Source organism: Peromyscus maniculatus, chromosome 1 (genome assembly GCF_049852395.1).
Source record: "Peromyscus maniculatus bairdii isolate BWxNUB_F1_BW_parent chromosome 1, HU_Pman_BW_mat_3.1, whole genome shotgun sequence".
Classification (NCBI taxonomy): Eukaryota; Metazoa; Chordata; class Mammalia; order Rodentia; family Cricetidae; genus Peromyscus; species Peromyscus maniculatus.
This window is the reverse complement of record NC_134852.1, coordinates 84917550-84989638: the sequence shown is the minus strand read 5'-3', so window position 1 is coordinate 84989638 and position 72089 is coordinate 84917550.

The following is a 72089-nucleotide window of genomic DNA, read 5'->3' as shown; positions in this document are numbered from 1 at the left end:
TGCTGAAGGGCAGGCACATGGAGCCCAGGCTGGAGACCTAATGGACACTGCGTAGCTTCCGCCCCGAGTCTACCAAGAAACAAAAACAAACAGTCCTGCTGGTGCTGACAGGAAGGTCAGCCTTCTGGTCCAAAGCAAATGTCCACAGCAAGAAAGAGAAGGCTGCTCCTACTCTGAGGCCAAGCCAGGCGGGCAGAATGTGACTCGGCGCGTCTTTCTTAAGATAGGAATTCTCTGAGAGAAGGGGAAAGGCCAGCTTTGCCCTGGAAGGGGAACGGGGCTCCCAAGTCTATTGTTTGCTGGGGATTCCGGAGCGCACCTTCCTCAGAGGGACAGTTTCACAGAAATGTTAGGGTTTCTTTTTCTTTCTTTCTTTATTTTTTTTTCCCTTTTTTGAAAGTGGTACTTGCTGCTGCTGTTTTGTGAGGCTGGAGGGTCCATCAGGGGCGCAGCTACTCTAGCGCCTTGACCAAAGAGCAATCTTCCTCTACCACCCAAAGTTGTTCCCTTCAGCCCAGCATGCTGCTTCGATAGGACACCCAGAGCAGTGAGGGAGGCAGGGGACATCTGCCTGGGAACCAATAAGATGACAGGTGTTACAACCACTATGGAAATCAGTATGGCGGTTTCTCAGAAAATTAGGAATCAAACTACCTCAAGACCCAGCCATCCCACTCTTGGGCATATACCCAAAGAATGCTGATACATACCATAAAGATACATGCTCAGCTATGTTCATAGCAGCACTATTTGTAATAGCCAGAACCTGGAAACAACCTAGATGCCCATCAACGGAAGAATGGATGAAAAAAATGTGGTACATATACACAATGGAGTACTACTCAGCAGAGAAAAACAATGAAAGCATGAAATTTGCAGGCAAATGGATGGAACTAGAAAAAATCATCCTGAGTGAGGTAACCCAAACCCAGAAAGACAGTTATGGTATGTACTCACTCATTGGTGGATTCTAGATATAAAATGAACAATCAGACCACAACCCATAGAACCATAGAGGCTATATATATAGCATGGAGGTCCCTAGGACGACTGTGGCATATAATAAATTTCAGTTTTACTCAATTATTGAAAAAAAAATAGCCAAATGAATGGAAACACATGAACTATGAACCAAAGACTGAGGGGCTCCCAGCTGGATCAGGCCCTCTGAATAGGTGAGACAGTTGATTGGCTTGATCAGTTTGGGAGGCATCTAGGCAGTGGGACCAAGTCCTGTGCTCATTCCATGAGTTGGCTGTTTGAAACCAGGAACTTATGCAGGGACACTTGGCTCAGTCTGAGAGGAAGGGACTGGACCTCCCTGGACTGAGTTTACCAAGTCGATCACAGTCCTCGGGGGAGGACTTGTCCTGGAGGAGGTGGGAATGGAGGGTGGGCTGGGGGTAAGGGGAGGGCGTGGGAGGGGGGAGAATAGGGGAACCCATGGCTGATATGTAGAACTGAATGGTATTGTAAAATAAAAAATATATATCACAAAAAAAAAAAAAAAGATGACAGGTGTTGCCGGGCGGCGGTGGCGGCGCACACCTTTAATCCCAGCACTCGGGAGGCAGAGGCAGGCAGATCTCTGTGAGTTCGAGGCCAGCCTGGTCTTCAAAATGAGTTCCAGGAAAGGCGCAAAGCTACAGAGAAACCCTGTCTCAAAAAAACCAAAAAAAAAAAAAAGATGACAGGTGTTGCAGCCAGATCACCCTCACATCTGTGTGGCTGGTTGTTTTCTGTTGGTTGATTGCTTATTGAACAGCTTCATTTAGCCTAGGCTGGTCTTAAATGTGCTGTGTAGCAGAGGATGACCTTGAACACCTGACCTTCGTGTCCATGTGCCATTACACACACTAGTAGATGGTTTTTCATCTGCTACTAACATTTATTTCTCTAGTGTAAGTTTGTGTGTGTGAGTGTGTGTGTGTGTGTGTGTGTGTGAGAGAGAGAGAGAGAGAGAGAGAGAGAGAGAGAGAGAGAGAGAGAGAGAGAGGAGAGAGAGAGAGAGAGAGAGAGAGAGAGAGAGAGAGAGAGAGAGAGAGAGAGAATAGCTTGCAGGAATCTGTTTTCCTTCCACCATACAAGTCCCAGGAATTGAACTCAGATTGTCAGCCTTGGCAGCAACACCCTTACAGGATGAGCTATCGCGACAACCCCCCATCCGTCTTACTTCTGACAATCTGCCCTTGCTCTAGGCTCGTTCACCACCACAGGCAATAAGGAACACGTGCAGAAGCCTCTTTACCCTTCCAGGAAGGTTGAAGTGATGTCCAATTGAGTTGGGGAGCTACATAAAGAGCATCTCATAGAGACTCCAATCTCTCCCAGACCCAGAGAAGGCCCAAAAGCCACTGCCTGAGCCTGAGCTACTGTCCTCAGAGACAGGGAGCGATCGGGAAGTGCTCTGTGGAATCCTATGAACAAAAGGCCCGTTCTTTAATGAGGTTCCTAATTTAGGGCAGGAGAAAACTTTTGAGCTATTATTAGGCAACAAATGGGTCTCATTTAACTGCCCTACTTTTAAAAAGTAACTTTGCTTTTTTTTTTAATTTTAAGAATTATTTTTAGCCAGGCATGGTAGCTCACGCCTATACTTTCAGTACTCAAGAAGCAGAGGCAGGAGGATCACCCTGAGTTTGAAATTGGCTTTAGCTACATGGGGGGACAGGAGGAGAAAGGAAGGAACTTGTTTTTAAGCATCAGAGTTCTCTGGGGATCATTTAGTAGAGCCTCAAACATGATCTTGGCCTTGATGGCCAAAGTGTAGATGTAATGAACTGGATTAAACGAACCCAAAGGCTTTGCCCGACTCGGACATCTGGATTTTGCTCTTGGTAATGGTGATTTGGGTGGTTAGGGATTGGTTTGGTTTAGTTTCTGTTTTGCATACTGAGGGCCTCTCTTCCACTGAGCCCGACCCCAGAAACTATGGATTGTTCACCCTCCCTCCCTCTGACTGGAGTCTCTTGGTGACATAGGTTGAGTATCTTGTCTCCAAATACTTGGAATCAGAAGAACAAACTTGAGGTTGTGGGTTTTTTTTTTTTTTTTGGTTTTTTTTTTTTTGGGGGGGGGGTTTGTTTTTTTTTTTGAGATTTTTGGAAGACTTATATATGCATAATGGGATGTCTTGGGAATAAGACCTTAGCTTAAACACAAAATTCATTTACAGTTTTCATATACACCTTGTACACACATGGTCTGAATGTGATTTCATATCCTATTATTAGTGTGCCTGCATTTACCACAACCCATCACATAAGGTCAAGAGTGGAATTTTCCACATGTAAATTATGTCATTCATGGCTCAAGGTTTTGGATGTTAGAGCATTTGAGATTCCAAATGTTCAGATGAGGAATGTGCAATGTGTGTTTGAGCCTGACCATTAAACATCTTCATCTTATCTGTCTTTCTTGACTCTTGAGATTTTTAGATGTTGTTGGGGACCATGAGAGCTCAGGCCTGCTTGGGATTCCCCTCTGGATTCCACATACATCATGCTACCTTCAGAAGCAGCAGGGACATCGTCCATCCGCTATCTACAGGGGGGGCGGGAAGGGAACAACGTCCTCTACCAGTTCCAGATGTTAAGTCACCGTGTGTCATTGGAGAACTTCCAGCTGAGTTCACAATACAACTCATAACTTGAAGAGGAAGTCCATGTGCACTAGAGGAGTGGCCTGGTACCGTGAAGGCTTTAAAACCCACGCTCATAAAATGAGATGGGAAGATTCATCTGGGAGTTTTACAGCCTACAAAATTTGCAGTGTGTCTTTTATGGATGCTCTTTAATGTTTCCTGCAAGGAAGATGAGCATAGACCCCGGGGAAAGCACCTGATGTAGGGCTCCACCGCCCTACACAGAAACCAGACACATTTTCTCTCCATATTCAGAAAGGGGTCCTGCAGGTAGGCAGGCACACGCAGGGCTCCATCAGGCAGTTCGTCCCAGTTCCTCCAAACCTCCGGCTACATACCAAGGAAGCTAACTGCATTTGACCTCAATTCACTTATAAGGCCCAGGTGTCTGGGGGATTTCTTTTCATATGTTTATTCTGAAAAAGCATGACACCCCCCCCCAAAAAAAAAAAGTTAGCATTGCTCATGTGTGCACTGTTTGACATGACCATGGAACCAACACAGAGCGTCCTATGAGCTTCTTTTTGTGATGCTCACTCTTCTTGCTGGTAGCTCCCGACCCCAGAGCCTCTCCATCTAACCCCGACCTTCATTGCCTTAAGCCTAGACAAGCCCCCAGAGTGGCCCTGAGAGACGGCCACGTGTCACAAAGAAAACTGGGTGCTTGGAGGTGGGCAGACAGCAGAGAACTCCTGCTCCAGAGGGTTTGTGCTAACACCCATACCACTCTCCACCCCCTCTACATTCCCCGTTTCTCCCAGCCGAGGCCTCACAGAGCTGATCCTTCTTGTGTTCTCTGACTGGGTGAAGAGCAGCAACATCTATTAATCTGGTTTCCACCTTAATATTTGAGACAGTGTTCCTCATTGAACCTAGAGCTCACTGATTGGCTAGACTGGCAAACTCCTAGGTTCCACCTATCTCCCCAGGCCCAGCCCTAGAGTTGCAGATATGCCCGGCTTCCAAATGGGTGGGTGCTGCAGGTCCAAACTCAGGTCCTCGTTCTTGTGTGACAGTCACTTTACCAACTGAGCCATCTTTTTTGTTTTGTTTTGTTTTGTTTTGTTTTGTTTTGTTGAGACAGAGTTTCTCTGTATAGCTTTGCGCCTTTCCTGGATCTTGCTCTGTAGACCAGGCTGGCCTCGAACTCACAGAGATCCGCCTGCCTCTGCCTCCCGAGTGCTGGGATTAAAGGCGTGCGCCACCACCGCCCAGCCCAACTGAGCCATCTTGCCCAGCTTGTTTTTGTTTGTTTGTTTGTTTTAAATGTTTTTGAGACAATGTTTTTCTTTGGTCTAGAACTCAACAAGGTAGCTAGTGCTGCTGGCCACTGAACCCCAAAGATCCACCCATCTCTGCCTCCTCAGCAGTGGGACCAAACTCAGGTGTTCCCGCTCGCAAGGCAGGTACATCGACCGAGCTCTCCCCCCAGCACTTGAAGCTCTCTCTGACTTTAGTCTAACAAACCACCGTCATTCATCCGCTTGGCCCCCTCTGAGATGTCAAAGGACATTTGGGTGTGCACTGAGCAATTTTACGGGAGTATTCTTCACACGGTGGTCCATGGGAATGATGGCCCCAGAGCTGTGCTGTGGAAAGAGCACTTTCCAATCCTCCCTAGTTGCAGAGTTTTCGCTCCAACCTCCATTTCCGCCTGGAACACAGCCTGTCTGGTCTGGAGGAAGGCCATTTCGTTACGGACTCGAGCCCCGCCTTCCTCTCCTTCTCCTCACTCATCTATTGAAAAGCCATACTCCAGCTTGTTGCCCACGGGGCTTCAAACCCTTCAGCCGATCCCCCACTGACTTCAAGGTCATGCCCACACCCCACCCCCACAAGGCTGATAAGATGTACAGAACCAATGCAACCCGGCCCCTGCTCCAATTTCAACTAAATACTTCTAGGACCACCGCAGGGAACCTTATGCTCTACAACATTAGGAGAGTCTCAGAATCTCCCACAGCATTGTCCACCCTTCCCCTGTTTCGCAGTTCATCTAGCCAATCCTATCCATCTCTCCAGGACCTGACTCCTGCATCACCTCCTCCAGGCTGTCCTCTTGGCCAGCCTTGCCTAGGTCCTCCCTCTCCCGGCTTTGAGCCGAGGCTAGCTGTCTCACTCCTGGGCTCAGACGGGCAAACATCAGGAGGTCTCAGTCAGTGATTCAAACATTGCTACATGGCAGAGGCACCTGTGGGGCCTTCCTTTCATTCGCCTTGCAATTCGTCTGAGTCAAAAGACTGGAAAGCCAAGTGGTCCTTCATCTCCCTGAAGAGTTGAGTCATTGGTCCCCAGGGAAAGGTTCCCCACCATCACTTCCCCCAGGTAGCTCCAAATGCCGTCCCTGGCCTCTCCGCTCTCCTCCCTGGCCTCTCTGCTCTCCCTTCTCTCCAGCGCTCCCTCCCGCCTATCCACCCAGTGAGCTGAGCTTTCCCATCTGGAGCCTCCCTAACTGCCCAGCAGAGATACCATCTCTTCCCTTAGGAACTGTTCCTGCCCAGTAAACAGAAACCTGGTGGAGAGCCAAACCCAATCATCCTGAAAGGTATCTGGCCCTTCGGAAGGAAAAGGCCTTGGCCTCTCTCTCCTCCCAAACTTCCTGACTCCTCCATGAACTTGTGGCTCTATATAAAAAATATGCTGAGTAAGGTGGAACGTTGCTATAGTCACCGAACTTTAGAGGCGGAGGCAGGAGGATCGGGAATTCAAAGCCAGCATGGATTGCATGAGCCACTGTCTCCCCCCACCCCCAAACAAAGCTTCTTTCTCTATTCAAACTGTAAAGGGCAAAGGCATGTCATGGAGGGTGAGATATCTCACTTCCTCCACACCTCGTCCTGTGTTCATAGGAGGGTCAGGGGTTCAAGATCAGCCTGGCCTATGTAGTGAGTTTGAGGCCAGCCTAGGATACATGAGACTCTGTCTCTAAAAACAAAAGCTAGGCATGATGGGGCTGATATGTGGTTCAGTAAAAGGACGCATTTCCCATGCTCTATCCTTAACAATGGAAAAAAAAAAAAATGTTCCCGAGTCCATGCTACCATAATTCTTTCCAACTTACTTATTCTTCTTTTTTGGAGGGGAGGGGTTTTCAAGACAGGGTTTCCCTGTGTAGCCCTGGTCATCCTGGAACTAGCTTTGTAGACCAGGCTGGCCTCAAACGGGTCTCCTGATCCTCCTATCTCTACCAACCAAGAGCATATTGACAGGTGTGCGCCACCATGCCCAGCATACACCTAGGCATATATCGAGGATGATGTCCTGGGGGCAAAGTTTGTGGGAAGCGTGTTGCAAGTCTGAGAGCTGATGGATTACACACACACACACACACACACACACACACACACACACACACACACACACACACACACACACCCAAGGCCACCTGTTTTCAGGGACTTTCTCAGCTCTGGACCACATCCATCTCCACATCAGCTCTCTGGCGCCATCTTGTGTCAGTTCCCAAAACCCCAAAGATAGGGCTATTTCTGTCTAATCCCGTTACTTTTTAAATAACCAAAAAGTTATACTGTAGAACGTATTTTACCATCTAAACTGAGTGTGTAATATGGGAACTAGGGGAACTGAGATTGGAGGATCAAAAATTGAAGCTAGTGGTAAGCAGATCTCTCCACCCAGAAGTTGAAATTTTTCTAGTTCTTGTTGAATTGCAAACAAATCTTCTGCTTCACAAAGAAAGAAATGGAAGGTGCTTCTGGCACATTCCACAGGGAAAGGGGAGAAGATCACTTCAGAGTTAGAGTCCCTCGACAATTTTTATTGTCTTTGAAAGTGCTTTAAATTGTCCCTGTGCCCTTAAGAAATCCTGCACTGAAGGGAGCAGATAAGGCTGGAACATGGACTGAGTTCCCGGTCCTGTTTTCCACACAGAGCCTGCAGGGTTCAAACAGAACTGACAGGCACAGGACCCTGAGACAGAGAAGGAAGACCAGCCTCCACATCTGGGGTCGAGCATAAGCCAAAGGATTTATGCATGCAGCAGATCCTCATGTCATGGAGAGAATGCCTCAGGAAAGGACAAGGCAAGGCTTCCTCAGGGAGAAAGTAGATGGAGGTTGTAAATTTTTTTAAGTGTCATTTTTCCCAAAAATGCATAGAATCTGGTTCTGAGGCTGAGGTGCTAAGAGTCTAAAGTCTGCCCTTAGCTATACCAGTGACTTCTCATGGCTTTAGCGGCTGCGCTCCTCATTGGGGCTAACCATACTGATCTCAGAAGTGAGATGCACCAAATCCAGCATCCTTAGGACGGAGACTGGTCCAGTCAGGTGCCTGGCACACTGGCACATACTGGTGATGGTGTGAGAATGTGAGTCCTACTTTTGCTGACACAAATCCACATCCTCTTCTATCTGGTGTCCACACTCACTTACTAACAACAGCTGACATCCCTGGGTCATTGCCACACACCAACACTATACACCAAGCTGTTTCATTTAACTGGCCAGGCAACCAAAGGTAGCCATAGATAAGGCTCCCACAATTCAGAGAGATGGGGTATCACCCTGGACAGAGTAGGGACATTGCTCTAGCAAAAATTTCACCGCTTCACAAACAGGTTTACCTTTCTGAAGCCTTGCCCAGTAAGTGAGAAGGACTCCCTCTAGTGGTCAGTTATATAGAGAGCCAAATTCTCTCCACACTGCAACTCGGCGGCAACTTCTGCGCCTGTGTCAGCCCCCTGCACCCTGATTCCAGGGCAGGCTTAGATCGAGAAAGTGAGAAAGGCCACAGTTCCTACTCAACTCAGCCACAGAGGTGCAGTGGCATTTCTGCTCAGAGACCACCAACTAAAACCGGTCCCTGAGCTGCATCCACGTGCAAGGAGCTAGGCAATAGCCCCTCAGGAAGAGTGAGGAAGAGGAATGACAGTAATTCCCAGGAAGAAGAGAGGAGCAGAAACAAATGCCTGTGCGCACCCCCAGCTCCTACTGCAGTGAGCTTGCCTCGGGATGGACAGCCAGCAAGATGCAAGTGAAAGCTGGTGGTTGGGGGGGGGGGGGGATCTTTACAAGGCAAGGGCATGTAAGAAGTCAGGTCAACAGCGCTTGTCGTTGAAGGAGATACTGGGACCCAAGACATTCTATGTCTTTGCTTCTGGACTGCCTTGAGGTAAGTGACACCCCCACCCCACCCCCTCACGTACTCCTACCATGATCTACTGTGCTGCCCAAGGCCCAAAGCGACTGGGTCAAGCGACTGTGGATTGAAACCTGGAGTCATCGTTAACCTTTTCTGTTTTTGGGTTATTTATCTTGAGTGTTTTGTCACAGCAGCAGAGAGCTAGCTAACACACCAGGCCTGGCTTAGCTGGATCCTGCCTCGGGCTCTCTCAGAAGGCTGGAATGAAGGCTTCGGGCAGGGTTGGGACCTGGCCAGAAGGACCAACTGGGTAAGCCTCTGCTTCCCAGCTCACCCACGGGTGTTCACTAGAGCCCGCTCTCAGCTTCTTGTCACCGTGTTTCAAAGGAAATCCCAAGTTTGGATGTTTACCTGTGAACAAGAACATAGAACATAGACATGTTGCCTTTGTTTGTAGTGCTGGGAATCGAACCCAGGACCTTATACTTGTTAGGCAGATGCTCTATTGAGCTGCAGCCCCTCCTGCATGTATCCCAAGCTAGCCTCCATCCCTTAGCCTCAGCCTCCCTCATGCTGGGGTAGGAAGCAGACATTGCCACTCCCACTTGCCTCTGCTGCTTATTAAATTGGCTAGTACTGGTTACTTTAGCTCACGGTTTAAAAGGCTATAACCATCACTGAAGGGAAGGGATAGTGGCAGGCGGCTCCATAGTGGTTAGAGCACAGGGCGGTTACTCGATCACATCCCAGTGGACCAGGAAGCAGAAATGGGACAGGAAGTAGGGCCCAGCCACGAACTTCAAGACCCGTTTCCCATCAAACCATTTCCCCCAGCTAGGCTCCACCTCCTAGAGATGCCAACACCTCCCAAAAGAGCATCCCCATAGTCTTATGGTTCTAACACTGTTCCAAAGGCCTATGTTTCTTCTGAGACTCAAGCCAAGCTCTTAACTATGAGCCCCTCTAAAAATAAATTTTTAATTTAAGAGAGGAGGGGAGGGGGAGCCTAAAGAGACAGCTTAATGGCTAAGAGCACTGACTGCTCTTGTAGAGGACCCAAGGTTCAATTCTCAGTCCCCACACAATGGCTCACCACTGCCTAAAACTCCAGTTCCAGGGGATCTGATGCCTTCTGACTTCCTTGGGCTCCTGGATGCATGTGGTACATATGCATACACTCAGGCACGCGTGTACCCATAAAAAAAAAAAAAATTCTGTTTTAAATGAATTAAATACTTCCAGTGTGTGGCAGCACAGAATGGACATTCCCGTTCCAGATGAGAGGAATAGATAGCAGAAGATCAGATCAAAGGAAGACTGAAAGCCATCAGGGAAAACGCAATTCCTTATTTGGCACCTGGGGCTCTTGGTGGCATCATCAGGACCCCAGACGACTCAGGCAGCTCCACCCTCCAACTCCATGCAGCTGTCCTTGACAGACATCGCACATTTCTGGCACCTCCAATATCCTGAGGTCTCCTGAGTTCCTCTTGGGTCATCCACGTAGGAAATACGGTCGTGCCACATGTTGCCTGGCCTCAGCACCTTCCTGGGACTTTGGCACAGTCCTCGATGTTACAGTCTATATGCTTACACTCCCGGCACCATGTGGATGATCATGCCATGTTCTGCTCCCAGCCCAGTATGGAGCCTAGTCTCCTTTGGCCCCAGGTGCAGCAGCCTCTGGGCTTGTGTCTCATCAGTCCTGGGGATATGTTTTCCTTCAGGGAGGGGACAGAGTCCCCGTGGTGCGGAGACTATAATGGAACTGCTCTGTGGCAGTGGGGACTTGCAGCTGCCACTTGCTCACAGCTCATTGCACGAGGAAGCAGAGCGGTTGTTTTTTTATGCAAACAGACAATATATAATTACTACTAAAATATATAATATAACCAGGCATTTGGTACATGCCTATAATCCCAGCACTTGGGAGATCAAGAAGATCAGGAGTTCAAGGCCAGCCTCAGCAATATAGTGAGTTGAAGGTCACTCTAACCTATATGAGGCTGTGTCTCAAAAATAAAACAAAAACAGTGTGTGTGTGTGTGTGTGTGTGTGTGTGTGTGTGTGTGTGTGTGTCTGTGTGTGTCTGTGTGTGTGTGTAAAATATAAAATTCTACCATGGGTTAAATAGTTGTTTGAGAATAGTTCCTATAGTTCTGTATTTTATATAACTAAAATCCAATTATATAAATGAACGCTTATAAGACAGTTGGTTCTTGGATTTCATGTTTATACTCAAGTATCATAGTTTTGAAGCTTTTCTTTTGAAAGCACCAAAAATCACTGTTTTTATCATGAACATTTTAGTTCCCTGGTAGTACCTTGAACATTGCTAAAGCCTACAGAAGTGGAGCCTCTGGAGTCTGGCTGGGTCACCTCCTCCTCCTTTCAGATTCTATGGACTCATAGAACAAGGACCGCTTTGTAAGATTTGTTTATTTATTTATTTTTAATCCTATGTGTATGAGGACCTGCATGCTTATACACCACAAATGGGCCTGGTCCCTGCAGAGGCCAGAAGAAAGCATCCAATCTCCTGGAACTGGAGTCACAGGCAGTTGTGAGCCACCCTATACACACGCTGGGAACCAAACTCCAATCCTTTGCGAGAGCAGCCAGTGTTCTTAACCTGTGTTCTCTCTCCAGCCCCAAACACAGTTGCCTGTCACAAATTAGCCTGCATTTCCACTATCCAACACCAGAGGGCAGAGCCTTAGCTGCTCAATACTTGACTCTGTGTCTAAAATGAGTCTGGCCCCAAAGCGCTACCGAAAAAAGTCTCATTTCAGGTCACCAAGTTTAACTCTTTTGGAAATACGGGTTTCCATTGAAGTTAAAGTCACTGTAGTGTATCCTGGGAAATTAAGCAATTTAGTAGTACCATACTTCAGTGAGATCAGATTTCTGCAAACTTCAAACCGTAAACCAGATGAAAAGAAATTCCATAGAAAGGTAATACATGTGGGCCTTGACAGTGGACAAAGAGGCAGGCGTAGACTTGGGGAAAATTTAAGAGCACGTGAAAATAATTATGTTATGTCTTTAAACACAATGAAACTATCTAATTAAGCCTAAATACATTAAAGGTCAACAACACATAATCTATCCAGACTCATAAAACGCATTATGTAAATAATAATTAAATCAACATGCCTTTTCTTTTTCTCCTCTCTAGCCTATTAGCCCTAGAAACACCAAAATCACATTGTGTGATTGGAATACACTTAAAAAGCTGTCATGTTTCGGTGAGATAATGTCATATAAAAATAACCCAAAGCCCACAGACACAAAATTCTCTGACAGTTCGTCAAACCCATGGCATCGTTTATTTTCGGGAAATCATCACCGTAAGGAAGACACGGTTGGAAAGACTGTAGGAGTGAAAGCCAATAGAGAAAAAGGAAAGAAAAACTGTTCTCTCCCTGTGGGAACATGAAGGGCACTGGAGATCCCAGTGTTGAATAAAATCGGCTGGAACAGAACAATTCACATTGCACGATCCTACCAGAGAACACACATACACACTGCTAAGGCTGAATAGGAAGTCTTTATTCAGCAGTTGGCGGCTCCGCTTTGCGCCTTTCCTGGAACTCGCTTTGTAGACCAGGCTGGCCTCAAACTCACAAAGATCTGCCTGCCTCTGCCTCCTGAGGGCTGGGATTAAAGGCATGCGTCACCACCACGGCGCTCTTGATCTTTTAAGCACAAAAACCATAGCCTGGGTTGACGCACTTCAGTTAGCAAGAACAGTTAGCAATAAACATGACCACAGAAGGCAGAGCGAAAGGTTAGGACCTAAAGAAAAAGAGGACGTGAGCGCGGGTGTGGTTGGGGGGATAGGGTTTTTTTGGAGATATGAGGGACAGAACAGCCAGAGGCATCTGGAAGGATCCAGACTGAACTGGGCCATGAGAGGAGAGAGAGGGAGAGAAAGAGGAAAAGAAGAGAGAAGGGACCAGCAGCCAGCGAGAAGAACCAAGAGGGTGCCTAGCCAAGATGGCTGAGTTACATGGAAATCAGAAGCTGGGGGAAGGGAAGGGAAGCCGGGGGCTGGAGAGGTTTAGGGGAGGGGGCGGGGTGAGAAGTGCTGGAGAGAGCCACAGGTCCTGAGTGGGCTTTGTCCCAGGTTTCTTTGGGACCTGACAAGGACATTTGAGACTTTCCCAGTCACGTGCTGACAACATTGACTGAGGGGTCAGTCTCTGTTCAGATGGTGTCGCTAAAAGATTGGGAACGTGAGAAGCGCCAACACCTCCTTCTGCTGTTTGAGCAGTCTCTGGAACACCAGATGACTCGTGATGGAGTCCCAGCTAACTGGAGACCCTCTGATTTGGCACCAACGCCCAGGGCGTTGCCTGCTTCCCGCCCTTCCTCTGCAGACACACTGCCGGGACATACTGTCCGTCCATCCTCCTGTTCCGCCGCCGTACACCCTCGAGTAACACGGGTTGCGTGTCATTCAGATTGATTGGACAGCAACGTGATATGACCTTAGCTGGCTGGGTAATGTATGCATATATGCCAGTGAACATACACATTAAACCAGATGCTAGTCTCTGGAGTCTGCTTCCCCGGAAACTCGTCATGACTCTGTCTCCCTCCCCACTCCCCCATTGAGCCGCTGGTTCCTGTTTTGGCAATCATTGCTGCCTCTGTGCCGGGTCCCAAGGCCCGGATGGTGCTTCTATCATGGAGACAACTGTGCTTAGGTCTGGGAGCCTGCTCCATAGGTAGAAGTCACAAACCAGAAACTGAAGTAGACAAGCTGGCGAGGTAGCTCAGCGGTTACGAGGAGCACGTGCTGTACTTCTAGAGGACCTGAGTTCAGTTCCCAGAACTCACATCAACCATCAGTAACTCCAGCTCCCAGGGATCTGAAGCCTCTGACAACCTCGGGCCCCTGAACTCACGACACATAAAAAAAGAAACTGTTGAATGGTGATCGCCAGAGCTGGGGGATATAGGATGAAGGATGGGAAAGGTTGATAAGGGGTACTGAGCTACAGTCAGAGAGAAGCAGACAGCCCTGTGTGCCACTGTACAGCACAGCGACTATCAGTGACACTCCTGTGGAACTCCAAAGCTCTAAGGACTTGGGGGCTTTTCTCCATAAAGAAATCGTAACGGTTGAGATAACAAGTTTAGGATGATTTAAATATTATACAGTGTCTGCATGTATCAAGGTATCACATGCCATGCTATGAATATGTATAAATTAGAGGCCGGGTGGTGGCGATGCATGCCTTTAATCACGGCACTAGGGAGGCAGAGCCAAGCGGATCTCTGTGAGTTCGAGGCCAACCTGGGCTACCAAGTGAGTTCCAGGAAAGGCGCAAAGCTACACAAAGAAACCCTGTCCTCAAAAAAAAAACAATAATAATAATAATAATAATAATAATAATAATGTATAAATTCTTAGACTTTATTACCAGTTCAAAAATACAATGGGCTAGCCTTAGCATGCACAGACCCTGGGTTTGATCCCCAAAAACAAGTTATTTTAATTTATTATTATTTTGTTTTGTTTTGTTTTTTTGTTTTTCAAGACCAGGTTTCTCTGTGTAGCCTTAGCTGTCCTGGAATTTGCTTTGTAGCCCAGGCTGGCCTCAAACTCACAGAGATTTGCCTGCCTCTGCCTCCCAAGTGCTGGCATTAAAGAGGTGCACCACCACTACCCAGCACAATTTTTTTTTAATCTTTATTGAAGCAGAGACTAGCATTAGCCCAGACTAACCCGAATATACATTTTCCAGCACCAGCTGAATGGAACTCACAGCAATTCTCATACCTCAGCCTCCTGAGTGCTAGATTACAGGCATGAGCAACCACATTAGACTTTTTAAAAAAAGAAATTGTTTTGTTTAAGTAAGCAAGTCTCTAGGCATGCTGGGACACCTTTAATCCCAGCACTCAGAAAATGGAAGAAAAGATTTCTCTATGAGTTCTAGACCGTCCAGGGCTGCACAGTGAGACCCTGTCTCAAAATAAACAAATAAATAAATGTAAGATGGGCAGTAGTGGGGCACGCCTTTAATCCCAGCATTCAAGAGTCAGAGGCAGGCAAATCTCTGAGTTTGAGGCCAGCCTGGTCTACAGAGCGAGTTCCGGGACAGCTAGGGCTACACAGAGTAACCCTATCTCAAAAAAAAAAAAAAAAAAAAAAAAAAAAAAAAAAAAAAAAAAAAACAATGAAGTCTTATCATGTACTCTGTAAATTTCCTACAATCGAAATTAAGATGCCTGTTTATACTTTATTATTTGAACTTAGCTTTTAGAGTGAATGGCGTGGCTTCCCTTTCTTGGCAAAGGTAGAGAGAGCATTATCTAAGATTCTAACTCTCAGCCAAACCTGATGGCACGTGCCTATAACCCAGGCACTGGGGAGGGTGAGGCAGGAAACTCAACTCAAGGTTATCTTGGGCTACATACTGAGTTTAAACCCAGTAGGGACTACATGAGATCCTGTGTTAAAAGCAAACAGAAATAAAAAAAAAAGATTCTGGCTTTCAAATACCTTGGCTCCATAAGCAAACCTGAGTTCCAACTGCAAGGCTGTCTGCGGTTTTAATAGCTGCCAGGTTGAGAGAGTTATAAATAGACACATCAAGGACTGATCCACAATCCACAGCAGTTCTTACTAATATGAAAATCCCATTTGCAATGGCTTTTTCTACCCAACTGAATTGGCCCAGCAAAGAGGTAATCCTGTTAAGACCAAATCCCTGTCTCAAGAGGCCCCAGGAATTGTTATTTGCATAGATTTGCATATCAATCCCCAGTTGATAAAATTCCTCATTAAGGAATGGATTTCTCCCTAGCTGCTGAAATGGAAGAAGCCAAACATTTTGGCCCAATGTGTTAAATAAAATTGGCCTAACCTCTCGCTCCTTGACACTTTTAATAAGCACTGCTACTTATTTTCAATTCAGTAAAACTTCACCCAAACCCAAGTTTTACAGAGAAATTTTCTACTGGAGATGAGGGACAAGATACTCAGAGAAAATACTCATTAGCTGGAGAGTCCGAAGGAAGACATCAGGAAACACTTGAAGCCAGCCAGTCAGAGCGAGGGTCCCTCTGCGACTGGCCAGAGAAGCCCTGCCCAAGAGCAGGTGCCACACTGAGTCTCCAGCCATCTCTTTCTCAGTCTGCTTCCGCCTCTGCCTTCCTGTTTTCTTTAGTCGTGTCCCTTTTTCCTGACACTCCTTCCTCAGTCTTCTTGTCCCCATCTGCAAAACAGAAATAACTTCCATGTTAGGGATGGGAAGTGGCAAAAGCATTGGCACCCAGCTTGTTAGTATTCCCTTGGCTCTTGTGTTGTGAAGGCCTAGACTTGACTTCACAGGCTCCATCTTAGGGAAAGGGCCACCATCTCAGACCACCTGCTGTACTCAGTTCCAGGGAGGACCTTAGGAATGTGCCAATGTTGTGCCCAGATCGTGACCCCCAGAGAGACCACCAAAGACGAGCATGCCGGAATGCAAAAGCAAGGTTTAATTCTGGATATCCAAAAGCAATACAAGCCTAGGCAGGGACTTTGTCCAATACATCCAACGCAGTGGAGGCTGGAGGAAGCACCCACCTGTCTGCAAGCTCAGTTTTTAAAGGGAAAAGTCACAAGGTTACATCATTTAGGGGTGCTAGTATGGATACAATTCTGATTGGCTCACTTCTAGGGACTTCTAGAAATTACTTCTAAGGGAGTGGTTGCCCGCCACCATTTCTCATTGGCTGCCCTCAGGTGGGGGCATTTCTGTGGTCAGTTACCCTGGAAACCAGGGAGAGGACATTCCATAGTCTGGCAGGCATTACCTCGTGACTATCTTATGACTCCGTACTTTTACACTTCCTGGTTTCTGGAATCTGAACCAACTGGTTTCAGTAACTAATGGCCCATTCCCAAAAGGAGAAATCTTAGGCCTTAATTTTGGGGTGAAAGCATTTCTAAGATGGCTCATTTTGGTCTCACACCATAACTCCAACTGATACAGGGCAGTATGCTCCTGCAGACATTCTGTCTGAGGTTTACGGCCCTTGAAGATATCTAGATAATCCGGCTGAGCAATCCAGATAATCCTGCTCAACAAGTTGTGATTCCCCACCAAAAAGTCTAACCCAATGGTTTCAAATGTGGTTTTGCGCCCAAAGTCTAAACCAATAGTTTCAAAAAAATCACCTTGCCCCATATCCCTTCTACTCAATCCCAAGTATGTAATTCCCAGTTTGTGGTTTTTCCCTATAAAAACTCTCTACACCTAGGCTTGTGGCTGCTGCCACATTTCCTTCCATCTGCCGTGTGGTGGCCCAGGTTGAACCTGAATAAAAGGACCCTTCTGTGCTTGCATCGGAAACCGGCTCCTTGGTGGTCTCTGGGGGTTTCGAGAAACAGGTACAACAGTTTCCGGTTTGGTTTTGGAGACAAGGGCTCGCTGCACAGCCCAGGCTGACCTCCAGCCTCAGCCACCTCTGAGTGCTGAGATTACAGGCATGTATCGCTCCACTCTTTAAACCACTGCCCTGTTCTTACAGCCTCACTCACATCTACACTCTGACTACATGGGTGTCCTCTAAACCTATGTCTGTGGTCCCAATCATTCTCTCAGGCCAAGATCACAGGTACTTGACCAGACTACGGGCCTGAGCTTGCTGTCTACCATCTCTCTACTGAAGAAGTTAGGCTGCCTCCGCTTAAGAGGATTCAAATTGCCTAGTTTGCACTCAGTGAATGAAAAGGAGCACATGACTGCTCCTAGGTCTGGTTGAGGAGAAGGTTTTATTGGAGATGTGAGGGAGAGAACAGCCAGAGGCATCTGGAAGGGTCCAGACTGAACTGAGCCTCGAGATGAGAGAAAGGGAGAGAAAGAGGAAAATAAGAAAGATGGAGAGGAGGCCAAGAAGAAAGACTAAGAGAGCTCATAGGAACCAAGAGACGGAGAAGTCAGCCAGAAGCCACGAGAGGATGTAGCCAGAATGGCTGAGGTACACAGGGACCAAAAGCTGAGGGAGGGAATCCAAGACCAACACTTAGGTTGGAGAAGTTTAAGTTGGGGGTGGGGTAAGAAGTGATGGGAGGAGCCACAGGTACTGACTGAGACTTGTCCCAGGTTTCTTTGAGACATGACACTCACAGCCTTTCACAGGGGCTGGAGAGAGGGCTAAGCAGTCAAGAGTACTTGCTGCTCTTCCAGAGGACCCACATTCAGCTCCCAACACCACACCACACCAGGCAGCTCACACCTGCGACTCCAGCTTCAAGGATCAAGCACCCTCCTCTTCTTGACCTCTTTGGACACCTACTCACTTGAGGCACACACACACATACACACACACACACACACACACACACACACACACACACACAGATAGAGAGATGACGACTCCGAGCTTAAGAGTACTTGCTGCTCTGGCTGAGAACTCAGGTTACCCTCCCAACACCTACATGGTGGCTTACAACCATTTGTAACTCCAGTCCCAGGGGAACTGGTACCCTCTTCTGGCCTCCAAGAACATTAAGCATTTACACAGTGCACGTATACACATGCAGGCAAACACTTATACACATAAAATTTAAAAAAAAAACAGCCGGGCGTTGGTGGCGCACGCCTTTAATCCCAGCACTCGGGAGGCAGAGCCAGGCGGATCTCTGTGAGTTCGAGGCCAGCCTGGTCTACAGAGTGAGTTCCAGGAAAGGCGCAAAGCTACACAGAAAAACCCTGTCTCGAAAAACCAAAAAAATTAAAAAAAATTAAAAAATAATAATAAAATAAAAAACATGAATAAAATAAATCTTAAAAAGAAAAAAAAAAAAGGCTTTTCACAAATTGTCATGCTTGGCCTTTCTAGCCTGGCCTCTGGGCACCAGGTACACATCTGCATGCTCTTCCTCCAACAACATGCAAACTTGCACAATCTGACATGTGATATACAGACACATTCACATTCATACTATTCCATACCGCCTTCCCAGAAATACCACCAGAACTTCCTGTCTATCAAACCAAGACATGTTTCTTACCTAACTATAGTTAGAGACGGCTTCCCCTTGACCAGCCTGAGATGTGCTCAGAAGCAGAGGGGGATACAGTCCACCATGGCTAAAGAAGGCATGGCATCAGGAACGTGAGAAAGCTGATCACATTGTGTCTGCAGTCAGGAAGTAGAGAGAGATGAATGGTGTACTCGGGTTTCTTTCTTCTTTGTATTTAGTCTGGGTGGTGGCACACACCTTTAATCGGGAGGCAGACCCAAGTGGATCTCTGTGAGTTCGAGGCCAGCCTGGTGTACAGAGCGAGATCCAGGACAGGCACCAAAACTACACAGAGAAACCCATCTTGAAAAACCAATAAATAAATAAAAGAAGGAAGGAAGGAGAAAGAGAGAGAGAAAGAGAGAAAGAAAAAAAAGAAAGGAAAGAAGGAAGGAAGGAAGGAAGAAAGAAAGAAAGAAAGAAAGAGAAAAACACTGAGGGCGTTAGACCCTTTTAGATGTGCCATGAAAGTGTTTCCAGAGAGGATTAACCAAGTCCTTTTCTTTTTTTTTTTTTCTTTTTTTTTCTTTCTTTCTTTCTTTCTTTTTTTTTTTTTTTCCCGAGACAGGGTTTCTCTGTGTAGCTTTGCGCCTTTTCCTGGAACTCACTTGGTAGATTAACCAAGTCCTAAATATAGATGACACGGCTCCCTGCTGCTCTCTGATACCTGGTCCTCTGCTGTGCCAGCCAGCCACAAGGAAACAGGAACCATGTCCCCTCAAATTGTCAGCCAAAGCAGACCTATTTCCCTCGGGTAAGTGGCCAAGCGTTTTTGAAAGCAGACTCTCCACCCATATCAACAGTCCCCTATGTGAGTAATATGTTCTCAGGAATCACCAGCACAAACACTGAAGCATTTTGTAGTTTGCAGTTTTAGCTTTCTGGCTAAGAATTTTTCCGAAATAAACTGTCGTGTTGACACGGGTGGTCGCAGTCTTTGTAGCGGCCAGCATACAATCACCCACACTCCCCATCTCAGTGCTGGCCTCTGCCTCCCTCCCTCGGGCTCAGCGTGTTCACATCTGTTAAAGAGCTCATTCTCTTCCAATGTACGTCTGTAATTCAGGAACTGGGGAGGTGGCGCGGTCAATAAAGTGCCTGCTGCGCATGCGTGAAGATCTGTGTTCGGCTCTCCAGCAACCAAGCCAGGTACAGCTGTGTGTACCTGAAACCCCAGCGCTGGGGGTGAGGAGAAGAGGAGACAGGCAGATCCCAGGTGCTCCTCCCGGGTCAGTCAGCCTAGCCAAGGATGAGCTGCAGGTGTAGTGACAGATTCTGTTTCCAAAAATAAGACAAATGCAGGGCCTGGTGAAACATGCCTTTAATCCTGATACAATTCCTGAGACAGAGGCAAGTAAATCTCTGTGAGTTCAAGGCCAGCCTTGCTTACATAGTGAGTTCCAGGACAGCTAGGGCTACAAAGAGAAACCTTGTCTCAAAAATATAAACAAATAAAAATTTTAAATAAGGTAGAGAGCAATTAAGAAGGACTCCTGAAGTTGGCCTCTGGCCTCCACATTCACATATGCATGCCAACTTGCACATACCTACACACATAGATTGCATATACCAGATAGATCAATGATTGATAGATTAGATAGATAGATAGATAGATAGATAGATAGATAGATAGATAGATAGATAGATGGCACATACATACATACATACATACATGATATTTGCAATGCAGTCATGCTCAATGATATACACACATAGTCCCAGCTATTCTCTGGGAGGCAAAGGCAGGAGGATCACTTCAGCCCAGGAGTTCAAGACCAGCCAGGGCAACATAGTGAGACCCCCCCATCTCTAAATAATAAATAATGAGTGCAGTGCATTCTCATTACTGAGAAGTTTGAGGATAAAAAGTTTTAGAGGACATGATAATATTCATGAGGTGGCTAGAGAAGGGGAATGTATTATTCTCTGAGTGTTGCTATAGCAATGATTAAAAAAAAAAGATTCAGATGGTTTCAAGTAAAATGAAATGGAATGTGGAAGGGTTAGTCCCGGGAGGCTCAAGGGGAGAATCAGTGTCATGCTTCTCTTCCAGGTTCTGGTGGTTCCCAAAAACCGTTGGCCTTTTTGTCTTGGGGCTGCAAACGCAGTCACTGCCACCATTGTCACACAGTGTGTGTCACTGCGTGCCACCTCCCCTGCGGACAAGGACCCGACGACGGTCACCATAAACCCTGCACCACAGATGTGATCCCAGCATCTCTAACTTAGCCAGCCTGTGGCCCAGGCCTGCAGTCCTGCCATCCCGACTGCTGGAGAAGCTGAGGGAGAGGATGACAATCTCCGGGGAATTTAGCAACTTGTTTTGTGACAGTTTCTGGGAAGATATGAACATCTCTTCATACAGACTCGGCCTGGGCATCCAACCAGCCGCCTGAAGTGATTCCCCTCAAGTCTAGCTTAGTGAACCGGTGACTTCACTGGGGTTGGCTTTTTTTAATTTGTTCTGTTGGTTGTTTTGTCAAGACAGGGTTTCTCTGTGTAGCCCTGGCTCTCCTGGAACTCACTCTGTAGATCACGCTGGCCTTGAACTCACAGAGACCAGCCTGCCTCTGCCTCTGCCTCCGAAGTGCTAGGATCAAAGGCGTGCACCACCACCACCACCACCACCACCACCACCACCACCACCACCACCACCCAGCCCCTGGCTTCCTTGGGGTTTCTTGCAGGAGCACAGCTGGTTTGAAGGCAGTTGCATCAACAAAAGGCCACCAGGACAGGGATGAAGATTCATGAAAGCTGCATCCTTGGAGCTCCCAGCTCAGTCTGCAGGGAGTCCCACCCGGTCTCTCCTCAGCAGTCGCTTACTGCTTATCTAACGTAGAGGAGGAGCCTTGTGAACCTGTAATTTCCATGACCTTGCAAACCTTCTGAGCATCATTGAGTTTCCCTCCTTCCTTATAACACAACCTCATTCCCTATCTCAAATGAGTAGGAGGAGGAAGAAAGAGGAAAGGAAGGAGAAAAACTAAGACCTGGGATGGTCTCAATGGCTAAACAGCTGGCAAGCATGCACTAGGCCCTGGATTCCATCTCTAACATCACAGATAAAAAATAGTAATCATGCCTGGCAGTGGTGGCGCATGCTTTTAATCCCAGCACTCGGGAGGCAGAGCCAGATGGATCTCTGTGAGTTCGAGGCCAGCCTGGGCTACGGAGTGAGTTCCAGGACAGGCTCCAAAGCTACACAGAGAAACCCTGTCTTGAAAAACGGAAAAAAAAAAAAAAAAAAAAAAAAAAAAGTAATCAGACTTCGTGCCACAGTCTGGCGCAGGTGGTGGCACACGCCTTTTATCCCAGCACTTGGGAGGCAGAGGCAGGTAGATCTTTGTGAGTTCGAAGCCAGCCTGATCTACAAAGTGAGTTCCAGAACAGCCAGGGCTACACAGAGAAACGGTAGGGGTGGGAGGGTGGGGGGATTGTAATTGGTCTGGGCTTGATGGTGCATGCCTTTAGTCCCAGTACTCAGGAGACAGAGGCAGACAGATCTATTCAAGTCTGAAGTCAGCTTGGTCTACAAAGTGAGTTCCAGGACAGCTACATAGAGAAACCTTATCTCAAGAGAACAAATAAAGAAGAGAGAGAGAGAGAGAGAGAGAGAGGAAGGAAGGAAGGAAGGAAGGAAGGAAGGAAGGAAGGAAGGAAGGAAGGAAGGAAGGAAGGAAGGAAGGCTACAAAAATAGTAATCATTTTTTAAAGGTGGGAAGAGGGGCTCATGAAGCTGTACCCCCTCCCTGAGGGCCTAATGGCAGTTCCTGATTGCTGGGGAAGGGGATGTCATTGAATTCAGTGTTAAGGCCACTGGTAACTTGCCCATGCTCCAGTCAATGACATCCCACTCATGTGCATGCAAGCAGGCCTAATTAAACTTGGGTGGTTAGGGGGGGGGATATGAAAACAGGAGGACTTGTTATGAAAAATAAAGGTTTGATGGGGAGGGCCATGTCCTGGTTTGCTTTCTGTGATGAACACCATGACCAAAAGCAACTTAGATGAGGAGAGGGTTAAGCTCATCTTACACTTCCAGGTACAGTCCATCACTTCTGGAAATTGGGACAGCCAGGGCTACATAGAGAGATCTTATTTTTAAAAAGAAAGAAAGAAAGAAAGAGAGAGAGAGAGAGAGAGAGAGAGAGAGAGAGAGAGAGAGAGAAAGAAAGAAAGAAAGAAAGAAAGAAAGAAAGAAAGAAAGAAAGAAAGAAAGAAAGAAAGAAAGAAAGAAAGAAAGAAAGAAAAAGGGCTGGAGAGATGGCTCAGTGGTTAAAAGCACTGACTGTTCTTACAGAGGTCCTAAGTTCAATTCCCAGCACCCACATGACAGCTCACAACTGTCTAACTCCTGTTCCAGGGGGTCCCACACCCTCATACAGGCAAAATACCAACAGACATAAAATAAAAATAAATTATAAAAAAAAAAGAGAGAAAGGAAGAAAGGAAAGAAGGAAAGACGGGCTAGGAATTTAGGTCTAGGCTGTGGGGGTGTTTGTTTCTTCCACACTCAGTAGACACCACTTTGTGTTCCTAAATCAGTCCATGGGGTTTTGTCTTACTGTGAGTCCTTGAGCATTCTTGAAAAACACACAAGGCATATGTCCCAAGGTTCACACACAGAGTGTGTGTGTGTGTGTGTGTGTGTGTGTGTGTGTGTGTGTGTGTGTGTGTGTGTGAAGATTACGTGTGCACAAGGAGGCCAGAAGAGGGTGTTGGATCCCTTAGATCTGGATTACAGGTGGTAGTAAGCTACCCGACACCGGCACTGAGAACTGAACTTAGATCCTCAGGAGAGGAGAATGCGCTCTCAGCCACTGAGACAGTCACCCCTCCAGCCCTTTAACAAACTTTAAAGAGGAAGAACGATGAAAGACTTTTAAAGGAAGGGCTGCTTGAAGACCGCTGGGTTCCAATGAACGACTCCATGGACCTTTAATGAGACACATTCTTCAGGAAGTTGGCAGGGCTGAGAAACTGAGCCTCTGAGATGCCTGGGGCAGGGGGAGGGTTCAAGGACACTGTCTCATTCATACCCACTTAAGCAGTTTCCATTGCCCTTCCTTATTGTGCTCCTGAGGCTCATTCAAAGCTAACACTCAAGCACCAGTGACATCTGGTAGCACGGGTAACCGTGGGCAACCAGCTTCACTCACCGTTGTCCTAGCAACAGTGATGTTCTTCAGTTGGGTTTCCACTGTGAAGTAATCATTGCTCTTTGAGGTGGACTCCTCCACATTTGCAGTTTTTTACACCAATGACATTTATGAATAAGCCTCAATTAGATGCAATTACAACAGGGCTGTTAAGTGAGGCTATGAATCGAGTCAGATTTGCATATCCTTCCATCAAACCTGGCGAACTCATGAATTGTGTGCCTGGTGCCATTCAGGGATAGAGTGCCATTTGCTGTCAAAAAAACCACCCGCCATGCTCCAAATCAATCAAGGTGGGCCACCTCTCCTCCATATCCTTACCTCTCCTCCAAAGACAAGCAAGAGTAGACTCCACAGCTTCCTGTTCCAGCTCAGTGCTGTATGTAAAAGAAAGAGAGAGATGGAGAGAGAGAAAGGAAAGGAGGGAGGGAGGGAGGGAAGGAGGGAGGGAGGGAGGGAGGGAGGGAGGGAGGGAGGGAGGGAGAAAAAAAAGAGAGGGGAGGGGAGGGGAGGGGAGGAAAAAATAACCCAGTGTAGTTAGCGCCACATTGACCTGGAGAAACCTCAAGTTTTCACGACCCAGAATCACTCTGCTAGAAAACAAGGGAACCAGGATTCAGAGCCGCCGCCACCAGCTCCTCCTACTCCCATCACTACCCCTGGGGCCAGTGATAGGATGTTTCCTTTGAGTTGTTTGAAAGATGACACTGAGTTTCATGATGCCCACAAACCTGGTGAAAAATAGTACATGTCCCCATATCTATCAAAGGTCAGTAGGAAGTGACTCAGTCTTGGGAAGCCCAGGACTGGCTGTTGAACAAGATCCCAATGACCCATGGCCCCTGAACTCCTGGATTAAATGGCTGTATCTGGCCCCCACACACTCAAATACATTACAATCTCCCCTGCCTTCATAGAATCCCATCGCATGGGCTCTTAGAGGTCAATCCACCCCTGTCCTGCCATGGAAATAAGAGTCTGGAAGGAAGCAAAGCAGAGAAGCTTCAACTGTTCCTCCAACACGGGCACATTCTTGTTCCAAGTAGGTGACTTAAGCTCCTTTGAACCCTCTGGCTTGTGGTGGGGATGGCCAGGGAGGACCCCTGTTCTTAGATGGCTATTTCTGTGTGTCCAAGTCCCAGCAACCAGCTTTTGACGGTCATAAAAAGGATGATACACAATTTAGAGTCACAGTCACAATAAAAGCAGCTTGTAATTCTTACATCCATCCTAATGGTCAGCCTTCGGAAGCTTCCCGAGGCCTCCCACGGGTTCCTGGGGCTGTAATTTATTGATGATGGCTTCTGTTGGTGCAGGGTTGAGGCTTTCATCAAAAGAAGCAGTTGTTTGTTTGGCAAATCTGTAAGGCTTGTGTCTTGGCTATGATTCATTTGAAGGTGTTTTAATGAAGATTTAATCTCTGGGAACAAGGATATTGAGGCAAACAGGATTATGTGATCAAAGAATTGTTTGATTAGTAATTTGGGGGATGGGCTGAGAGAGGGTTTCTCTGTGTAGCCCTGGCTGTCCTGAAACTGGATCTGTAGACAAGGTTGGCCTGGAACTCAGATCTGCCTGCCTCTACTTCCCAAGGGCTAGAACTAAAGGTTGTGCACCACCACCACACCTGGCTGTGGTTTTGACACAGGCACAGTAACACAGCTTCACAGAGTTAAACAAATGCAATATAAACAAAAGGAACACACTTTAAAATATTCTACTACACAGCACTTAAGAGGGAGATATGAGAGGATAAAGAGTTCAAGGTCATCCCTTGATACATGGTAAGTTCAAGGCCAACTGGGTTGCAATAAACCTTTTCTCGAAATAAGAAAAGATGCTGGGTGGTAGTGGTACGCTTCTTTAATACCAGCACTTGGGAGGCAGAGGCAACCAGATATCTAAGTTTGAGGCCAGCCTGGTCTACAGAGGGAGATCCAGGACAAGCACCAAAACTACACAGAGAAACCCTGTCTGTCTCAAAAAAACCAAACAAACAAAAAAAAACACTCGCTGCTCTCCTAGTGGACCTGGGTAGAATTCCCAGCACTATCTATAAGTTCATTTCAGGGAATCCACACCTTCTTCTGGCCTTGGAGGGCACCAGGCACACAAGTGGGGTACAGACATACATGCAGGCAAAACACTCATACTCATAAAATAATATTTAAAAGATAAAAAATAATAAATAAATAAATAAAAAAGAAAGGAGCTGGGCGGCGCACGCCTTTAATCCCAGCACTCGGAAGGCAGAGCCAGGCGGATCTCTGTGAGTTCGAGGCCAGCCTGAGCTACAGAGTGAGTTCCAGGACAGGCTCTAAAGCTACAGAGAAACCCTGTCTTGAAAAACCAAAAAAGAAAGAAAGGAATGAATTTAACTTTGTATGTACTTAACATATGCACACGTAAATTGTCGCTGCTACAGGTCAAACTGATAAAACTAACAACATAATGATATGCTTCTGATACTCCTTTCTCTGTAATGAGTACATTTAGCTGACAATTTTTTTTTCTGGAGCTGAGGCCCGAACCCAGGGCCTTGCACGCTAGGCAACTGCTCTACCACTGAGCTAAATCCCCATCCCCTTAGCTAACAAATATTACAAGAACCAGGTGAGGGCTGGAGAGATGGCTCAGAGGTTAAGAGCACCGACTGTTCTTCCACAGGTCCTGAGTTCAATTCCCAGCACCCACATGATGGCTCAAAACCATCTGTAATGAGATCTGGCACCCTCTTCTGTGTACATAATAAATAAATAAATAAATAAATAAATAAATAAATAAATAAATAAATAAATAAATAAATAAATAAATACCAGGTGATAACAATAGTAGATTTGATCAGTGGGCGCACGTGGAACAGAGCTCCCAACATGTGTGGACTGCACATTGTTTTTAAGAGCTCAAGAGACCCCCACTGAGTGTGATGTACGGAGATGGAGGGAGGAGGAACATCACCAAGTTCAAGGCCAGCCTGCTCTACCTAGCCAGTTCCAGGCCAGCCAGGGCTACATCATAAGACTCTGGAGAGGGAAAAGAGAGAACAGAGAAATGAGAAAGGAGAGAATTCAGAAACTGGTAGCGCTGTCAGGGTTTGAGAACAGAAACGACTGGGAAGGCACTGTGGGAGCTTCCGACATGTCCCCACCTTCCTTCAGCAGCCACCGCTGTCCCCGAGATTATACGGCAGAGTTGCCCAGCAGATTTGTCTTCAGGAGCTAAGACATGGTGAGAATAGCACCTTTTTATTACATTGGAGTGACTCAGGGTCAATGAGACGGCTGGGTGGGTAAAGGCGCTGGCCATCAACACTGAAGATATGAGTTAGACCCCCACCTGGTGGACAGAGAGGGCCAGCTCCTGAAAGTTGTCCTCTGACCTCCACATGCACTTGGTGGCACGTGGCTCACACGCCCCATATGTAATTTTTCTAAAACTATTTTTTTAAGATTGTTTTATTTATGTGTATGAGTGTTTTGCCTATGTGTATGTATGGGCACCAAGTGCATGCTTGATACCCTAGGAAGTCAGAAGTGGGCATCAGATCCCCTGGAACTGGAGTTAGGCATGGCTCTGAGCCACTGTGTGGGTGCTGGGAACCGAACTCAGGTCCTCTGAAAGAGAAACAAGTGCTCTTGAACTACTGAGCCATCTCTCCAGCCCCTAAAAACATTTTTGGGGGGAGGGTTGGTTTGTCAAGACAGTGTTTCTCTGGGTAGACCAGGCTGGGACCGAATTCAGAGGTCCACCTGCCTCTGCCCCCCAAGTGCTAGGATTAAAGGTGTGTGCCACCATCATCATCACCACCACCACCACCACCACCACCACCACCACTACCACCACCAGAAAACACTTTTAATAAATAAATAAAATGGGAGTATTTAACACAGAAAAGTGATTTGTCACAAACATCCGGGACACACATGACTCATGCACAGGTCTGTCACAGCATTAGTGTGCCAGCATGGATTCTCAGGCATCTGAGGAAGAGAGGGAGAGGAATAATTTGATCTTCTCACATCTTTTAGTGGGGTGAACCCTGGCCAAAAGAGGGCCAGATACTACTGAAGAGCCGGGCCCTGGAGAGGCTATCACACAAATGAGAGCAATCCGCCCTGACAGCTGCCTCGGCAATCAGCCAGCATTCACGCTGCACAAAGGAGGCCCATCGGCCCTCGGCTGGTCCTCCGGGTCTGCATAAGCACTGATTCAGAAAAAGCTATCGAGTTCATCTTCAGCCTTTCCTTGTTGCTATGGAGAGCTTAGAAGGAATGGCTGTCCAGAGCCTGCGATGAAGCACCTGCAGAGAGGAATGGCGGACACAGTCCAGGTGTGGCCTTCGAGTCATTTAGACGGAGCATCTTCAGTTCAATCCCTGAATGCTTACAAGAGCTGATCCCTGTGTTGTTGATATAATTTAATTACCACCAAACTCCCTATGGAGGTCAATGGTTAATCTTTACTAAGAATCAAGAAAGTTAACTAGCCAAGTTTAACTTACTTCAGCTTCCCCCAACCCACCCACCTGCTTAATGACACTTTGTCTTATTTCCTTTTGTTTAAGATGGGACCTCACTTTGTAGCCCAGACTGTCCTTGAGCCGGAGATTCCCTTGTTTTAGCCTCTGGAGAACTGGGTTTACAAGCATACACCACTACACCTGGTTCTCACCAGTTTCTTTAACATCTATTCGTCTGTAAGCATCCTCTCCATGTAAGAGCTGAAAAACAGCCATCATTTCCTCCTTGGGACACTCTATGATTTCTAAAAACAGCTGGTACAAAACGTAAAGATATAAAGGGGATAAACCGCAGGCAGCCATGCAGAGTGTGCACATCTGGGAGCATGCGTCTTTTTTGTAATTATCAGAAGAGTCCAGAGCCAGGGATGTAACTCAGTTGGCACAGTGCTGGCCCAGCATGCTCGAAGCCCTAGGTTTGATCCCCAACACAGCCTGAACCAAGTATGGTGGCACACTAGGAATCTCTCCAATGTGGAGAGAGTGGAAGCCCAGAAGGTTAAGGTCGTCTCCGGGTGCACAGAGAACTCAAGCCCGTGAGCTACAAGAGACCTTGTCTCAGAAAACAAAAGGAAGAAAAATGCCGGAGGTAGCTCTGGCTGCTGCGAGTTTAATGACTGCCATAGAACTCTAACTCCCACACCCTAAGCAAGTATTCTTGTGGTGGTAATCTAATTGTACTGAAATATTATTTTGATTGTATGTTAATAAATAAAGTTGTCCGGGGGTCAGAGCTATTAGAGCCATAGCAAGAATGTGGCGGTGGTGGCACACGCCTTTAATCCCATAAGATCTCTGTGTGTTCAGGGATATAGCCAGCATTGGAGACATATGCCTTTAAGACCTAGGGGGCTGTACATTCAGACAGTGACGAGGCAGTCATGTGTTTGGGTTTACAACCAATGAGAAGGCAGAACAACATACTATAAAAAAAAAAAACGAACAGACAGGAAGTAGGTCTCTTTTCGCAAAGCTGGGACAGCAGGAAGAAGGGTGAGATTTTAGCTCTGAGCTCTGACCTCTCGGCTTTCTCTTTTACATTGTTTCTGTGTTTCTTATTTAATAAGACGGTTGGTTACATCTATATATTCTGCCACTGAAATCCATCCCTCGCCCTCGTGTGTGTGTGTGTGTGTGTGTGTGTGTGTGTGTGTGTGTGTGTGTGTGTGTGTGTGACTATGTTATCCTATTCAGGGTCATAACCTGTGGCCCCAGTCAGGTCCAACCACCGGTCCTCAATAAGCCAATTGAAAACATCCAAATTAGGGGTGGAGAGATGGCTCAGTGGTTAAGAGCACTGAGTTCAATTCCCAGCAACCACATGGTGGCTCACAACCATCTATAGCAGGGTCTAATGCCTTCTTCTGGCATAAAAAGCATACATGCAGATAGAGCACTTATATACACAAAATAAATAAATTCCTGGGTCCTGAAGTGAGATTAAAGTTTAAATAAAGGGCAAAACATGTTTAAGCAGTCCTGGTCGGGGTGGGTCCTGCCCACCAGCCCACTATTTTCTGGAGTTTGATATCTTTTTATAAAATGTTCTAACAAGTTATTAGAACTGTTTGAAACCTCCTGGAAGTTCTCCCCTCTGCCTGGTGCCTCTTTCTTCCCCCAGCATGAGATTCCTGTAGAAGTTCCCATTGCTTTGGGGTCCACTGTTGCAATAGTCTGATAATCAGATTGAGGGACACAATGTCTATTTAGAATATCTTTGTTCTGTCTGGCAGGTCACACTAGGCCCTAGTGACTAAAGATCAGTCACACGAGGAATTACATTCTTTCTCCTCATCCTCTGTTGTTTTTTGTCTTTTGGGGGGCCCACCACCCATCTCCCAAATAAATCACACACGGAGGCTTATTCTTAATTATGAATGCCCAGCCTTAGCTTGGCTTAGTTTCTAGCCAGCTTTCCTTAACTTAAATTATCCCATTCTCTAACTTCTGTAAATCTTACTTGTGGTGGTATTGTTGTAAGAATTCTGTCCTTAATTATGTCATCAGCCTGCAACGGCGTCCCAGCCTAAAAAGCGGGTGGGTCCTCTGTGTGCCTCTCTTTCCTTTCCACTCCTTCCTTCTGTCTGTCCTCTCTCTCCCTCTCTCACCCCTCTCTCCCAATAAAGCTCTAAAAAGGTAACCATGGCTTGTGATTCTTCCGACCAGCACTCTCCTCCGCCGGCATGCCCACAGCGGCCAGCCATGAGCAGCGCACCGTTTAACCAACAATTGTGTTTCCCGAAATATTGTGTACACTAATAAACTTATCCAGGCTGGGCGGCGGTGGTGGCGCACGCCTTTAATCCCAGCACTCGGGAGGCAGAGGCAGGTGGATCTCTGTGAGTTCGAGGCCAGCCTGGACTACAGAGTGAGTTTCAGGAAAGGTGCAAAGCTACACAGAGCAACCCTGTCTCGAAAAAACAAAAACAAAACTTATCTGGGGTCAGAGAATGGAACAGCCACAATATTAAACATAGAAGATAGGCAGTGATAGCACATGCCTTTAATCCTAGCATTCTAGAGGCAGAGATCTGGTTGGATCTCTGTGTGTTCTAGGATACAGCCAAGCATGGTGACTCACGCCTTTAATCCCAGGGAGTGATGGCAGAAAGCAGAAAGGTATATAAAGGTTTATAAGGTGTGAAAACCAGAAACTATAAGCTTTTAGCTGGTTAAGCATTCAGGCTTTTGAGCAACAGTTCAGCTGAGATCCATTTGGATGAGGACTCAGAAGCTTCCAGTCTGAGGAAACAGGATCAACTGAGGAACTGGCCAGGTGAGGTAGCTGTAGCTTGTTCTGCTTCTCTGATCTTCCAGCATTCACCCCAATACCTGGCTCCAGGTTTGTTTTGATAATAAGACCTGTTAAGATTCCTGCTAAACTTACTCTTACTCCATGGCTGGCTGTATAGCTGGGTGGCTGGCACCTGGAGTCCTCCTTCTCTGGCTACTTCTTTCTTTTTTCCTCTCCTAGATTTCTCCTTCTATATATTCTCTCCACCTGCCAGCCCCACCTATCCTTTCTCCTGCCTTGCTATGGCCATTCAGCGCTTTATTAGACCATCAGGTGTTTTAGATGGGCACAGTAATACAACTTCACAGAGTTAAAAAAAAAAAAAGGCAACATAAAAGTAACACACCTTAAAATAATATTCTGCAACAGTCCTCTCGTCTCTTGAGACATGCCTCATTCAGTTACCCCAAACTGGTACTGAACTTTGATCTCCCTGCCTCAGCATCCCAAGTATCTGAGATCTCCAGTCCAGGTTGACCTGGAACTTACCCTGGAGCCCAAGCTGGCTCTAAACGGGCAGCATCCCTACCCCCTTGACTCATCTAGTGTTGGAATTATAGGCACGAGCCACCATATCCAATCAAAAACACTTTAATGTTGAATCTATAGAAAATATGTAACTTTGCAGGGACATGAAGTGAAGCATGATCTTAATCAGTCTTATCAATAAAAATCAGGAGTCAAATATGGGGCAACAACCTGAAAGATCAGAGAAGCAAAGCAACAGCCACTAGTGACTTCTTACCTCTCTGGATCCTCAGACCAAAGGGGCATGAGATCTCTCCACCCACCTTATATTCCTGTCTCCACCTCCCAAATGCTGGGCTCAAAGGCATGAGCCTCCCATGAGCTCGGATTAAAGGTGTGTGCCACCACCACCTGGCCTCTATAGTTAACTAGTGGCTAGCTCCACCCTCTGATCTCCAGGCAAGCGTTATTTGTCAGAACACGAACAAAATTTCACCCAACAATGAAGGCCAGACTATCTAAGGCACAAAGTCAAAAAATTAGGAGATATATGCAAAGACAGATTGCTCATGAGCCATGCACAGATACTGCATATCCAGTTTGTCCTGGGGTCTCAATATGAGAGCACATATGGTCTCCCCCCTACACCCCTACACACCCCATTATGTAAACAACTTACTGAAAAGTGACAAGCCAGGCAGTGGTGGCACACGCCTTTAATCCCAGCACTTTGGAGGCAGAGGCAGGTGGGTCTCCGTGAGTTCAAGGCCAGCCTGGTCTCCAAAACCGAGTTCCAAGAAAAAGGCGCAAAACTACACAGAGAAACCCTGTCTCAAACAAACAAACAAAAAAAGAAAAATGAAAGAAAGAAAGAAAGAAAGAAAGAAAGAAAGAAAGAAAGAAAGAAAGAAAGGAAAAGTGACAAGCTACATATTACCCTCACAGAGAAACCCTGTCTCAAAAAAAAAAAAAAAAAAAAGAAAGGAAGGAAGGAAGGAAGGAGGGCTGGAGAGATGGCTCAGAGGTTAAGAGCACTGACTGCTCTTGCAGAGGTCCTGAGTTCAATTCCCAGCAACCACATGGTGGCTCACAACCATCTGTAATGAGATCTGGTGCCCTCTTCTGGTGTACAGGCAAACTTGCAGAAAGAACACTGTTTATATAATAAATAAAATAAATTTTTTAAAGAAAGGAAAAGTGACAAGCCACATATTACCCTCCCCATTTTTTGTTTGTTTGGTTGGTTTGGTTTGGTTTGGTTTGGTTTTTGAAGACAAATTTTGTCTGTGTAGCTTTGGTGCCTTTCCTGGAACTCACTCTAGCCCAGGCTGGCCTCGAACTCACAGAGATCTGTCTGTCTCTGCCTCCGAGTGCTAGGATTAAAGGTGTGTGCCACCACCACCTGGCTCTACTCTCCCTATTTATAATCTTTGGGTTTTTTTTTTAATTTATTTGTTTTATGTGAATGGTACTCTATCTGCATATAACACTTTCGTCCCATTGTAGATGGCTGTGAGCCACCATGTGATTGCTGGGAATTGAACTCAGGACCTCTGGAAGAGCTGCTAATGCTCTTAATCGCTGAGCCATCTCTCCAGCCCCCCTCCCTATTTATAAAAACACACTTCTTGCCACCAAGGAGAGTCTAGTTCTGGACCTCTATAATCGTTCAATGAACTCCAGTTTTCTAATGGCTACATTCCACTAACACATGGCTCAGACAATGAGGTACAGTGTAAAACAGCAATAGAGCCTAAATACAGCCTCCTTAGCTTGTGACCTCCAAAGGCAGCTTACCCCTGTTTCAAACAGGCAGTGACATAAAATACCTAATAGGGTGGATGCCCCAGCCAACGCAAGCGCTTGGCATGTGTCTGTCATACACAGAGTGATGGCAGGCTGGGCCTGGAGTGAGGCCGCAGAGATTGCAGTGTTTGAGACCAGTGCATAAAAATGTGTTGCCACTAGATGGCAGTGGCGGTGCTAAGTATAGAAATGGTGTGCAACCTCCACATAGGCGTTAGTATTCATTCGTCAACACCTATCTGTATTCAGTGACTGCGAGGTATCCGGCACCTGAGGAGGCAGTTAGGATAAAGAGGATCAGCAAAAAAAGACCCACTCCCCGCCCCAATGAACCCTATATTCTATAGAGGTAACAAACTGAACAAGAATCACACACGTGAGGGTACCACTCACCCACAGTGAGACAAGTGCTGGGGAGTGAATATGCAGAAGAATAAATGCATCCCAGAGGAAAACATGAGAACAAGGCGAAGGAGCCAATGTGGGAGGGGGTGGGTGAAGTTTCTCTGGAGCAGGGCTGAGCTTTTCAGGAGTCTTGGTCTTGAAAGAGTCTGACAATTTGTTTGTCTGTCTGTCTGTTTGTTTGTTTGTTTGTTTTGTTTTTGGAGACAGAGTTTCTCTGTGTAGCTTTGGAGCCTGTCCTGGAGCTCACTCTGTAGACCAGGCTGGCCTCGAACTCATAGAGATCTGCCTCTGCCTCTGGGATTAAAGGCGTGTGCCGCCGCCGCCGCCGCCGCCGCCGCCGCCGCCGCCGCCGCCGCCGCCGCCGCCGCCACCTGGCAAGTCTGACAATTTTTAAGTCATGTAGGGTGGCAGAGGTGAAACTGGATGGTTTGCTGTTGGATAGGAGTTGCCCTGGACAAGGGCTGGTTTGCACTTAGTTGAAAGGTCTGAATTTGCCTTGAGGGAGTCAATTGGGGACAGAGAAAGCCAGCTAGACAGCAGTGGTCAGCGGGATTAGAGGCGCCTGGTGAAGTCCTGAAGTCCCAGCACTTGAGAAGCCGAGGACAGAGGATTGCTATGAGTCCCAGACTGTCCTGGGTACACAGGGAGACCCAATCTAAAAAAAAGAAAAAGAAAGAAAGAAAGGAAAGGAAAACAAGCCTGGGACACGACTCGACAGTACAAATGCCCCCTGAACCCATGTGAAAGCCAGGTGCCCTGTCTAATACCAGGTCTCCTACAGCAAAATGGGAACCAGAAACAGGAGAATCAGGAAGCTCTTGGGCCACTAGCCTGGAGTACGGGGCACAGCAACCTAGAGAGGGTTTAAAACAAGGTGCCAGGCACGGCAGTACACGCCTTTAATACCAGCACTCAGGAGGCCAAGGCCGGTGGATCTCTGTGCGTTCTTGAGGCCAGCCTGGTCTACATAGTAAGTTTCAGGACAGCCAGGACTGTTGCATAGAGAAACCCTGGCTTGGAAAAACAAAAAACAAAAAACAAAAAAAAACAAAACCCAAGGTGGAAGGCAGGAACCAACTCCCAAAAGTTGTCTTCTGACTTCCACATGTGTGCCCTCACACACATATATACTACACATACATACACAAAAATAAATTAATAAATAAATTTTTAAGAACGAAGCAAGGGTTTGAAGAGACAGCTCAGTGGTTATGAATGATTTTGGCTCTTACAGAGAACATGGATTCAGCTCCCAGCACCCACATGGTGGCTCACAGTCTTCTGTAACTCCAGGTTCAAGGTATCCAAATCTGACTTTGGCCTCCGTCAACACTCCAACAGACATGGGCTCATGCACACACACACATTTTTTTTTTTTTTCCTGCTCTTACAGAAGACCAGAGTTCAGTTCCCAGCATCGGGGGAAATCTCACTGCCTGTTAAGTCCAAGGTCCTCCACAGGCACTCACATAGACACACTCATAAAAGTAAAATAAGTCTTGTTTGTTTTTTGAGACAGGGTTTCTCTGTGTAGCTCTGGCTATCCTAGAAGTCACTCTTGTAGACCAGGCTGTCGGGGTGGGGGGGCAACAATTACTGGAGACCAGTGAGGAGTTTGCTGCCAATCAGGGAAAGGTCAGTAGAGGTAAAGGGATAGATAGACCTGAAATATTTAAGAAAAATACATTCATAGTATTCATCGGGTTGACCCAGATCTTTGGGCCAAGATGGAGTCACCTAAGACACCAAGATGGATGGCCAGGGTGGGACCCAGCCCCTTCTGGGAAATGGAAACTGAACATTCTACATGTTTCAGAAGTCTGCTGACTCCTTGTCTCAACAAACAACGTGAGCACAGCTCTGGCCGCCGTAACAGTCAGAGCCCACCCACCCCTCCCCCATATGCTGACTGCGGTCCCTTTTACAGGCAGTTCCTTTTTCTTGAGTGCTGTCCTGCCACACTCCCGACCAATGCAAACCACCCTCTAAAACCCAAACTCCTTTTTAGGGTGCTGCACTGCCTTCTCTTGGGAGAGCTCAGCAGTCCACTCCCCAAATAAAAATGTATCGTTCAGCTTCTGTCTGATGGTCTGGTTCTCTGACTGAACCACCCATTTGGGATGACTGTTATGTTATAGCCTGATGAGATCATCACTCTACACCACAAAGGAAAATTCCAAGACCCCCACGAATAATGGGGCTCAAAACTTTTATTACAGCTGGCAGGTTTGCATTCAGCTCGGAGGGAATGTGCACCAACCAAAGCACTACGAATTCTTTTATACGGTTTTTGTTGCTGGGCAGCCAGAAGCAAGCTAGCAGGTTACAAGAGCCAATGAAAACTGTTAGCTTGGCCTAAACCACACATTTTTTAAAGTTTCAAATAACAGACGGGTTTTCAGGTGTGACCCAGTTTGTACAACTTTCTGTGATTGCACCTTCCTTACAAGACACCTAGCTTGGGTCCAGAACAATGTAACCCTGGGGTTAATTTTTCTTTTTGGAGGTTTCTTTCTCCTAGGTCATCTCAGTTAAAGGTTGGTAATCATTCATAGTGGTGCAAGCTGCTAATCCCAAAGATGGGAGGAGAAGGACCACAGACCCAAATCATTGTAGCCAAATTCATTAAAGCAAGCGGTTTTTTTATTTGTGTACATGGGCTACCTCCCCCTAAGTTGGGGTTTGAGAGGTCAGCACTAGATGTGAGGAAGACAAGGGTGTTTTGTTTGTTCAGTTGGTTTTGGCTTTTCCAGACAAGGTTTTACTGTGTAGCTCTGGCTGTCCTGAAACTCACTCTGTAGACCAGGCTGTCATCCAATTCACAGAGATCTGCCTGTCTCTGCCTCCTGAGTGCTGTGATTAAAGATGTGTGCCACCACCCAGCTAAGATAAGGTTTTTATAGCTCAGCGTAGGGGGTTTTCAAATTCGGGATTCAGAGGGCAAAATAGACCAGGTTACAGGAGCTGAACATAAGCATAACAAGTTAGTCATAACGACCCCCTGAAACAAAGGCATGATTGCAAGGAGGTTGTAACTACAGGTGGTCATGACAAGGTGGCCACAACAGCCCTTTGGAAACAAAGGGAGGGTTGCAAGATGATTATTAACTTTTTAAAACAAAGACGTGATTGCCATTCCTGGAACAGGCAATACAAAACCGTTTGTAGTGTAAGCTACAGTTAAAGCGTAGCCCAACTGAGAAACAGAGGTTTAATCATAAACAGGAATGAATCTAGTCTGCCTTAACTTTAAGATGGCTTTTGAGCCTAAAATGGAGGCAGGCTGGTTCTTCAAAGCCTGAATCTCAACACTCAGTACACTATGACAGTAAGACGACAAGTCCATGGTCAGCAGGAACAACTTAGTGGAAACCCTGCTGCAAAAGAAAACTTTTTTTTTTTTTTTGAGGCAGGGTCTTTGTAGCTCTGGCTAGCCTGGATGGAACTCACTGTGTAGATCTGGCCTCTGTCTCCTGAGTACTGGGATTAAAGGCATGCACCACCACACCCAGCCTCGTTCTTAAAATGTCTTAATGGGTTTGATATTTTTCTAAGTCAAAAAAATAAAAAACCGAATCCAGGTTTGGGGGTATTTTTCTTCAGCCCATTCCCATCCTCAGCGGCGTTTTCCTTTTCTATTTCTATAATTAATTAGTCAATAAGGGATGGGGTTGTGAGCAAACATTAAACAAGATTGGCCATCAGTAGATATACATTAAAGTTGAATGAGTGCATGGAGGGATTTATTACACTGTTTCCCACCTCTGTAAGCAGCATTTTTTTTTCACAGATGTCCCACAGCTTTGCCCACTCAGGGGCAAAACACAGTCCCCTTGTTTGTTTAACAAAGTCTTGTCCTTAACCTCTACCCACCTTGTTTCTTTAGCTCTTTGTCTTAGCGGGTAGAGGTTACAATGCAGTCTCTCCCACATCTATTGTGAAACGTAAACTTTTTTTTTTTTTTTTTAATTTTTCGAGACAGGGTTTCTCTGTGTAGCTTTGCACCTTTCCTGGTACTCACTTGGTAGCCCAGGCTGGCCTCGAACTCACAGAGATCCGCCTGCCTCTGCCTCCCGAGTGCTGGGATTAAAGACGTGCGCCACCACCGCCCGGCGCTTTTTTCTTTTCTTTCTCACTCCTTCAAACTGTAGGAAACTGCCGGGCGGTGGTGGCTCACGCCTTTAATACCAGCACTCAGGAGGCAGAGCCAGGTGGATCTTTATGAGTTCCAGGCCAGCCTGGGCTACAGAGTGAATTCCAGGAAAGGCATAAAGCTACACAGAGAAACCCTGTCTTGGAAAAACAAACAAACAAACAAACAAACAAACCAAAAACTGTAGGAAACTGCAGATGACTGATCAGAAGCTCTGTACAATTCCTCCAAGAGTCTTATAGCTGAGGAGCCATCCCTCCAGAAAGCAGGCATTTCTGTGCTAGCTTCTAGAAACCCACAGGAATGCTGGGAGTTTACGAAGGAACCTATGCTCCACTTAATTGCCTAGTCTGGCACCATTCTGGTCAAGTGGGTGAGCCTTTCTGACTGCTTCCTCCAGGTGGCTGAGCAAGAGCCAGGAACACCTGGGCTGAGACACGCCCCTACCCTGGCTCCCCTATCCTGCTTTTTTTTTTCCCTGCCTTGGCCTGTGTCCCTGTGCCCTGGCTCCCATCATCCACCCTCACTGAGCCACAGCCAGCCTCCTGTTGCTGCCCAGACTGGCATTCAACCCAGAAACTCTGCCTCCTCCTCTGAGCAAAGAAAAGGGGTCTCTTCTGGAAAGCTGCCCGATCCCATAGGCTCCTGGCACCATTTAGTGCTGTGTTGGGTAGTTTCTGTCAACTTGACACACACTAGTCACCCAGGAGGACGGATCCTCAGTTCAGGAACTGCTGGTATCAGACTGGTCTGTGGGTACCTCTGTGGGCTGAATCTTGGCTGCTGATTGATGTGTGAGGGCCCAGCCCACTGTGGGCGGTGCCATCCCTGGGAAAGTGGGCTGTACAAGAAAGGTAGGAAGCCAGGGGAATTACTTCACCTCTGTCAATTGTTTCTCATTTCTAAAGTAGGCCATCATCTTCCCCTTAGAGTGTTTTATTGTTGCTACTTTTGTTTTGTTTTGTTTTTCAAGATTTATTTATTTATTATATATACAGTGTTCTGCCTGCATATGTCCTTGCAGGCCAGAAGAGGGCACCAGATCTCATTACAGATGGTTGTGAGCCACCATGCGGTTGCTGGGAATTGAACTCAGGACCTCTGGAAGAGCAGCCAGTGCTCTTAACCCCTGAGCCATCTCTCCAGCCCCCTACTTTTGTTTTGTCGTGGTGTTGTTTTGAGACAGGGCCTCACAGTGAGCTCTGACTGGCCTGGAACTTGCTATGTCTATGTGGACCAGGTAGGCCTCAAAGCCACAGTGCCTCTGCCTCCCAAGTGTTGAGATTAAAGACATGTGACTCCGTGCATGCCTGGCCCCTTAGAGTGGTTTGAGATGGTGTCAGTGAACTACTTAGCATGAAGAGACAACTCAACAGGTATTAATAAAAAATTAACAAAAAGCAAGAATGGTGGTGCATGCTGATAATCTCAGCACTTGGGAAGCCACGACAGCAAGTTCAGAAAGTTCAAGGCCAGAGCCTACTTCTGTATGTAGCCCTGGCTAACCTGAAACTCAGTATGACTCCAGGCTGGGCTTGAACTCACAGAGATCTGCCTATTTCTTCCTCACAGTGCTGGGATTAAAAGCATGCACCACACCTGTCGGGATCCAGTTTTTAGTGCAGTCAAAGGAAGACCTCCCTAGGTCTTTGTGAGCCCCGGCCCTCATCTCTAACATGGTCGGCTGATATTTGGGAATCGTTTAAAGCGCCACCAACACACTTCCAAACAAGACCTCCTATCCCAGGCCAAGTGGTGGTAGCACACGCCTTTACTCCCAGTACTCTGGAGGCAGCGGCAGGCAGATCTCTGTAAATTCCAGGCTAGCCTCGTCTACAGAGCAAGTTCCAGAACAGCCAGAGCTACACAGAGAAACCCTGTCTTGAAAAACCAACAAAATAGAAAAGAAAACTTTTTACTGAACCCTGCGTTAGTTTCCTAGGATCACAACAACAATTTTTAGAGTGGTCTCCTCATCAGGGATACATCCCAAAACATCCCATGGGATGTCCAAAAATTATAGACAATACCAAGCCAATACAGATGTATGTGTGTGAGTGTTGTGCCCAGATCGTGACCCCCAGAGAGACCACCAAAGACAAGCATGCCAGAATGCAAAAGCAAGGTTTAATTCTGGATATCCAAAAGCAATACAAGCCTAGGCAGGGACTTCGTCCAATACATCCAACACAGTGGAGGCTGGAGGAAGTGCCTGCCTGTCTGCAAGCTCAGTTTTTAAAAGCAAAAGCCACAAGGTTACATCATTTAGGGGTGCTAGTATAGGTACAATTCTGATCGGCTCACTTCTAGGGGCTTTCTAGAAATCATGGCTTAATCTTATTTCTAAGGGAGTGGTTACCCGCCACCATTTCTCATTGGCTGCCCTCAGGTGGGGACATTTCTGTGGTCAGTTACCCTGGAAACCAGGGAGAGGACATTCCATAGTCCGGCAGTCATTACCTTGTGACTACCTTGTGACTCTGTACTTTTATACTTCCTGGTTTCTGGAATCTGGACTGACCTGTTTCGGTATCTATTGGCCTATTCCTAGGAGGAGAAATCTCAGGCCTAAGCTTTAGGGTGAAAGCATTTTGGTCTTATTTCTAAGATGGCTCATTTTGGTCTCACTTGAGTATGTCTATCATAAAGTTTAACTTATCAATTAGACACAGTAATGTGCTGGAGTTGACTAGGTGATTAGGAGCATTTCCTACTCTTACAGAGAGAGGCCCCTGGGGCTGTGGTTAGCCTTGGGTAAGTGAAACTGTAGTAAGCAGAAACACAGGTAAAGAGAACCCACTGTGCCATAAAGGGAGAAGGGCTGGCTTGTACATATTCTCAGAGTTTTGGAGGCCTGGAGTATAATCAAGGTGGTAAAGGGCTCATAGTTCTGAAGTCCCAAGGGAAGGATGTGTTTCACCCTTTGTGTTGTCTGGTGGAGCCAGTCATTGGCTTTCTGTGACTTGAAGAGGCTTCAGTCTCTGCCTCTGCAAACACATGACCATCTCTTCCTATGTGTACTCAAACCTTCCTGTCTACAGAGGAGGATACACATGATGGTGACACAGAGAGCCCATCCCAAGAACCTTAATCGTACCTGGAAAGTCTGTTTGGTTTTATGTCTTTATGAGACCAAGTCTCAAGTACCCTAGGCTAGCCTTGAACTCACTCTGCACCTGAGAATGACCTTGAACTCCTGATCCTCCTGCCTCCACCTCTCAAATTCTACGATTGTAGGCATTCCTGGGCACATATTCCTCACACACACCCATGGGTACCAAAATTCAAGGATGCTCAAGTTGCTAATACAAAATGCAACCTACAAACACCCACTCGCAAACCTTGCCTCATTTATAAATTATTTATAACTATCTAATACAATGCAAATGTATGTAAGTAGCTGTTAAATCATATTGCTTAGGGAAAATGTCAGGAGTAAAATCTGTACTTGTTTAGCACAGACACATTTCAGTTACTTTTGATCCACTCTTGGTTGGATCCTCAGATATATACCTACATGCACATTAACTCCCTTCACCCTCACAAGCCTGTCTTTAACTCTCTGTTGTACAGAGAAGCAATCGGAAGCAATAAGAGGGAAAGCAGCATAGTCAAAGTCACACAGACGTGCACTGCTTTCACAACTCCTTGTGAAGAGTGGCAATATAGGGCCGGATGCTGTTGGCGCATGCCTTTGATCCTAGCACTTGGGAGGCAGAGGCAGAGTTCTAGGCCAACCTGGTCTACATAGTGAGTTCGAGGACAGTCAGGGCTACAGAGAAACCCTGTGTGGAAATAGAGGGGGGAGAAAAAGTGTGGCATGTGCCTATGTTTCCACACTTAGCATCGAGGGGGCAGGAGGCTGCCAACTTGGATGCCACCCTCAGCTTGAGCTATTTAGAAGATCTGGTTTGTCTCCTTTCCTATCTTTACAGTAGCCCAGACCAGCCTCAAACTCACTATGTAGTTGAGGCTGGCCTTGAACTCTTGATCCTCCCGTACTCACCTCAACATGTGGCATGAAACCCAGTTTATGTGGTACTAGGGATCAAATCCTGGCCTTCAGGCATGTTAAGCAAGCACTGTACCAGCTGTCTCAAAATAATTAAGTAAAATCACTATTGATTGGCTACTCGGGAAAATATGAGCAAGGCACAGGCTCCTAAATATGGCACCGTATGGCAAGGATGGTGCATCTCCTATTTGATGGACAAATGCCACATGGGCATCTGAGAAGGGATCTGAGGACTCTGTCAGCGACAGGGTTAAGAAACTTTGTTTTCTAAATTGGCCATGACGGCTCAACCTGTGAACTAAGCACTTTTGAGGGTGAGACATGGGAACTCCAGAGCTTAAGGCCAGGCCTGGGCCGCACAGTTGAGTTCCAGGCCAGTCTGCATTACAGAGCGAGACCCTATCTAAAACACAGAAACCAACACAACAAAGGCTATGACACAGGCCTGTGATCCCAGCATCTGGGAGGTAGAGAGGGCCGAGTCAGGAGTTCAAGATCACTCACCACTGCAGAGCTGGAGTTTGAGGCCAGCCTTGACCATATTCCACCCTGTCTCGGGTGGTAAGGGGCAAGGTCTGACCTTAAAAGGTTGTGTCTTCATTTTATCATATGGCATGCTATTACAATTAGCACAGTTAGAGGTGGTTATTGTTCAGAAGGTTAAATGAGGAACTAAATTTCATTATTACTGACAATACCAGCTCTAGCGAACATTTTATGTTTAAAATAGATTCTCATATGTAGTCAACAGAAGACAGGGAATCTGGAGCCATTTGGCTGAATATAAATCCTTATTTTCTTGGGAAGAAATATTCATATAGTTCAAATTGGAAAATTAAAAAAAAAAAAAAAAAAAAAAAAACCTCTTCCCTGTCTGCCCCTAGCAACCTACCTCTCCTACCAGAGGTAAACCATGTTGAAAGCTTTAATACCCTTGCGGAAGTTTTGTGTCTATACAATGCAAGGAAATGAACTTGTAATAGTGTAACATGTCATATACTCTAGCATTGCACATGGAAAACGTGAACTAGTTTCCTTTTCCACAAAGCTGTGGATGTGATGGGTAGGATACTATCTAAAAAGTACACAGATTGCCTACATGAGAGCCGGGCTTGAGGGTTAACACTCTTATAAAGACCTTCCCCTGCCTCCTCTTAGAAGGGCTGCCAGATACATAAAAGGTCTTCAGTGTGTCTCAAAATCTCCCTTGGAGCTTCTTAGTAACAGTCAGGTCTCATTCCTTCCAAAGCTTTTGATTTAGGGAGGTGTGGGGCGACCTCGATTGTTTACATTTCCTATGAGCTCCCTTAAGATGCTGACGCTCGCCAAGGGTCCTTTGAGAACCTCAGTAAAGTGGAACATGTGCAGATGCCCTAGATTCCAAATGCGGGCTCCCTGTGCTCTGGGCTGTGACAACTCCTGACCTGGAGGACGCATCTATGATGCACGGCCCCATGCACAGCAAATGCCCAAGAGGCGCCTGTCGGGAATGAAAGGCTACCGGGTGACGGAGCAGCTGGGGAGGGGGGCCTCCACCTCGGCCCGACGGGCGTTCCCACGGCCAGCGGCGGGCCAGCCTCAGCCTCCTCCTCCTCCTCCTCCTCCTCCTGCTCCGCCGCCGCCCCCTCCCGGCACGGCTGCGGAGCGCGGACGTGCCTCGCGCCGCGCAGGAAATGGCGGAGGAGGCAAGGCGTGGCCGCAGCACCACGACTGGCCGGCCACCAGGGGGCAGCCGCGCGTCTGTCTCCCCGCAGCCGGCTGGAACCGGTCTGGCCGGAAGCTAGGGTGCGGCCTTCTCTTCCGCAGCCGCGCGCCACGTGGCGGCCCGGGTGGGGGTGGGGGGTGGAGGAGTGGAAGAAAACAACAAGATGGCGGCGGCGGCCCAGGGGTGGGGCTGGGGGCGTGGCCTGCGCCCTGGAAGCCCGCAGCGTCCGGAAGGGCGGGGCGCAGGGGCACAGCGCGGTGGGCGGGGCCGGCTTCCGCCCGCCCGGGAGGCCGGGGGGTGGGGGGGAGCGAAGGAATGTGCGCATGCGCAGGGTGCGGTCGCCGGCTCCCCTGCCGGGAGAGCTCTGGCTAGGATCCAGGGCACGCTTTGGGCCCTCGTGGCGCCTTTTCTTCCTTTTGCCTCTTTGTATGGTCTTCCTCCTCTAGGCGTTCTCTTCCTGGGGCCGCGATTAGATCAGGGCGAGGCCGACTCTGAGCTAGAGACGTGCAGATCGTGGCCCTGCGGGTGTCCGCCTGATTAGAGAGCGAGCCCGGCTGGGAAGCAGGCTCACCCCTCTCGGCGCATACAGAGAGGGGACCTTGTCACCTGCAGGGGCGGCCCTGTGAAGCAGAGTCCAAACTTGGGCATTTTGGTTTTGTTTATGTTGGTCACCTTGGACGTTGTTTCAGTAAAAATAATAATAATAAAATAAACGTGTGTTGTTGTGTTAGGATGTAGGAAAATAAGGCAGAACGTCTAGTGTTCTCGAATTTCAACGAAAGACTGCAGCCTCCTCTTCCATGCCCAAGTCCTTCCAATTCCGCTTGCCCCAGCCCCTAGACAGTCCTGACCACCGGTTTTGTTGTTGTTGTTGTTGTTTTTCATGTGTCTGAGAACAGCTCGTGAGTTTTTGTTGTTGTTTCTTAAGTTAACACATGCTACTCTGAGTTTGATGGTATATTTAGGATAAGATATTTGTTGCCTTAGGATTTGAAAGATTTTTTTTAAAATTGGTTTCAGATTCTTTCCCGTATTTGCAAACTTAAAAGGCCTTTGGAATATCTGAAGTGATACGACCCCCTACCCCCTTAAATAACACTTGGTTCCTAAAAGCTTTAGAGATCTAATTAATAAATATTTTGAATGAAAAGAAAAGAGGGATTATTACAGCGTGAGCTGGAGGGGTACTTTATGACGAATCTCAAAGCTTGTGATCAAAATAGCATCGGTATTAAGTGATGAACTAGAAATGAGATAAAGTGGTCAATGACTAACAAGGAAGCTGAAGGCTTAAAAGTGCAGTTTTAACCAAGGAGTTTGGGACCTTCTCCTTAAATCGCTCCTTAGGTTATTGTGCAGGTACTCCCGAATGCACTCAGGACCTCTGAGGAACCAAAACACCGCTTAACGACCCCTATTCACCATCAACGCCAAGCACTGGGGAATTAGGAAAGGAATTCTAAAACAGAAAGGACTCTAATCTTGCCTTCCTCTCCCTGGCCTAAGAAAAGAATACAGCTTTATCCCTAGCAGTTCCTCATCAGGCGGCGAACCAGCCGACGTCCTATGTTTTGCACAGCTCGCTCGCTGGCTTGCTTGCTTCCCTACGAATGGTTCAGACAGAACCTCAGGCAACTCTTTCTACAAATGTCAAACATGGACTCCTCGGGCTTTAAAGTTTTGCCTCCAGAATTGCATTAGCACAGACTTCCTGTTATAAAATGTATTTCATATTTCTTTAATGAAATATTAGAGCAAACATAAAAAGAACTTAAGGAAATTTAAAGAAGCTGTCTTCCAGTAAATAAAATATATTTAGCCTTCAGCATAGATTAGTTTTCTTTGGAAGATTTATGCTGGGTGCAGAATCTGGTACCTTCTTTGCTGACTTTTAAAAATATTTCATTTCAGGGGCTGGGAAATGTATTTAAGTGAGACTCTGAGCTCAATCCTCAGCTCTCAAATACCCCCTCCCTCCCCCCCAAAATTATTTCAAATTATGCTGAATAAAAGAACATGAAAACTACAAAGTAAAATAATCATCCAGAATGCACCCCCAAGAATAACCGCTGTTAGGCAAATTGTCTAGGTGGTTAAACAATGTACATAGAGCTTTGTAGTCGACCTTCTGTGCTGTCAATGTAAAACGTACATTTTCTTATGTCAGTAAGAATCTTAATGATTTCTAGTCAGGCTTGATGGCACGTGCCTACCATCCCAGCACTTGGGAGACGGTGGCAGGAGACACGATCTGCGTTGGAGGGCAGCCTGGGCTTCATATAGAAATTCAATCTTCAAAGGAGTGGGGTGGGGGAGGCCAGCTGGTAACCACCTCAAGCCTGACTGCCTGAGTGAGTTCAATCCTGAAACACCAACACACCATGGGAAGAAAAGGAGAGAGCCTACTATATAAATTGGTTCTCTGACCACCACACGCTTACCGGGCATACTTTTCCCATAAAAATAAAGAAGAATTTTTTTTAAAAATTTTTTTTTGAATCTTCAAGACTTTAGCATCTACATACTGTTATAGCAGATAAATATCATTAACTATAAGCCATTATTTTACTAATGGATGTCAGCTTTGTTTACCTTACTTTTTCTTCTTTTTTTGTGGGGGGGGCAGTATTCTACCACTGAGCTACATCCATCCTCTGTCATGTTTGCCACTTTTTTGCTTTTATAAAATAGATGTGCTGGGTGGTGACGGTGGCGCGCGCCTTTAATTTCAGCACTTGGTAGGCAGAGCCAGGCATCGGATCTCTGTGAGTTCGAGGCCAGCCTGGTCTACAGAGCGAGATCCAGGACAGGCACCAAAACTACACAGAGAAGCCCTGTGTCGAAAAACAATAACAACAAATGTTCGTTCTCAGGAAATCTATATAATAAAATAGATGTGAACACTTCTGTACAAAAAGTTTTTGTTCTTGTTGTTGGTTTGGAGATTTTGTTTTATTTTGAGACAAGGTCTCATTGTGTGTCCTGGTTGACCTGGAACTCCCTAAACAGACTAGGCTGGTCTTGAGTGAGCTGACAAAAATCTGCCTGCTTCTGCCTCTCTAGTGCTGGGATTACAGGCTTAACCCACCACACTGGACACAAAGAATAGTTTTGTTGTTGTTGCTGTTGTTGTTTCTATAAAACACAGTTTAGGGGCCAGAAGGTAGTGGCACATGCCCTTAATCCTAGCACTCCAGAGGCAGAGGCCGGCAGAGCTCTCTGAGTTCAAGGCCAGCCTGGTCTACAGATCAGATGCCAGGACAGCCAGGACTGTTACACAGAGAAACCTGTCTTGAAAAACCATACACACACACACACACACACACACACACACACACACAAAAGAAAGAAAGAGAGAGAGAGAGAGAGAGAGAGAGAGAGAGAGAAAAGAAAAAGAAAGGAAACAATTTACAATGTATCTGAATTTTTGAAGACTAAAACATTTTAATTCCAAATTGTATAGTTAATTGTATTGCATCTAGAACCTTCTAGTTACAGTATATCACTAACCCACTGTTTACCTCTCTAAAGGCATGGGACCTGGGAGAATGGAGTGTTAAAATGAGGCAGACTAAAGTCTCATACAATAAGCCAACTTTGGACGACCTGCGCACACATGACAAAGACATGCTTTCCACAGAGGCATATAAACAAATAAAAGTAGCCAGTTGTGATAATCTAAAGGAAACTCAGCCCTATCTGCTACACCTGGGAGGGGCAAAAACACATTCCAAGAACAATTCGTGGTTCTGAAGAAACTGAGGTCACAAAACTCGTGTTTTCTTGGAATTTTCTCACGAGCACTTAGAATTCTCCTCACAAGACTCCGTCACCCCACCGTAGGTCAAATCTTAGCTTTCCAATCTTGCCTTTATCCTTCTAAAAAATGCTAATTGTTCATTTTGTTGTTTTAACAAGTGCAAGTCATGTATTCTTGATATATTTTTACGCAGGTGTGTGTCCAAGAAATACAGGAGAGAGATGTTAACTTCAAGCTAAATGTTTTCAAAGGACTCGTCACTGTCACCTTATTAGCCACACAGCGATTCTTTTCCTTTCATTTCTATGTATAGTTCATTTCTATGTATGAATGTGTATAAAAGACAGTCGTTGCTGCAGAAATTTCCTATGTGGAGGCAGGTGATAAGCTTTGCAGTTTTCTAAAACTGTCTTAAGTGTTAAATTAAAACTTAGATTTGCTGTTTGGGGTTCCTGCCTTACTTTGTTGTTAAGGCTGAAGGCTTCTAACCACCATTTTCCATCATTTCAGTAGCTCTTTTTCAATTACAATTTTCAGTTGTCTTGTTATCCACAGGGACAGGAAAAAATGGCTCTTTGCAAAGATAGTGACCTAATAGTTTTGAAATTTTCCCTCTAGGTATCTCCTTTGCTCTCTAAAAATGATTCAGAGAACACAGAGCTACCAAAAAAATAAAACAAAGTCATGAATAATAAAAAAATACCAATTAGCAGAGAGTATGCGGTCATCTTAAATCCATTTCAGGGAATGCAATGCTCTTTTCCTTGGAAAGCATCAATTCTGATCACTCTTTAAATGGGGTATTTATTTATTTGTTCATTAATTATATATGTTTATTTGTTGGTTTGTTTTTGTTTTTCAACATGGGTTCTCTGTGTAACGGTCCTGACTGTTCTGGAACACACTTTGTAGACTAGGCTGGCCTTGAACTCACAGAGATCCACCTGCCTCTGCCTCTCTAGTCCTGAGATTAAAGGCATGTACCACCACCACCTGGCTGATTTTTGTTGTTGTTGTTTGTTTGTTTGTTTATTTGTTTTTTGACACAGGTTTTCTCTGTGTTGCCCTGGATGTTCTAGAACTTGATCTGCAGACCAGGCTGGCCTCAAACTCACAGAGTTTTGTTTGGTGTTGTGTGTTTTTTAATGTCTGCATGAGGATGTCAGGTCCTGGTTACAGACATTGTCAGCTTCCATGTGGGAGCTGGCAATTGAACCTAGGTCCTCTGGAAGAATAGCCAGTATTCTTAACCATTGAGCCATCTCTCCAGTCCTGTCATTAATTTTTTAAATTAAGATGTATTTATTTTGTTGTATCTGTCTGAGTATTTTGCCTGCATATTTGTATCTGCCTGGTGCCAGCAGAAATCAGAAGAGGTCATTGTACACCCTGGAACTGGAGTTACAGGTGGTTGTGAGCCACCATGTAGATGCTGAGAATCAAAACTGTGTCCCATGGAAGAGCAGCCAGGCTCTTAACCACTGAGCCATCTCTCCAGTCTCCTCATTAATTTTATTGGGGGCGGAGGGGGCTTACACTTGCCATGGCACACATGTGGAAGTCAGGGGACGATTAACAGGAGTAGGTTCTTTCCTTCTACCATGTGAGTTCTGGACATCAGATCTCCAGGCTTGGCAGCAAGTGCCCTTAACCCCCTCAGCCATCTCACTAGCCCATCAGTCAACAGTTTTTGAGAAAATGTCTCACGATGTTCTGGCTTCCCTGAAACTCCTTATGTAAGCCAAGCTGGCTTCAAACTTACAGCCATCTTCCTTGCCTCTACCTCAAAATGGAGTGCTAGGGCTACTGGCATGGGCCACCATGTATATCACTTAATGAAGTCTTTCTAGTTACTATATTTGGAATAACCTGTATTCCACAAGGATGAAAAACTCGGTTTGTTTCATCTATTTTTGTTCAAGGGCTGGAACTATAGCTTAGTGGTAGAGTACTTGCCTAGCATGTGTACATAGCCCAGGTCCAGTCCCAGTGGTGGTACTAAAGGGTTTGACTAGCATTCATGAGGCCCTGAATAAATGGTTATGGTTATGGTGTGTGTGCGCACACACGAGATCTACACATATGCTAATCATTCTTTTTCTACAATAGTTTTCCTTTTGGTGACAATATTCCAGTGCAGAAATTTATCTCTTGGACAGCACAGTACCTATGGTTAATTCAAGTCTGAAAACCTTCTTTAGAGGTCTTAATTTCCTTTGAGACAGACTCTGTCACTTCCCGTTCCCACCCCAACTTTTGTCCAATACACTCAGAGTTCTCCAACCAAACTCTTCCATCAATCATCATTTATGATTATCACTTTACATAGTAATCCATCTGGCAATTATAAGGACTGGTCAAGGACAAGGATTTCACTGTGTTTATGGTACTCCCAGAATATATGCCTTGCACATAGAAGACACTTCATCAATATTTGCTGCACAATGGGTAAAAGGACAAACTAATTCTGAGTGCTCTTTAAATTTTTTTTTTTTTTTTAATTTTTTTTTTTTTTTTTGGTTTTTCAAGACAGGGTTTCTCTGTGTAGCTTTGCGCCTTTCCTGGGACTCACTTGGTAGTCCAGGCTGGCCTCGAACTCACAGAGATCCGCCTGCCTCTGCTTCCCGAGTGCTGGGATTAAAGGCGTGCGCCACCACCGCCCGGCCTGAGTGCTCTTAAAGGTCCTCAGTGACTAGTTGGGGTGACATGCCTGTGTGTTGAGTGTCACATTTATAACTTGAACTGTAATCTCTTTGATGGTTGTCAGTCTAATACAGGCAGAGGAATCTAATTACCCATGCCTTCCAGAATCCCTCAAGTGAAGATTGCTGAATTTAGCAAATAAAAACACAACCTACTGGGCTGAAGAGATGGCTCGGAGGTTAAGAGCACTTAAGCTTCTCCAGACGACCCAGGTTCAATTCCCAGCACCAACGTGTCAGCTCATAACTGTCTGTAACGCCAGCCAGCCAGGGAATCCAATGTCTTTTTTGCACCTGTGCATTCCTGAATACATATGATGTACATACAGACACACATATGCATATATATTAAAACACAGGTTACTCAGCTAAATTTGGATTTCAGGTAAACAAAACAAGTGGTTGTTTTTAGTAGGAGTGTATCTCAAATACTAGTTGTGGTGGTTTGAATGAGGGTATCCCCCATAGGCTGAGATGTTTGAACACTTGGCTAGTTCTAGAACACTAGTTAGTGACGCTGTTTGGGCAGGTTTAGGAGATTTGGTGTTGCTGGAGGAAGAATGTCACTCAGAACAGGCTGTGAGGTTTCAGGAGCCAGGAGACACCCCCAGGTTGCTCTCTGCTTCCTTCTTGCAGTTCAAGATGTGAGAGTTCTCGTCTTTCAGCTTCCAGCCCTAGCATCTCTGTTTACCCCAGGAACCCATGCCATTTCTGCCATTATGGAGCAAACCCTCTGGAACCATAAGCCCCAAATAAACTCTGTCTTCTATAAGTTGCCTTGGTTGTGGCGTTTTATCCCAGCCACAGAAAGGTAACTAATACACTAGTTATATTTTAAAACAAGAATTCAGTGTGTGTGTGTGTGTGTGTGTGTGTGTGTGTGTGTGTGTGTGTGTGTGTGTGTGTTAGGTATGCAGGTGGATGTGCCACTGTAAACTTCTGGCTAGCAGAGGGCAACTCTGTGGAGTTGGGTTCTCTCCTTCCATCTTTATTTCCATGGTTTCTGGAGATCAGATTCAGGGGACTCAGGTTATCAGGTTTGTACCCGCTGAGCCACACATCTGAGAGGCCCACTTTCTACTTTTTAGGCAGTCAGGGCCCAAGCTTAAGGGATGATGCCACCCACTTTTCCACTGGGTCTTCTCATCCCAGTTGATCTAATCAAGTTCATCACTCACAAGCATGACCACAGGCTAACTAACATTCCTCACAGTTGTGCCTGGAAGACTGCCTTCTAGATTCCAGATCCTGCCAAGTTGACAACACGAATCATTTACAATAACCTAAATATTTTATTGTTGTCATAACCACCACATGGACTTCCTACATTCACACTTAGTGATTCTTCTTAGAATCTTCTGAACAATACAGTTTATCATCTTTTTATTAAATATGGACAACTCAAGTCACCTGACTATATTTGCTAAATTTTTGCTATTTTGTATTTTGAGACAGGGTCTCATTTGGTAGCCTTGACCGGCCTGGAACTCACCATGTAGATCTATCTGGCCTCAAACTTGCAGAAATCCTCCTGTATCTGGCTCCCAAATGCAGGGATTATAGTAATTTGCCCCCATGAGAAACAACTAAAATCTTTTAACGTATATTTAAACAGTTTACTTCCTTTAAAACAAATTCTTTCATTAGTGGTTAAGATAATTTATTGGAAGAGAGAGGAAGAGAGAGAGAGAGAGAGAGAGAGAGAGAGAGAGAGAGAATTTATTGCTCTTACAGTGGACCCAGGTTCAGTTCCCCATTTTCATATAGTGGCCTGCAAATCCATAACACTAATTCCAGGGCATCCAACACATCTTCTGGCTTCTGCAGGCACCAGGCAGATACATGGTGTGCAGGTATAAATGCAGGCAAAAACTCATGCACATAAAATAAAAATAAATAAATCTTAAAAAATCATTTCATTACAGTTCTAAAACTGGATTTTAATTTATAGTAATTTGATCTCTTAGCAATTTGATCCACTTTGTAATACTGAATTTAAGAGGGAGGATTCTGGGGACTTTCTATCTGATTCTTCTGTTTTCGTTCTCTGTGTGCTTTTCCCCAGCCCTTTTCTCAGGTCTATTTTCCAGGAGAGCGGTGACTGTTCTAGGCCACAGGACCCATGCAGAATTGTCTGTGTTAGAAAATAGCCCTCCAAAAGAAAGCTGGCAAGGACACGCTCCTGCCCGGACACCGGAACTGGCCTCGTCAGTCAGCAGGCATCATCTGTGATCCCATACTACCCTTGCTGCAAGGAGACTGCAAACATTAGGAACACCATCTTGGCTGAAAAGCGGCGTTTTCAGACCCTGTTCTTCAGCTGTGGTAATGGAACTTGGAGGCAGTAAATACAGCAGGCACCAGCCCCAAGGGCATATATTTTTCTTTCCAAGGCACAGTTCCCATGCCATTAAATCTTTCCCTCAAGGTGGTGGCACCTCTTCTGCACCGCACACCCTTTTTGTTCCGCAGGACTTAACCCCCCTGTGCTTCAAGAAGGACAATGTGGCCCTTTCTTTAAAATCCAAATTGAAAACTCACAGGCTGGATACGTGGCATCTGAAGCAATGCAAAAAATATTTTCTTAGTATCAAGTATCACACACAGCTCCACATTCTGAAAAGAACAAAATATCCTTTACAAATTACTAAGTCAACATTGGTGTTTCAGAGACTTTACAATAGGGACAAAAAGGACATGTTGTAGGGGTTTAAGCTAGAGGTGTAATGAGGCTTAAAATGATCTAGAAGCCTGGGGGGGGGGGGGGGGAAGTGGTCCAGTCTGGGATAGAAATTGGTTTGCTAGGACCATGGTAAGATTGGAACATCATCTCCATATGTGGTGAAAAGCCACGGTGCTACTGAGGATGCTGGGTGCAGATTGTAGGAGAGGATGGGTAGACCTAATAGCAGTTTGGAAAGGAGGCATTTAGAATAAGCGAACCATCAGAGGAGGGCAATAGGCTATCTTCCATCTTTGGAAATGAGCTGAACAGATTCTGAATGTGTTAGTGGCTTTTTTTTTTTTTTTTTCAGAGAGGACAGTATTTCTTTTCTTTTCCTTCCTTTCTTTTTTAATTACGTTGTTTCAAGGAAGGCTTTTAGTAAGTATCTTGGTGAAGAGATTAATTTTAGAGACTTGCAGTGCGGCAGATTTCTATCCTGCAGGTTTCTGTTGCACCCGGAGCAGTGTATTTATTCTTTCAGATAAGTAGAACCATTATGAATTACTCCTTAACTTGTAAATCACAAAAGCTGCTAACTGGAAGGAAATTTCTTTGATAAGAAGCAAGGTGGAGGCTAGAGATGGCTCAGAGGGTAAAGGTGATCTTTGCTAAGATTGATGACCTGAGTTCAATCCCCAGGACCTATTTGGGGGAAACAGACTCCCTGCAAGGTCCTCTGACCTCCTCCAGCATACTGCGGTATAAATGTAACACGATCAGCATCCCTAAACCACCATACATACAGTCTAAAGAACTGTTTTGTTTTTCTAAAAAAGCAAAGCAAAAAGTCTCGTGATTTTATCTGCTGTAAAAAGTGAACTACAAGGAGAGGGTGCTTTCTGATCCCGCTTGCGTTACTTCTTTAACAGGAATCTTATTTTCTGTTAATTTTTAGTATACTCTAATCTGTCAATCCACCTGTCAAAAGTGTATTTTCCTTGCACCAGAACCCTCACATTTTTAACCTGCTGCACAGTTCTGGTTTTATTCGTGGGTGCTTCTTTCGTCCTCTTCCTGAGTTCATCAGCTCTCTTTCTTCGCCATTCGATATTATAGGGTCCACTTGGTGGGTTTCATTTGATCGCCGCCCCCCGCCCACCCCCCACCCGCGCTTAACTTGATTATGAGGAAACTCCATTATTTGCCCACCTTTGAGACGGAAATTTAATTTGAATTGAATTTTATTCCCTCTGAGAAGAAAACATTCTTATTCACAGAGGAAAAATAAGGTGGACTGTGCATCGCAAATCTGCTTCGCCCAAGAGGCACACGCTGGGGGCCTTGAACAGGACAGGTCGCGGTGCCTTTAAGAAAAATCTAAGGTAATTTTCCGCCCTCGCCTGCCCCACCAGCTCCGCCCACGCAGCGGGCGACCGCGCCGACTGCGGCTGCGCGGCCCGGGGTGCCCCTCCGTTGCCTGGTTACCGCCAGCCCCCCGCCGTAGCGCCCGGAGTTCTCCTGTTTCTAAGATGGCCTCCAAAACCCGTTTTTGTGCGCCAAGAACAAAGCCCGTGGCACACCCTGAACCCAGCAGAAAGAGCTGTGTGGCGGGCTCTGGAGTGTGGGATGGCAGTGTTTACTGCACAGACACCTTTTCAGTTAAATGGTCTGGATGGAAAAGAAGCCGGGGGCGTGCCCCCAAGATGTGAGCTATGGTGCTCAGCCTTTCCAGGGCAGGGATTGTGCCCTCAAAACTGGTGCAATTTCCCATGTTTCTTTCGATAAAATTTGTGTGTGTGTTTTGTTTTTTGTTTTTGTTTTTTTTTCCCATGGTAAGTTAGCTCAGAAGGAAATTTAAACTGAGCTGTGGAAATACGTAATTACATGTTCATTCAAGGAAATGCTACAACTCCCCCGTTTAAAATACCTGCTCATTTTTCTCTTTAATGCTTACTTTATGCCCAGATAGGATCTGATGGTGCTATGAAAATGATTATTGGAGTGTAAGTTCCTTTAGGGATATGAGCTTTGTTGTGTATCCTAGGACTTGGTTGCTTTGCTAAATAGTACTAATTAACACCAACTGAAACTTACTCCGCCAAGCCTTGTGCTGTAAAGACCTCTTTTTAATGTTGCGTTTTAGGAGCCCGGTTTGGTTACCTTGTTCTATCCTGCACTCCCTCTGCATACTGCAAGCGCGCTGGGAATATTTTAGAGATCTAGAAAATAAGGCAAAAGGAAATTGTCACTTCTAATGATACGAGGCAAAAATTCCTCAGCTAGGAAATGGTGGAGGCTGCATCTGAAAATCCGACAGTCAGAAGGAGCCCCTGTGCCGGTACTTTGTCCCATCAAGCACTCCCTCTGCATACTGCAAGGAGCTGGCAATGTTAATGCAGCACTCTCTTGGGAGGCAGGGTAAAGTCTCTTTCAATAGAGAAATCCCTGAGCAGACTTCACCTTTTTATTGGGTATTGATGGTCAGAGCAGTTTTTTCTTTCTTTCTTTTTTTTAAATCTTTGATCAGAAGGTCCAAACCCAGAAAACCTTGGTGGCAGGCGTTGGGGAAAAAAGAAAAACAAAAAAAACAAAAAACCCTATAATTACATAAAAGCAATCACCTGTCACACTCCATCCTCTTCATCAAGTAGAAAGAGGGCAGGGGAACCTCAGTATTGAATAAACAAAGTTTCCAAGCAGCAGGTCCAAGAGGAGCAGCAAGTCCTGACAAGAGGTGTTTATGGCACTGTTTGTTAGCCACAAGTCACCCCAAGTTCATATGGTGATGGGGGGCTGGTAATCTGTTACAGGTACCCACAAGAAATAAACTGTGTGCATATTTATTTTTGGTAACAGGAGTTATTTTGTAACTTATAGCAGGTGCCTACAGAAACTGGAAAAATAGATGACCTTTTGTGGTGATTACATTTCAAAGCAAGAGGGCTCTGTGGGTCATTGAGAAAGACTTCCCTAGGCTGTAAAACAGGCAGCTTTTTTTTCCCCTCTAAGATTCACATACTCCCAAAAGGACTAGAGAAAGAATTTTCCCTTACAAATTTTCTGGAATAAATGCTGAAAGGGAGGAAAGAAAGTACTATTCTCCATAGATACTAAGGAAATTTATCAGATTTTTATTTCTCTTGACACAGGCCGCTGATAGCAGCTTTTCCAGTTAGGGATGCTTGCATTCAAATTTTCACCTCAACTAACCACTCAATCTTAATCTTTCTTTGTTTCTGTTATAGCTCCCCTTTTTAAAAATATTGTTAGCGGGGTGGTGGTGGCCATGCCCTTAATCCCAGCACTCAGGAAACAGAGGCAGGCAGATCTCTGAGTTTGAGGCCAGTCTGGTCTACAGAGTGAGTTCCAGGACAGCCAGGGCTACACAGAGAAACTCTGTCTCGAAAAACAAAACAAAAATTTCATGTATTCTTTGACAATTTCATGTATGTATACGATTTTTGGTGGTGGTGGGGTTTTTTGTTGTTGTTGTTTTGAGTGTGTGTTTTGTTTTTCAACTGCCCATAGTTCTTCAGCTCTGGGTGGGCTTCATAAACCCCTGTCTGTGCTGCAATTTTGACTGGCTTCACCTTGTGAAGGTTACCCTAACTTCTGTGGGTTTATGAAGGTAGTGGATATATAATACACATACACACACACACACACACACACACACACACACACTTCCTCTCTCCATCCCTCTCTGTTTTTGAGACAGGGATTCCTATGTAGCTCAAACTGGCCTCCAACTCAAGATCCTCCTGCCTCAGTCTCCTCAATGCTAGTATTATAGGCATGCATTGTTATAGAAATAATATGCCTTTCCAGTGAGACTCACTCTACATGTTCAGTGATTAATAAAGGAAAAGCTCTTTAATAATAGTTCAAGTCCAGCTCTGGCTAATACTCAAAGAGGAGCCAGCCATGAATAGATTATTCTAATTTACACCTTAGGTTTATGCTTCCCACATAGGCTGTCATCCTTAACTGTCTTTTGTGTCCCAGACCCAGGTTACATGCTGAACAATTTAAAGAGAGACAGGAGACTGCAAGTCTGGCCACTTAGGCAGATGGGAGATTCACACAGCGAAGATATTGTCAGAGTTACTTTAAGTGCACCAATGTTGTTCTTTTTCAAACAGTTGTTACCCAGAGTCGTCTTACCTACCTGGCAGAATTCAGCTTGTCTCAAGAAGAGAACTGGGGAATCAATGGCAGGCCAGGACTTCGTTGGTTTTGATGGAGGGGGTGCCCCTTGAGTTCCTGTTAGAGGCAAGTTCTTTGATATGGGGATGGTCCTACTCGCTGGTTGTAAATCAGGATGTCTCCTTTGTTATGAGGATGGAGCCCACTGGCTGCTCAGTCCCCATAAGTAAACATTGACATCCTTGCATCCTAAATTTTGCTTGTCTGTACCAAGCCGTGTTAGCAGACTACTTATTTTTTGGGGTGTTTTGTAGACAGTGCTCCTTTAGCTAAATTCTTTTTGTGACTTCATCCTATTGTGTATGTAACATTAGTCCCATTACTTTAAATTTTTTCTACATCATGACTTCAGGTTTCTTTTATATCAGCATCGCTATGCCCAGCTTCTACGTAACTCCGCTCAACAAATCGGTTATGGCTGCTCTTGGGCCACATGGCAGCAGGTGTCAGGTACAGCATGTGGCTGCCACTTTAGATAGGACAAGAAATTTCTATTTTAACACAGCTTCCACCATTTCCTGCTGTCACACACTAGGACTAAATATGAGGTATCATTTATACTGCAGTCTACACAAATATGTTTCTTAGAGGCAATTTTTCATGACATTTTTAAAAATGCCATTGTGCATGTGGAAGTGATGATATCTTGTGAGTCAGTTCTCTCCTTCCGCCTGGGGATCCTGGGGATCCTGGAACTTGAGTCTCCAGGCTGGGCAACAGGTGCATTTATCTTCTAAGCCATCTCAATAACCCAAAGTCAAATGTATCTCAGTAGCAAGAGTGGGGGTGGGGGGAGCAGGGGAATAAAATCAAAATATTTCAGGAATAATTGGAAGGTGTCCACTTCTGAAATTGAAGCTCTCTGTTATCAAGCACATAAAGTAAATCTATCTCTGTTTTCTTGTAATTTATCTACTTTGGTCAGACATGATGATGCATACCAGCACTTGGGAGGCTGAGGTAGGAGGATTGCTGTGAGTTCATAATGAGACTCTATCTCAAAAAAATAAAAATAAAAACAAACCAGCCCCCCTGTTTACTTATTAAAGTTATTTTGCCAGCTTTACAGGTATTTTAACCCTAGGGTAGATATTAAAAAGTGATTTGATGAAGAGAGGAGAGTAGAATGAAAAAGACGTTTAGCAAACAAGATTCCAAAGACAACACTAACTCAGCTCATAACGCTGAAGCAAGAAACAGACCTCTCTCCCCAGGATAAGTGATAGTTTAGGCTAGAGCTAGCCACAAGTGACTATGGCCAGGACAGGAAATACAGATCTTGGTTTCTCCACATTCCACATTCTAACCTGGCAGCAGCTCTGTTACAGGCATTGCAATAACAGAACAAAGAAAGTCGAGAATCAAGACACTTTTTATGTGCATTGGTTTGGAAACATCAGGTAAACAGGCTACAGCCAAGCAGAGAAAACTTGGCTGTAGACTTCAGACACTTCTTGACCACGTTCTTAGCTTGGGATTTGGTAGCAGCTATGTTACAAATAGATTTACCTCAGCCTGGCAGTGGTGGCACTCACCTTTAATCCCAGCACTTTGGGAGGCAGAGGCAGGTGGATCTCTGTAAGTTCGAGGCCAGCCTGGGCTACAGAGTTGAGTTCCAGGACAGCCAGGGCTGCACAGAGAAACCCTGTTTTGAAAATAGATAGATAGGCCAGGCAGTGGTAGTGCACGCCTTTAATCCCAGCACTCGGGAGGCAGAGCCAGACGGATCTCTGCGAGTTCGAGACCAGCCTGGTCTACAGATTGAGATCCAGAACAGGCACCAAAACGACACAGAGAAACCCTGTCTCGAAAAACAAAACAAAACAAAAAAATAGACAGGCAGACAGATGAAAAATGAAATTTAAAAAGTTTGTTCAGCCAGGTAGTGGCGCAACTCCTTTAAGGCAGACAGATCTCGTGAGTTCGAGGCCAGCCTGATCTACAGTGCTAGTTCTAGGACAGCCAGGGCTACACAGAGAAATCCTGTCGAAAGAAACAAGTTTATTCATTCAGACAACTAGCTTTTCAGAGTGTTCTCCACAGCACTCTATGTTCAGCAGTTAGTTTTGCTCATCAACTAAGAGCTGCTCTTACAAAGCTTGCAAAGGAAGAATGCATTAGGCTTGTTACCGTCACCTTGTGTATTAAAGTGGTGTCTATCTACATAAGTACTGCCTTCCTTCTGTCCCAGTGTGATGGATACATCCAGACATGCAGGGAGGATGCTGATGACTCTGCTTCACATAAAATCCAAGGTTAAGCTCCATTTCATCATTTCCGTTTTGCATAGCATGCTTGCCTTCAAGAAAGGACTTTTAATTGCTTACCTCCCTGCGTGAACAAACATCAGTCCTACGCGGTTTAACAGAATAGAGAGACTTTCTGAACACATGAGAGCTCCGTGTCTTTCATTGGCATTATCCACGATGGGTTGTCAAGTCAAAGCAAATGTTCCTCTGCCCCAAACATGCTGTGTCGCCAGGAAATAAACTCAATTCCTCCTTCTCCTTGTCTGGGCTTTTAAAGTCATGGAATTTTTATTTTCTCTTCACCATTTAGCCCTTCCCAAATGTACAGAACTGATGGGCACCGGGTAGGAACTGCTGAGTTAGGGCCAGCCTGAGCATCTATTCCAGCTCTCTTAAGAATGAACAGCTGCTTGGGAGGCAGAGGCAGGTGGATCTCTGTGAGTTCGAGGCCAGCTTGGTCTACAAAGCGAGATCCAGGAAGGAAAGGCACAAAGCTACACAGAGAAACCCTGTCTAAAAAAAAAAAAAAAAAAAAAAAAAAAAAAAGAATGAACAGCTTTAGCTGTGGTAGCTCACGCCTTTAATCCCAGCACTGGGGAGGCAGAGGCAGGTGGATCTCTGTGAGTTTGAGCTCAGCCTGGTCTACAGAGAGAGTACCAATACAGCCAGAACTGTTACATAGAGAAACCCTGTCTCAATAAAAGAAAAATGAACAAATAAAGAATTAGCAGCTTTCCCCAAACAGATGGCTCAGGGGTTAAGAGCACTTGCTGCTCTTTCAGAGGATGGGAAGTTCGGTTCTCAGCACCCATGTTGTAACTCCAGCTCCAAGGGATCCAACTTCTTCTTCTGGACTCCATGGATACTTGCACTCATATGTGCACCTACCAACTGCCCCCCCCCCCCTAAAACATATATACACTCAAAATAACAACAACAACAAAATAGTAGCTTTCCTAGTGATGCTCTCCACCATGGTCAGCAGCTTTTGTTTGTTTTATTTGGTTTATTTTGCACTGGTTAGCAGTTAATGCAGAAGATTCCCAACTAGTCAATGCTGAAAAATAAGTGACAAATGAGTATTCAATTCTAATCGGGATAGGTGTATGAACCCACTCCTGACCCTAGCTTCTTGAGGCTCAAAGAACATCCATTAGAAGGGGGAAGGATGGTAAGAACTGGGGGGTAGGGAGGCGTGTGGAAATGCTGTGTTCCAAACAAGACATGATGTGACCTTTGCCATCATGGACTCACAGCATCTTCCTGCACAAGTTCAAGCCAGTCAACACTGCAGCATGGATGGGAGAGGAACTTCCGAGGCCTCTCTCCTAATTAGGAGCCAGTGGCAGTTAGTGGTTTCTAGGAGAGGAGTTTAATTTGTCCTCGGGGATGTGGCCACTGGTAGGTTGCCCCTGTTCACTTGGGTAGATGACCCTACACCCATGCACATGGAGACACACCAATTGGAGTCAATGAATTATTGCAAAGAAGAAGAAAGAGGTGGAGGAGTTGGTATTAGTCAGGTTTCAGAGGAACAGAACTGATAGGATTAATCTATTTATATAAAAAGCTATTTATTAGAGTGGCTTACAGACGATGGTCCAACTAGTCCAATAATGGCTGTCTCCCGATAGAAAGGCCAAGAATCTGGTAATTGTTCAGCTGAGGCTAGATGTTGGCCACATAAAAACCACAGTTCTCATCATGAAGGGAGTATGAGATAGTTTATTCTGGAGCCATTTTGAATGAACATGGCAAGGAAATATAGATTTAGGTTATCCCAAATTCCATATTCCAACATGGAAGTAGTTTCATAGGGTTTTTATAGAAAGTCATCAATCAAGGCAAGTTCAAAAGGCATTGGTGGGTACACCAGAGAGGCAGATACAATGAAATGGGGTGGATGTATGTGTGGCTGTTCTATAGGCCTAAAATGTTATCCACCGTTCTTAGCTCTTAGATTGGTGGAAGCTGGTATTCTCCTAAGTTAATATCTTCTAAGAGGTTTTTTATTTATTTTCATGAGGTGTTAGTTCAGATACAGAGCAGGGCAAGGAATGGCTGTTTCAAAAGGCTAAATCTAGCCCAAGATAATTAGCTTCTAAACCTACAAAACTCCAGTCTCTCCACAGTACTGAAATTCCAATTGATCCATTAGTCCCTGCAGACATAAAAACTCGTTTCAAGATTTTTTTTTTTTTGTTCACAGCCAGACACAGCTTCTTTTTAGGAAGTTTCATTCACAATGTCTCTGTTGGCTTTCAGTCTACATTGGAACCCCAAAGAAATAGGCTTGGAAAAATAATGCCTCAGCAGCAGGACAGAGGAACTTGTCATTGAGAATGAAGGCAAGCAGGCAAAAGCAAAAGCTTCCTTCCTCTGTCCATGTCCTTTTATGTGGGCTGACACCATAAAGTGTGACCCAGATTTAGGATGGGTCTTCCCAACTCAAATGATCCAACTAAGAAAAACTCTTCACAGATGTGCTCACCTGCTTGGGTCAAGACATATTGTACAGATGTATGAAATTGTTAAAGAATAAATAACATTCTATAAGGAAGAAATAGCAGTTTCCTTTACAGGACCGCTTGGAAAGGATAATGTAGTCAGAAGTTTTTCTGTGTCCCACCCAGTCCTACAGCTGCTCAGAACCAAATGAACACACAGAGGCTTATATCAATTACAAATTGCATGGCCACGGCCTATGGCTCAATTTTCTTGCTAGCTAGCTCTTATAACTAAACTCAGCCCATTTGTATTAATCTGTATGTCGCCACATGTTCCATGGCTTTACCTGTGTGCTATTACATGCTGCTCCCTGGACGGCGAGATGGTGTCTCTCTGCCTCTCCTTTCTCTTCCTGTCTATCTGCTTGGATTCCCACCTGCCTCTAAGCTGCCTTGCCATAGGCCAATGCAGCTTTATTTGTCAACCAATCAGAGCAACACATATTCACAGCATACAGAAAGATATCCCACAGCAAGACAGGAAGAAGCCAGGTTTTGTGGTTTGTGGTGAATACTTATTTCTCAGGACTTGGGAAGTAGAGGAAGGAGGACGTCATGAGATGGAGGCTAGCCTTGCCTATAGAGTAGAATCCTGTTTCCAAAAAACAAAAACAAACAAAAAACAAAACTGGGAGTAGAACCACATTCCTGTAATCACAGCTCTTTGGAGGCTGCTGAATCTAGGGGATTGCTATAAATCTGAGGCAAGCCTGTCTACATAGTGTGTTCCAGGCCAGCCAGAGCTACAGAGTGAGAGCCTGCCTCAAAAAAAAAAAAAAAAAAAAAAGCAAGCAAAAAATCAAGGGTCAAGCAAGATGTCTTAGCTGGTAAAGGTGCTTGCCTCCAATCCAGATGACTTGAGTTCAATCCCCAGAGCCCACATGGTCACAGAAGAAGACCAACCCCTTGTCCTTGACCTCCGCCTGTATGATGTGGGTCCCGTGCTCCTCATACTTAAATAAATGTAACCAAAGCAAAACCAAATAAGGATTCTCCAAGGAAAGGGCCAGTGTTGAGAGGACTCTGACACCCTTTGCTGTTGTTCTCTGCAGCCTGAGGAGTCCCCCAAACCTTTTAGGGGCCTCAACTCACGTCCAATCAGGATTCCTAGCCTCAATGCAGAAAAAAAATTTGAGGCCTAGTTAGTTTGAATCAAAGTTGGAGATTTTCATAAGGATGTTTTGGTAAAAGCTTGAACAGGAGGGTTAAAAGAAAGGGAAGCTAAGGAGGAAGACATTTGTCAACGTGCTGGGTATGTGGTTCCTTAAGAGCACAGCCGAGTGTGAGTCAGAGTCAAGTGTGCGTACAAGCTTCTCAGGGAGAGTCACGATCAATGGAGCTGTCAATATACATCATGTTGGTGACTTTTCAGTTATAGCTTCAAAGGTGGCAAAGGAATATTTTTCCCTCTTTTGTCTTTTTAATTTTTTAAATAATTTATTTATTCTTATTTTATGTACATTGTTGTTTTGCCTGCATGTGTGTCTGTGTGAGGGTGTCAGATCTTGGAGGTACAGGCAGTTGTGAGCTGCCATGTAAATGCTGGGAATTGAGCCCGGGGCCTCGGGAAGAGCAGCCACTGCTCTTAACCCCTGAGCCATCTCTCCAGCCTGTCTTTAATTTTTAGAAATTTATTTTTATTTGATATGTAAGACTGTTTATCTGTTTGTATGTATGTGTGTGTGCCGTATGTGTGTATTGCCTGAGGAGGCCAGAAGAGGGTATTGGATCCTCTGGAGTAACCAGAGTTACCTACCGATGGATGGGAGCTGCTATGTGGGAGCTGGGGACCGAACCAGGGTCCTCTGAAAGAAGAGCAGTGCTAAGAGATGCCTCTCACTGAGCCACCTCTCCAGTCCTGTCTTTGTTTTGATGAGTGAGGTTATAGGGTGACTGCAGAGGTACACTGACTGGAATTATACTGATAAAGTAAAGCCAGAAGCTAGTGGGGTTGCTAGAAGGGCTTAGAACATGTCCTGTCCCTACAACCGTTTTTTTTTTTTTTTTTTTTTTTTTTTTTTTTTTTGGTGAGATTCCTAGAAAATCATAGGTTTATGGCTGAGGAAGGGAGAAAGGCCCTGAGCCTTTTTTCTGGAATTCTTGCTTTTTGGCTGACTAGAGGCTTGAACTGGATTCCTAGATAAGGGTTCCTTTCCCGTGACCATGTTCCCTAATGTTTTCCTGTGTTTCTATCCTACCTCTGAAGGATGCTTCAGAGAATTCTACATTTATGAAATGTGTGGCAAGTTAAGTTCGGTGGCTCTCAACTGGACTCCCAGCCCTGGAGAGACTAAGGAAGGGAGGGAGGTCTCTAGGAGTCGGAGGCCAGCCTGGGCTACACAGTGAGGTCTTGTCTCCACACAAAAAAACTTGTGGTGGAATAGCTATGAGCATTCAGAGGAAGAGCAGCTGGCTGGGTGCACCCCCTTCGCCTCAGACTTTAGGGAGAATGGCCGGCCCTATGGCTCACAAGGAAGGATTGAGAACCTCTGTAAGCCAGTGGTCGTCAACCTTCCTAAGAGTTCCTCATGCTGTGGTGACCCCCCAGCCATAAAATTATTTTTGTTGCTACTTCATAACTTTAATTTTGCTACTGTCATAAATCATAATGTAAATAATCTGATATGCAACCCTTGTGTGGGAGTCTTGACCCACAGGTTGAGAACCACTATTGTAAGCTCTAATAGAAAAAATTTTGGAAATGTGAGGAGAAAGACACACTGGACAGGCTGTGGTGGCACAGGCCTTTGATCCCAGCATTCGGGAGGCAGAGGCAGGCGGATCACTGAGTTTGAGGCCATCCTGGTCTACAGAGCAAGTTCCAGGACACCCAGGGCTACAAAGAGAAACATGAACACTATCTCAATCTATCAATCAATCAATACAGGAAAGTGAGAAAGAAAGAAAGAAAGAAAGAAAGAAAGAAAGAAAGAAAGAAAGAAAGAAAGGAAGGAAGGAAGGAAGGAAGGAAGGAAGGAAGGAAGGAAGGAAGGAAGGAAGGAAGAAAAGAAAAAGAAAAAAAGAAAAAGAAAAAGAAAAAGAAAAAGAAAAAGAAAAAGAAAAACAAAAGAAGAAAGAGAAAGGCGCACCCATCCAGTCTGGTTGAAGCCTCTCACTATCAGCAAAGCAAGAATTCCAGCACAATTCACACCACCTCCTCTATGGCTCAGGGAATGTTTCAGAAGAAGTGGGCGGGGCAGGTTGAAATCTTGCAAGAATTAAAAGAATGAAGAACTGTGGAATGCCGTCCTCTAGACTCCTACAGCCATCATAGTCATGAACTCTCAACTTCAGTTGCCTGCCCTGGGCCCACACAAGACTGGGCCTGTCAACAACAGTCAGTCAGAGGAGGGGTTCACCTTACTGCTGAACTATTGACTATTGACAGATTCAGGAATAGGGAAGTCACTGTCTTCAGTGTGCTCCCATTGCTGAGTCCACCAGGCTCCAAACCCGTGGTCACATAGCCCTGGTTAAACTCAGTGGATCACAAAACAGAAGGAATAGATGTGAACAGGAGATGAGATATGGAAAGGGAGTTGCAGAAAGGGATAATAGGCAGATGAGAGGGTGGGAGGTGAGAGTGGTTAGTATGCATTATGTACATGTGTGAAACTGTCAGAGAACAAACTTAGTTGGGGGAAAAAGAATTATGGCATGTTTTCTCTTCTCTCATCTACAAATCTGCAGTTTTCAGAGAATCTCACCGGAAACCTCATTTACAGGGGAAGGGCATGTACTGAACACTTGTCCAGTTTATTTTTTAGCTTTTGGTTGTTTTCAAACAGGGTCTCTCTAGTATGTAGCCTTGGCTGTCCTGGAACTCATTCTGTAGACCAGGCTAGCTTTGAATTCACATAGATATGCCCGCCTCTGCCTCCTGAGTGCTGGGATTAAAGGTGAGCTCCACTACCTACAGGACTTGCTGGTTTCGGTTTTAAAGAGAAAGGTGTAGCTATTGAAGATAGGGAGTGGAATCTGGAACAACCTGGAAGTTTAGGATAGAGGAGAGGAGGAAGTAAGTGTTCTGGCCAGAAGAGCCTGACTTTGATATACATTACAGGTACACGTCAGTAGAGTTAACAGGGACCTAAGGAGCATGGAGGTTAGCATGGGGCTTTGATATGTATTATACGTATATGCTGATAGAGAACCATGTGGCCCATGCAGTAGTCTGCTGCAGGGAGCGCCAGGAAGTGAAGGCTCCTCCAGACAGACAGACAGACAGAAACCTGTTTCACAGGTTCCTGAGGAATGCTGAGTGTAGACTTTCCGTTTCTGCCAGCAATCTGTTATCCTGTCAGAATTCAGCCTGAGCCAGCCCACTATCATTTCTGCACGCAGTCAATGGCACACCCACTTCAGATAGTTTGGGGGTTCCCTTTGGACCTAATAGTTATATTGTTGGTAGAAGCACCACAAACCTGTGAAGAGTTTTTCGTTTGTTTTTTGCACACAGATTTCTTGTATGTAGTATAAAGAGGCCCATTCAGAGAACTACTGCTTCTGGTTAGATGTGAGACATGGGGCATTTAAACTGGCACTGTTTCTGCAGGCATGCTGCAATAATAGTGCCCTGCCTACAAAAACAAGACAAGTAGCATCTTGAAGGCTTTTATTAGCCTTCCAAAAAGGCGAAGCAAATATTTCGATACCTGACTTTAAAGGATTCTGGCAACCTAAGGAAAACACCCAAATTGCTGAATTATAGTGTGGGTCTGAAAGACCGAGACATAATCTTTATGACTTTGATTCTTTCGGATTCAGACCCAATTCATAGGCTAGAGTAGACCTATCACAGGAAACGAGGCGAGGTCAAAGGAGTCTCCTGCTACTGTGAAAATAAAAAGACAGCAACCAATTGACAAGGGTAACAAAGGCGTCTTCTGTGAGTTCATTAAGCCCCATTCTTAATCCCTCTGCCCTATGTCTGCTCTTTCCCAGTATCTTTGGTCTTTGTCTTTATAGTCTCAGTGTTTTGGAATTCATTCAAGGGGGTCGCTTAATGTAATGAGGAGAGTGCTCGGTGGCATGCTGTTCTTGGTTTGATGTAGAATCTACTGCCCAGATGTACACAGGGCTCCCTCCCTGTTTTCTGACCCTTCCTCCCTGCTCCTCCTCTTCTTTCTCCCCTTCTTCCCCCCCTCCTCTTGCTCCCCCTTCTCCCATCAAATTTGTTTGTTTCTGTCTCCTAGGGTTCAGGCCGGCCTGGACTTCATGGTGTAGCAGAGGCTGAGTCCTCCTGCGTGCCCTTCCCCAGGCTAGGATTGCAGGCCTGCCCCACCAAGTCCAGTTTAAGTAGTGCTGGGAACTGTACCCAGGGCTTCTTGCCTACTAACAAAGCACTCTACTCACTGAGCTACACCCCCACTACCCTGCATTTATTTCTTTTTTCCTTTTGAACATTTTTTAGATGTTTGTTGTTTTGGCCCTATTGAGGTAGAATCTAGGCCTTGCAGATACCAGGCAAGCACTCTACCCCTGAGCAGCATGCCCTGCCGTTATTATTATTATTATTATTATTTTATGTTTTTTTTTTTTTTTTTTTGGTTTTTCGAGACAGGGTTTCTCTGCGTAGTTTTGCGCTTTTCCTGGAGCTCACTTGGTAGCCCAGGCTGGCCTCGAACTCACAGCGATCCGCCTGGCTCTGCCTCCCGAGTGCTGGGATTAAAGGCGTGCGCCACCACCGCCCGGCTATTTTATGGTTTTTTGAGACAAAGTTTCTATGTGTAGCCTTGGCTGTTCTAGAACTCTCGTTGCAGACCAGGCTGGCCTCGAACTCACAGAGATCCGCCTGCCTCTGCCTCCCAAGCGCTGGGATTAAAGGCGTGTGCTGCTACCACCCGGCTTATGTTTTTATTTTTAAACACCAAAAAACGTAGGTAAATAGAATGAGGCCACATAACAAGATTTGAGAATGTACACAGCAGTCTACTGAAAGATAGCAAAATGCCATCCAAGTTGTGCCAGCAAAGCTTTTGGGCAGAGCTGTGCTTAGCCAGGCAAAGATCCCTCAGTCCAGGAATTCCAGCCTCTCTCTTGTCCTAAAGAGACTGAAGTGAGGAAGATTTGCTGTGAATGTGAGTGATTTACATGCTCCTTCAGAAACAGGGATGCAGGAGGGCCACCGAGACGGATGAGCAGGCGTGGGTCCCCGCAGCCAGGCTTGACCATCTGAGCACTATTTCTGGAACTCACAGGGTGGGTGGAGAAACTGACTCCCGCAAGTTGTCCTCTGATCTGTACAAGGACACCCAGGGGCACAAGCATGCACACTCACGAAAGAAATAGAGATGCGGACGAATTGTATTTGATGCAGATCTTATATTCAGACATAGCTAATTTATCGGCCAATATGTTTGTTTGCACAGATTGTAGGTAATGTCACTGAAATCCAGTATGTTTCTTTCCTTTTCTAGAGCCAACGTCACAGCCATCAACGAAGGGAACCCTGGCTTCGGGCCTCTTTTTGTTTGCAGACAGTAAATTTAAACCTTCGTCCCCCGCAGGACAACTCAAAGGCAACAAGTAACCTTGGCTACGGCTGCGGCTTGAGAAACACCCCACGTCCCCGCTTCTATACTCGGCTTTAGAAAACTGGTTATGTTGAAAGGGAAGAAAAAAAAAACAACTTTCCTTTGCCTAGGTTACTGACACCACCATGCAGAGCTCGGCCTGCTCAGGGCGGAAACAATGAGTCACAGATGCCCAGGCCCAGGTGGCACACGAAAGAATCGCAGCCAGGTTAACCCCTGCAGTCCCCGGCGCCGCAGAGCCGCAATGCGCAGCCTTGAGTTTCCAGCCGGCAGGAGTCCTGGCCAGAGCGGGAGGAGCCTGGAAGCTGCGCGAAGCCCGGTAACCAGGCAGTTCCTCCGCAGTGCCTTCCCAGGGGGCTCTGGGCTATTTGTGTCCTTCGGATTGGCTCCAGAGAGGGGTGGAGAAATGAAAATACTGCCCAAGATAGATTTGGTTGAAGCGCAGCTGGGGAAACGCTTAAACCCGAGAGGGCTTTTTGTCTCCGTAGTAGGCGAGTAAGGGAGAAAAACTTAGGCCGTCTCCAGCACCCTCACCCCCCCCCCCCAGGAGATTTTCTTTCTCTTATTCTGGAAATGTAGACATTTCTGATGTGTTAATTGAGGAAACAGCCATTTTCCTGCAGAACGGGCAAATAAAATAACCACTCAAAGCACTAATCTTTGTGGGAGACGCAGTCAAGAAATTTAAAAGAATTTTTTTTTTAAAACTCATTAGTAATTTGCTTTCTTGCAACGAATCCTCTGAAGGTTCAAGATAGAAATCAGGTGTTTCCAAACGTATTTGCTTGAACTAATTTATGTAGTTTGAAGCATAATTAAGTTTTAGCAGCTGACAGAATCCCGTGTCACTTGAGCCGCCTGGCATTTTTCTGCTAATGAAAGGCTTACTTCTGCGTTGTTGAGCACAGTTTTGACAGCTGACTCCCAGGCAGGCAATGGCGGCAGCTGATGTCCACCACCTTGCAAGAAGGCAATTCCAAGCAGCGAGCTTTGGAGAACCGCTGTTTGTGATTAAGAAGTCAAGCAGAAACTTCTAGAATCCTGTGGTTTGGGTGGTACTAGTAAACTAGGTTAGACCGATAATGGGTCCCCGGGCGGGGGTGGGAGGAATCAACAGGATGTATAGATTTTTTTTATAGAGAGATTGATTTTTAGGAATTGTCTAAGAAGTCCAAAATTGTAAGGTGAACTAGCAGGCTGGAGACCCAGGCAGCAGCCAAGCTCAAATCCGAAGGCCACAGCCGAATGTCAGGAGTTCCCTCTTCCCTGGGGTCGGGGGTGGGGGGAATGAGGGAGAATCCTTTGACTATTTGGATGAGGCCCACCCACATTATGCAGAGCAATCTGCTGTGTTCATAGTCATCTTCTCCGCCCCACCCCCCACCAGGTGCAGCGAACTTTATTGGTGATACTCAAGAGAGATTCCTTTAACCAGCCCCCTACTTTTGAGGGGTAGAGTGTTGGGTCTGAGATAAAAAGTGTTAAGTGGAGATGCTCAGTTTTGTCAGTGTTGGGGGCTGAGTTGGGACAGACCCTTCCTCTCTAGGGTAGATGCGGATGGGTGGAGTGGTCCAAGGTTTCTTTTTTTGTTTTGTTTTTCCAAGAGAGAGTTTCTCTGTGAAGCAGCTGGTCTTGAACCCACAGAGATCTGCCTGCCTCTGCCTCCGTAGTGCTGACATTAAAGATGTGCACCAACACCCAACCAATTCAGGTTTTCTTATTCTTGGAGCCCATGTAGGTCATGAGACCTACCATCATATTTTGTTTATTTTTATTTTATTTTCAATTTAAGAGTGTGTGCACACACACTCATAGTTAGAAGTAGTTGTCAGCCTCCAGATTTGAGTGCTGAGAACCAAATTTGGATCCTTTGCAAGAGCAGCCTAGGAGCTTAATTGCTGAACCATCACTAGCACCCCTAAAAATCATCACTTTTTGATAGTTTCTGTTTTGTTTTGTTTTGTTTGTCTTTTGTTGTTGTTGTTTTTGAGACAGGGTTTCTTGTATAACAGCCTTGGCTGTCCTGGAACTGGAGATTTGTAGACCAGGCTGGTCTCACACTCACAGAGATCCACCTCCCTTGTGCTAGGATTAAAGGCACAGGCCACCATTGCCTTTGTCTGTCTTTTGAGACAGAGTCTTATACTGTATTCCAATGGTTTTCAACCTTTTTGAAAAAGGTTCAAACCTCTGTCTCCAAAAATATTTACATTGCGATTCATTAACAGTAGCAAAATAGTAATGAAATAATGTTATGGCTGGGGGTCACCACAGCATGAGGAACTGTATTAAAGGGTTGCAGCATTAGGAAGGCTGAGAACCACTGCTTAATCCATGCTCGCTTAAAACTCAGCAATCCTCCTGCCTCAACCTCCTGAGTGCTGAGATTAAGGGTAAACTGTTACACCTGGATGAACTTTGCCCTGTGCTAATTTACTCACTGTGGACGTTTCAATAAAAGAGAAGAAAGGAAATGTAACTGAAAATATTTAAAAGGGCCAGTGAAGCCGTTCTGCCGGTAAAGATGCTGCCGGGGAGCCTGATGACCAGAATGAGCAAACCAGCACCTCAGAGTGGTTCTCAGTCCTACACATGTGTGCTCTATCGCGCGCGCGCGCGCGCGCGCGCGCACACACACATACACACACACACACACACACACACACACACACGAAATAAGGTAATGAGAAGTATTTCAGGGACTTTTAAAAACATTTGTGTGTGCACTGTCAATGGTGTGTGCCTGTGTGTGTGTGTGTGTGTGCCTCTGTGTGTGTGTATGTGTGTGTGTGTGTGTGTAGATTGGAGACTCTATCCTCCTACCTGGTGGATTCCAGGGATGGAACAGTTGTCAGGCTTTTCGCAAGGGTGGAGAAAATTAGTTTTGTTTTTCTGAGACAGGATCTCTGTATGTTGCCCTGGCTGGCCTGGAGCTCTTTATGTAGACCAGGCCGACCTCAAACTCACAAGGATCTACTTGCCTCTGCCTCCTGAGTGTTGGGATTAAGGTCATGTGCTGCCACAACCAGTCAAAAAAAATTTTTTTTAGAAGTTTATCACTTTGATTGATTTTTAAAAAGGGTTCAGTCCTAGGGTTTTTCAATTTTCTGTTATTTTGCTATTCTTGATTTCCCTAATTTCTTCTCTTAGTCTTACTGTCTCCATTGCTTCCTTTTTGCTCAATTGACTTCAGCCTTTCCTCATGCTATACGCACATGCACATGCACATTTCCTTTAGTTGCATTTAGGAAAACTCTTTTTTTTTTTTCTCTTCAGGGCTGGAGAGGTGGCTCAGCAGTTAAGAACACTGGTGGCTCTTCCAGAGGACGGATTCAATTCGCAGCACCCACAGAGCGGCTCATAACCCTCTGCAACCCCAGTCCCAGTGGGTCCAGCACCTGCTTCTGGCCTTTGTGGGCACTGCATTCACGTGGTATACAGATGACATACATGCAGGCAAAGCACTTTATGTGTACATAATGTATAAATTGTTCATATATAATATTGATCATGTTTTCCCCTCACCTGTTGTAGGATTTTATTTTATTTTTTTTTTTTTTTTGTATTTTGTTTTTTAAGACAGGGTTTCTCTGTGTGTAGCCCTGGCTATCCTAGAACTCACTCTATAGACCAGGCTGGCCTGGAACTCACAGAGATGCACCTG